Consider the following 72,089-nt stretch of genomic DNA (forward strand, 5'->3'; position numbering starts at 1 on the left):
AGGATATTCTTATTTATGAATCTTACGCCGATCTTTTTCATATAACTAATTTAAGTTTATATAAGAACATAATTAATCTTGAATCTAAACACTTAAACATAAACAATCGGATTTCACAATGGGAAATTTCCTATGATTTAGATATGATAAAAATTTTGCTTTCACAAATTTCACCCAGTAGAGCAAAAAGAGGAATCAATGAATTAGGAACAATTTGGAAATGGATAGCAGGGACACCCGATCACGATGATTTTATAACAGTCCAAAATAAAATTAATGATTTAATTCAAAATAATAACAATCAATTTGTTATTAATTCAAAATTATTTAAAGAAATAAAAACTCTATCTGAAAATCTTCAAACAGTATTTTCAAACCAAGAATTTCCACTTAGAAGGCATCGACTTCGTTTGCTTACCTACGATCTAACGAATTTAGTGGATACAATTACATTGGCAAAAATAGACGTTTTCAACACTAAAATTTTAAATGCTGAAGATATACAAGAAATTTTCAAACACGAACATAAACCTGTTGTAATCACTGATATATTGGATATATCCGAATTTAAAATTGCACTACACTTAGATTTAATTATTATATATATTAAATACCCTGTTATAATTAACCGTTGCCAAGTATACAACGCCAGATCCATCACACACGATGACGGAAAACTATTAATTGATAATCAGGTCGCTAAGTGTAACAATAAGTATTATGTAATCTCCAATTTTAAATCAGAACTATTTAATAATTATGGCACTTTAAATCCACAGAGTACTTGTTTTACAAAACTACTAAATGGAGAAAAATCTCTATGTAATAAAATCAGAGAACATAATAAAAAATTTGAGATCATCCAAGAAGGAGCCATTTTTATAAATGGTCATAATATTGTAAATGATACTCATTTGTATGGATCATTTTTAATAACGTTTAACAGTACTACTGTAATTAATAATATATCCTACACTAATCTGGACCGAAAGATACTGGAATATGTAACTGCCAAACATTACAATGATTTTTTAGTATCCGAATATCTTATGTCAAATGATTCAGAACTTAAATTTGATAACATCAATATGATAAACCCTTTGATTCAAATTAAACAAACTCAGATCCCAGTAACCTTAATACTGATCATATTAACTTTGTTATATTTAATTATCTCGCTATTAATTAAATTCAGAAAATATCTAAAATGCAAACCACGAAAGGGTCATTTTGAAGTAAACCAAGAAAACAATTTGTCCGACAATACAAATACCATGGAAGATGAAATTATAGTCGAATTGACCAATCATCTTCATTCAACTTATCCATCAGTTCCAACGAATCGGGACGATCCAATTTAGGATGGGGGGAGTTATCCAACCCGATATCCCGGCCGCCTTACCCATTTAATAAACAATTTTGTTTATAAACAATTCTTAGCTGGGAACCTTTCAACCAGTCTTCCCACGAGAACTCATTATCTTCCACACTTCAGTGGACAATTGCACCGCAGTCCTTCTTACATAAACAGAAGCTCACAGAAGCTCTTTTTATTAACAGGCCGCCTTACCCATTTCATATACAATTTTGTTTACAAACAATTCTTAGCTGGGAACCGTTCAACCAGCCTTCCTTCTTGAATAAACAGAAGCTCTTTTTAATTAACGCCGCGCGGTCCTTCCACCATAAACAAAGCTGAGTCCAGCTTATGATAATACAAATATCCGCCGAGCTAAGACATTGAAGATTAATCAGTTTAATTAAATTTCGTAAATCAAGATGACAAATTGCATCACCCAATTGTCCGATTCTCTTGAATCGAACTCTTTAAACAGATCCCTAATTCTCTTAAGCAGAGGTTAGCTCACAGGCAAATTACACTAGATCAGCCAGTCGGTTTCGAGTCGGTTCTTGGCACAGTATTCGGTCCGTTCAAAAATAAGTTAATCAGTAAAATAAAAATAAATGTTAAGGATAAGTGTAACAAAGTGAAGTTAAAATAAAAAATAAAAATTATTTTTTTTTAAATATTTCACAACGATCATATTTAATTTGCACACATATCGAGTACCCACTGTATATTTTAACTTAACGGGTGCGCACTGTAACACAATGTTGCAGTGTTTACACAATTAAAAGTCCCGGTCATAAACCATGAGTGGCCGAAATATGAACCGATCGCTAAGGCTTAGCCTGCACTCAGAAAGTGCTAGTGTCGGCATATTTGCATCGAATGGACTACACGCGCATACCCCCTCGCGCCTCCACTTGTGAGCGCATAGCCAATGTACATAAGTACATTCCCTTATACATAAGAATATATATCCTTAGCCGTCTCTCTGCCGCTGCCTGCGAGCAGCGCAGCTACGAGACCTAGCTTATATTATAACTTAAGGAATACTGTAAGATCACTAACTGATTGAGTCTTGGAGCGGCATCATAGCTGCGCCTATCAAACAACTGATTGAGCCCTGGAGCGGCACCATTGCCGCACCAATATAAAAACCAAATAAAAACCAATAACAAATATCAAACTAAAATCCAAGTCTTATCCTTGGGAGGAATCGCGGATGGCGGAATAATCTTATTTCACTCGTTTTCAGACCACAGGTACATATTCTTCAAAATCGTGATGCCGGTATGTGAAACGGCGCCGAAGCGAAACCCTCGAAACACTGACTGGGACAAATACGGAAAGATTGTACAGTCAAAGGTCAAAGACAGAAGGATCAAGACCCGATCCACCCCGGAGAGAATAGATAAGGAAGTCGAGGACTTCACAAATATTCTGAACAAAGCCTACAAGGAGTCATGCAGACTAACATACTCTAAGAAGACATACCCACCATGGTGGAATAAAGAGCTATGCGAGCTCAGAAAGAAAGTTCGAAAAGCCTTCAACACAAATTACGGAACCAAAGACTCGGCATCGGTTTTGGTTTTGACCAGAATTAGTAAATTGTCATCCTTCAGCAGGAGATTTTTTTATCGGAGTTTTTTGCGGAAATAATAATAAACTTTGGGTTTTTTGAACTGTTTCGGGTAGTTCTGGGAATTCATCGGAGAACTTTTGGAAAGGTCTTTTTTCTTGTTTTTGGGCTTGCACTTAGGGGTGCAAAGCGGTTGTCCCGCAAATTGGGAGGCCCGGGGGCCATGGTCACTAATTTTTGTTGTGTTTGATAAAGATCGGAGTTTGGGTGATCGTAAGAAGAAAGACGGGATCGTGTGTCGTGTAAATCCGTGAGAGTTTTCCGGACAAATAAATCGAATAAAAAAGGCGACTAGCAACTAGCGGCCTAGCTGGGGAATTTCAACTCGAGGGCAAATAAAAAGGAGACGAAAGAACTGCAGTCGCACAGAAGTTCTATTGCGCTGGCGCAGCCAGCAGTTCCAAAGGTTAATCGGCTACTACTTTACACGAGCAGCGTCCGAAATTGCCTCGCTCTGAAAGCTATGCGTTCGGCTATTCAGCTCGTGCAAGCGTGCAAACGATAAGCTTTTGTTTTACATTTGTAACGAATCTCTCCGGCCGGGATAGATCCCAGTCGTGACCAGGGATCCTCTACAAGAAATTTGTATAGAGGGGACGGGAATATTGGTAGGAAATTATTATAAGCAGCGTATGGGGGCCCGGGATGCGAGCTTGCGCACCCCTATTGTTGTGGTTGTTGGCGGATAGCGGACAGTAGTCGACCTGGTCGACCGCGTGGTCAGGATTCTGGTGCGGCACGCTCTCTGCTGGCTGCGGGCCACTCTGGCACACTGCTTGTGCGCACTGCTTTGGTACCCTGCTTTGCGCACTGCTTCTGTGCCCTGCTTGTGCACACTGCTTGTGCGTACTGCTTGCTATGTCGACGGGGTGGCAACTTAATTGGGCTCCTGACGGAATTTGGCCCGATCTTGCCCAGAGTCGCCGCAAGGGGCCGAGATGTAGGCCAAGGGATCAGAGAGGCGTCGCCTAGCTACGACTCGCCTCCCATTGGTCGCGGAGGCGGGCTGCGGGTCGGGAGAAAGACGCACTCTCAGTCGCGGCGGCGCGCTGTGCACGGAAGAGCCTGTGCTGGCGTGACGCTGCGGCTGCGGGCACGGAAAGGATTCCTAATCTGGGCGGGGCAGAGGAGTAGATGTAGTCCCAGTCGCGGCGAGCGCGCTGTGCACGGAAAAGCCTGTGCTGGCGTGAAGCTGCGGCTGCGGGCACAAACGGGGCACGTAGGAACGAAGGAAGGCTGGACGACCGCAAATGGGTGCGGATGGAAGTTCCGAAACGCAATATTTGTGGCGTCAGCGGGCAGGGAACAGAGGAACCTGAAACGGGGCCAAACTACTCGAGAAATACGACAAATGGCGGATTTGGTTGTTAGTTTTTATTGTTGGTCTGATTATGTATGAGCCCTACTAGTGCCTTACAGAAAGCTGGCGCGGGTGCGTTTCGAGTTTATTCGCGGAGCGCGGCGTTGGGCACGTCTGACCAAGTCAAAAGTCACCAGCGGAAGAGATCGAGTGCCGGAAAACGCGAGCTGTCATAGCTTTCGTGAACTTGTGGTTCGAACCAGTTCACCGCGATCCGAACTAGTTCGGACTACGAGCCCCGACCACTATAAATTCGTACGGCAGCTTTTTTACTCGTATAAAATGTTCAGCAAACGATATTGTCCATAATAACGTATACCACATATAAAAATGATTTTGTATAGTACTACTAGCGGACCCGGCGAACTTTATCTCGCCCCAACTTCGACTGATTAAATCAAATTAAATTGAGACGTTCCGTTTCTACTTTGACTTACATGTCGAAACAGTACTGTTGAAACATCATCAATCGATACGCATAAAAATTCATAGAGCTGACCTTATTCCTATCTTCTCCTAAAAATTTTAGGCTAAAATTTGAATTCAAAATTAGTTGAGAATCAAAAAGAAGTGATGACTTTTAAACAAACCTGTCGTTGGATTGACAAATTTTTTTGACTTGAAATCTGTGGAGAGCGATCTGATAAACAATATTTTTTGTTTTGTTATCCGGTGTAAAAATAAATAATGATGACGGCTTTCCCACACGCGAACAGGCTACGTATAGCTGGCCATGTGAAAAATATGGATATTCTAGATTTATCACGCAGACTTCCAACGATTGGCCTTGCGATTTATTGATGGTCATCGCAAATGCCAATCGAACTGGGAACTGAATCGTCTTGAAATGGAATGGAGGATCTGTTGGAATAGGAATTCGTGGGATAAGAACTACCTCTCCTTTAAATTTGCCCTTGCATATGGCGCGGACTTCCAACATAAGTAGCTGGGAGATTGGTCAAACAACCGATGTTGGCCGCGTGTCCTTCAGTAGCGATAGCGTCACGCAAGTGAATGTACTCGTCTGACCGAACTTCGACTGATTAAAACGAATGAAATTGAGACGTTCCGTTTTTACATTGACGTACATGTCGACACAGTACTGTTGAAACAAACGGTGGTATCTTAACAGATGATTGTCAACATCTAGTCGAATCATGAATCGATACGCATCAAAATTCATAGAGATGACCTTCTTATTCGTTTCTTCACCTAGAATTTGAATTTAAACTTAGTTGTAGAATCAAAAAGAAGTGATGACTTGTAAACAAACCTGTCGTTGGATTGTCCATCTTTATGTTGAAGTGATACCCATCTTCTCCACGACAGAACATTAACGGATATTGAAGAGCATCATGTGACCGATGAGTCTCATAAACTCGCTGCACTTGGCCATTATCCCGACGGTTAAAAACAATATCGCGTTATTCCACATTCTCGCCAACAATCACCACTGCGTGTTCATTGATAGTGGGAGCGTTAAATTGTCTTGCATGGCTACCAGTGGGTCTTTTGTCAGCGCTGATAATGATTTTGTGTTCGTCATAATGCATTATATCCAATGCAGTTTTGAACAATCTGACCAATTCATTATGCTCATAGAGAAGATTTTGCAATTGTTCGATAATTTCACGTTAAGTTTCAGTAAAAATTGCACAGCGGTGATTTAGTTCAACTGCCGAATCACCAATGAAATAGATCTGAAGGAATTTAAGATCTTTGTTTTGTGGTGATAACAAAGCGCCCGCTCGGTGGTGAATTTGCCCATGAATCTGAATGTTGGAATGCAATTTCGAAAAAATGTCAGTTGTTAATTTTGATAATAAAGAGACGCCATTACCTTATAACTTGGATTGTAGCCTGATTGATGAAAAACCTCGACTCCAAATGACGTAATTCGAAAGCATCCGTTATATTTTTGTGCAAGCTTTAAGAAACTGTTTGATTGGGCTGAATTTCTATATAGTAGCGAATACAATGGCCCTGGTGGATGAGCCAAAACGGGCAATTTAATTTTGCCACCTGCACAGCATAAGCCGGGGGTTTCCAACCGAAACTTCAGTGCATTGCAATCCTAGACAATGAACCAATAACAACGCAAGTAAGATCCTTGTAGGATGTTTCAGGATTGTATGCGAATGCAGCGCGATTCAAGTTTTCATTTGCGGCTCGTCTTTCTCTATTATTATGTCGGGCCTGAGGTGATCTTTGTGGAGCGAGAAGCTGTGCCATTTGGGCACGTATCGATGCATTTATTTCTGTACGTTCCTCTTGCGTCCGACTATTACGGGAATTCTGAATACTTATTGCATTGCGTGAACGCCGTCCAAGTCTTGATCGTCTAACAGCAGGCATTACTTCCAATTGGTAATGCTTCGTTAGCTCGATTTTTTTGTTTAAATATTTTTTTACCGAGTTCATTGATACACAATTTCAACGCAGCTATGATCTTTGTAGGGTGTTTCAGAATTTTACATACAACAGTGTGTCCATCTGTTGAGCCGCTAGCGACTTTTCCGGAAGGACTTCCCAAAATTCTCTTACCTTCTTACCTTCTTCTGACAATTACAAACAACTGAAAAAAATTTGAGCCAAATCGGCCCAGCCGTTCTCTTGTGATGCCATTAGTAACATTTTTTGTCTCCATTTTTATATATATAGATAACTTTATTCTCTTAAGTTTAAAACAAAAAAATTTATTGTACTTCGACAACAACAACAATAATATTTATTTATTTTAATGTGTCATTAAAATGATAATATAAATTTGACCACTATTAATTCGTACGGTGCGTTTAATATTTACTTTTTATACGAAATACTAGGTTGTTTTTATACCTTTGCAGGGTATTATAATTTCAGTCAGAAGTTTGCAACGCAGTGAAGGAGACGTTTCCGACCCTATAAAGTATATATATTCTTGATCAGCATCAACAGCCGAGTCGATCTAGCCATGTCCGTCTGTCCGTCCGGCTGTCCGTTTCTACGCAAACTAGTCCCTCAGTTTTAAAGCTATCTGAATGAAACTTTGCATATAGTCTTCTATATACTCTCACTGCTATATATGTCGGAACGGGCCGGATCGGACGACTATATCGTATAGCTGCCATACAAATGTTCGATAAATTTTTAGAAAAAAAATATAACTTGGGTGTTTTTCAATATTTTTGCATCATTTTTGAGATATAGCCATTCTATATTATTCCAGAATTTTGGTAAAAATTTTATGAAAATCGGATGACTATATCTTATAGCTGCCATAGAAACGATCAGGAAATTAATAGGAAAAAAAATGATAACTTCGTTGTTTTTAAACGTATTTTCATCAACTCTGAGATATAAGCATTTTTTATTATTTCAGAATTTTGGTATAAATTTCATGAAAATCGGACAACTATATCATATAGCTGCCATAGGAGCGATCGGTAGATGTAGAGAAAATGTAAGGCTGGGAATGTAAAACTGTAACTGTCAAACTGTAAACATAATAAGTATAGGTAAAATGTAATGAAACTCTGTTTTGTGTGTGTTTTAAGCATTTAAATTTATAATATAAATATCAAAACCAATCTGCAAGGGTATTGTTGAGAGCACGGATGATTGGCGTAGAGTTATTAAATGTTCGACAAATTTATATAGCAGTCACTTTATTTATTTCATTAAGTTTTACAGAAAAAATGCGCAGCTTTAAAAAACTTTGTATTTTATCCAAGGCCGGTGCTTTCTCAAGTGGCCAGATACATTTCCAGGAAAAATACCTTTAATTCTTAGAAACTCAATGGTCACACCTTTTATCGCCCAGCTAAAGATTTGGTATCTATTTTATGGCGGTAACATTCTCCCCCCCCCCCCACCTCCATCACCCAGTGGCTCCAGAACTTGTCCGCGAATAGTTGAGTCTGTTGCCAACGCAGCCTTAGATCGGTGTTGTCATCTGCCATGCGCTTATAGCCGCTCGTCGATCCCAGAAGTAAATGATTTCGGGTGAGCGCTTCGTCGTCGCCTGAATCTAAAGAGACAAAGGTTAGTGGTCTAGAATTGATGACATTTTCTGCTTCCATAAGGGCTGTTCGAAGGGTCTCGTCATTGAAGTTATTAGTTGGGCAGATTGATTTCAAAACAGTCTTAACTGATCTGACGAGTCGCTCCCAAGCACCTCCCATATGCGGTGCCGCTGGTGGGTTGAAGTGCCATTTAATCGCTTCATACTTTATAGTGATTTCGTCAAGATCAATCTTTTTGAGTTCTTCTTTTACCATCTTCTCAGTTGCTTTAAAGTTGGTTCCGTTGTCGGAGAAGATTTCTTTTGGAGTCCCGCGACGTGTCATAAAATTTCGAAGACACATTATATACGAGTTTACATCAAGTTCTTCTACTTAGTTCCACTTCTATATGTACGGCTCTCAGTGTCAGGCATGATGTGCATCAAGTTAGCAGGGCAACTTTGGATTTTCAAAATTCTGATTATACCATAATTTGCCGTTAATTATCCGTTAATTATTCGTGAAAGAAAAAAATTTGCCGTTCAATTTTTTATCCTGCTAACTTGATATCAAGTTAGCAGGGCAACTCCTGCAAACTTGAACATTTCCAAATTTTTTTTTCTCATAATTTGCCGTTAATTACCCGTTAATTACTCGTGAAAGAATAAAATTTGTTGCTCAAGTTTTTATTATTATTTTTTAAAAACATAAAGTTGCCCTGCTAAGTTGATATCAAGTTAGCAGGACAACTTCTAAAATCCTTCACATTTCCAAAATCTTTTTTTGCCAGAATTTGCCGTTTATTATTCGTTAATTATTCGTGAAAGAACTAAATTTGTTGCTCCATTTTTAATTTTTTTTTTTTTTATTTTTTAAAAACGCAAAGTTGCCTTCTAAATTGATATCAAGTTAGCAGGACAACTCCTGAAATCCTTAACATTTCCAAAAAAATTTTTTGCCAGAATTTTCCGTTAATTATTCGTTAATTATTCGTGAAAGAATTAAATTTGTAGCATATTTTTTTATATTTATTTTTATTTTTTAAAAACATGAACTTGCCCTGCTAAGTTGATATCAAGTTAGCAGGACAACTCCTGAAATCCTTAACATTTCAAAAATCTTTTTTTGCAAGAAATTGCCCTTAATTATTCGTTAATTATTCGTGAAAGAACTAAATTTGTTGCTCGTCTCTTTCAGTTTTTATTTTAATAAAATGATTTACTTTGTAAATATTTACAAATCGGCTTCGTTTTATTAAGAAGAGTGGCAACGCCAAATTAGTTGGAAAGTGACGCGTGTGTATGGCCATGCATGTGTTAGTGTTAGACTGCGTGCAGGCGGCTGGACATTTTAATTCAAACTATAAAAATTAAGAATAGGAATGTTAACGCAGACGTTATAATTAAACTTAAACGGCGAACTTTATCTCGCCCCAACTTCGACTGATTAAATCAAATTAAATTGAGACGTTCCGTTTCTACTTTGACTTACATGTCGAAACAGTACTGTTGAAACATCATCAATCGATACGCATAAAAATTCATAGAGCTGACCTTATTCCTATCTTCTCCTAAAAATTTTAGGCTAAAATTTGAATTCAAAATTAGTTGAGAATCAAAAAGAAGTGATGACTTTTAAACAAACCTGTCGTTGGATTGACAAATTTTTTTGACTTGAAATCTGTGGAGAGCGATCTGATAAACAATATTTTTTGTTTTGTTATCCGGTGTAAAAATAAATAATGATGACGGCTTTCCCACACGCGAACAGGCTACGTATAGCTGGCCATGTGAAAAATATGGATATTCTAGATTTATCACGCAGACTTCCAACGATTGGCCTTGCGATTTATTGATGGTCATCGCAAATGCCAATCGAACTGGGAACTGAATCGTCTTGAAATGGAATGGAGGATCTGTTGGAATAGGAATTCGTGGGATAAGAACTACCTCTCCTTTAAATTTGCCCTTGCATATGGCGCGGACTTCCAACATAAGTAGCTGGGAGATTGGTCAAACAACCGATGTTGGCCGCGTGTTCTTCAGTAGCGATAGCGTCACGCAAGTGAATGTACTCGTCTGACCGAACTTCGACTGATTAAAACGAATGAAATTGAGACGTTCCGTTTTTACATTGACGTACATGTCGACACAGTACTGTTGAAACAAACGGTGGTATCTTAACAGATGATTGTCAACATCTAGTCGAATCATGAATCGATACGCATCAAAATTCATAGAGATGACCTTCTTATTCGTTTCTTCACCTAGAATTTGAATTTAAACTTAGTTGTAGAATCAAAAAGAAGTGATGACTTGTAAACAAACCTGTCGTTGGATTGTCCATCTTTATGTTGAAGTGATACCCATCTTCTCCACGACAGAACATTAACGGATATTGAAGAGCATCATGTGACCGATGAGTCTCATAAACTCGCTGCACTTGGCCATTATCCCGACGGTTAAAAACAATATCGCGTTATTCCACATTCTCGCCAACAATCACCACTGCGTGTTCATTGATAGTGGGAGCGTTAAATTGTCTTGCATGGCTACCAGTGGGTCTTTTGTCAGCGCTGATAATGATTTTGTGTTCGTCATAATGCATTATATCCAATGCAGTTTTGAACAATCTGACCAATTCATTATGCTCATAGAGAAGATTTTGCAATTGTTCGATAATTTCACGTTAAGTTTCAGTAAAAATTGCACAGCGGTGATTTAGTTCAACTGCCGAATCACCAATGAAATAGATCTGAAGGAATTTAAGATCTTTGTTTTGTGGTGATAACAAAGCGCCCGCTCGGTGGTGAATTTGCCCATGAATCTGAATGTTGGAATGCAATTTCGAAAAAATGTCAGTTGTTAATTTTGATAATAAAGAGACGCCATTACCTTATAACTTGGATTGTAGCCTGATTGATGAAAAACCTCGACTCCAAATGACGTAATTCGAAAGCATCCGTTATATTTTTGTGCAAGCTTTAAGAAACTGTTTGATTGGGCTGAATTTCTATATAGTAGCGAATACAATGGCCCTGGTGGATGAGCCAAAACGGGCAATTTAATTTTGCCACCTGCACAGCATAAGCCGGGGGTTTCCAACCGAAACTTCAGTGCATTGCAATCCTAGACAATGAACCAATAACAACGCAAGTAAGATCCTTGTAGGATGTTTCAGGATTGTATGCGAATGCAGCGCGATTCAAGTTTTCATTTGCGGCTCGTCTTTCTCTATTATTATGTCGGGCCTGAGGTGATCTTTGTGGAGCGAGAAGCTGTGCCATTTGGGCACGTATCGATGCATTTATTTCTGTACGTTCCTCTTGCGTCCGACTATTACGGGAATTCTGAATACTTATTGCATTGCGTGAACGCCGTCCAAGTCTTGATCGTCTAACAGCAGGCATTACTTCCAATTGGTAATGCTTCGTTAGCTCGATTTTTTTGTTTAAATATTTTTTTACCGAGTTCATTGATACACAATTTCAACGCAGCTATGATCTTTGTAGGGTGTTTCAGAATTTTACATACAACAGTGTGTCCATCTGTTGAGCCGCTAGCGACTTTTCCGGAAGGACTTCCCAAAATTCTCTTACCTTCTTACCTTCTTCTGACAATTACAAACAACTGAAAAAAATTTGAGCCAAATCGGCCCAGCCGTTCTCTTGTGATGCCATTAGTAACATTTTTTGTCTCCATTTTTATATATATAGATAACTTTATTCTCTTAAGTTTAAAACAAAAAAATTTATTGTACTTCGACAACAACAACAATAATATTTATTTATTTTAATGTGTCATTAAAATGATAATATAAATTTGACCACTATTAATTCGTACGGTGCGTTTAATATTTACTTTTTATACGAAATACTAGGTTGTTTTTATACCTTTGCAGGGTATTATAATTTCAGTCAGAAGTTTGCAACGCAGTGAAGGAGACGTTTCCGACCCTATAAAGTATATATATTCTTGATCAGCATCAACAGCCGAGTCGATCTAGCCATGTCCGTCTGTCCGTCCGGCTGTCCGTTTCTACGCAAACTAGTCCCTCAGTTTTAAAGCTATCTGAATGAAACTTTGCATATAGTCTTCTATATACTCTCACTGCTATATATGTCGGAACGGGCCGGATCGGACGACTATATCGTATAGCTGCCATACAAATGTTCGATAAATTTTTAGAAAAAAAATATAACTTGGGTGTTTTTCAATATTTTTGCATCATTTTTGAGGTATAGCCATTCTATATTATTCCAGAATTTTGGTAAAAATTTTATGAAAATCGGATGACTATATCTTATAGCTGCCATAGAAACGATCAGGAAATTAATAGGAAAAAAAATGATAACTTCGTTGTTTTTAAACGTATTTTCATCAACTCTGAGATATAAGCATTTTTTATTATTTCAGAATTTTGGTATAAATTTCATGAAAATCGGACAACTATATCATATAGCTGCCATAGGAGCGATCGGTAGATGTAGAGAAAATGTAAGGCTGGGAATGTAAAACTGTAACTGTCAAACTGTAAACATAATAAGTATAGGTAAAATGTAATGAAACTCTGTTTTGTGTGTGTTTTAAGCATTTAAATTTATAATATAAATATCAAAACCAATCTGCAAGGGTATTGTTGAGAGCACGGATGATTGGCGTAGAGTTATTAAATGTTCGACAAATTTATATAGCAGTCACTTTATTTATTTCATTAAGTTTTACAGAAAAAATGCGCAGCTTTAAAAAACTTTGTATTTTATCCAAGGCCGGTGCTTTCTCAAGTGGCCAGATACATTTCCAGGAAAAATACCTTTAATTCTTAGAAACTCAATGGTCACACCTTTTATCGCCCAGCTAAAGATTTGGTATCTATTTTATGGCGGTAACATTCCCCCCCCCCCCACCTCCATCACCCAGTGGCTCCAGAACTTGTCCGCGAATAGTTGAGTCTGTTGCCAACGCAGCCTTAGATCGGTGTTGTCATCTGCCATGCGCTTATAGCCGCTCGTCGATCCCAGAAGTAAATGATTTCGGGTGAGCGCTTCGTCGTCGCCTGAATCTAAAGAGACAAAGGTTAGTGGTCTAGAATTGATGACATTTTCTGCTTCCATAAGGGCTGTTCGAAGGGTCTCGTCATTGAAGTTATTAGTTGGGCAGATTGATTTCAAAACAGTCTTAACTGATCTGACGAGTCGCTCCCAAGCACCTCCCATATGCGGTGCCGCTGGTGGGTTGAAGTGCCATTTAATCGCTTCATACTTTATAGTGATTTCGTCAAGATCAATCTTTTTGAGTTCTTCTTTTACCATCTTCTCAGTTGCTTTAAAGTTGGTTCCGTTGTCGGAGAAGATTTCTTTTGGAGTCCCGCGACGTGTCATAAAATTTCGAAGACACATTATATACGAGTTTACATCAAGTTCTTCTACTTAGTTCCACTTCTATATGTACGGCTCTCAGTGTCAGGCATGATGTGCATCAAGTTAGCAGGGCAACTTTGGATTTTCAAAATTCTGATTATACCATAATTTGCCGTTAATTATCCGTTAATTATTCGTGAAAGAAAAAAATTTGCCGTTCAATTTTTTATCCTGCTAACTTGATATCAAGTTAGCAGGGCAACTCCTGCAAACTTGAACATTTCCAAATTTTTTTTTCTCATAATTTGCCGTTAATTACCCGTTAATTACTCGTGAAAGAATAAAATTTGTTGCTCAAGTTTTTATTATTATTTTTTAAAAACATAAAGTTGCCCTGCTAAGTTGATATCAAGTTAGCAGGACAACTTCTAAAATCCTTCACATTTCCAAAATCTTTTTTTGCCAGAATTTGCCGTTTATTATTCGTTAATTATTCGTGAAAGAACTAAATTTGTTGCTCCATTTTTAATTTTTTTTTTTTTATTTTTTAAAAACGCAAAGTTGCCTTCTAAATTGATATCAAGTTAGCAGGACAACTCCTGAAATCCTTAACATTTCCAAAAAAATTTTTTGCCAGAATTTTCCGTTAATTATTCGTTAATTATTCGTGAAAGAATTAAATTTGTAGCATATTTTTTTATATTTATTTTTATTTTTTAAAAACATGAACTTGCCCTGCTAAGTTGATATCAAGTTAGCAGGACAACTCCTGAAATCCTTAACATTTCAAAAATCTTTTTTTGCAAGAAATTGCCCTTAATTATTCGTTAATTATTCGTGAAAGAACTAAATTTGTTGCTCGTCTCTTTCAGTTTTTATTTTAATAAAATGATTTACTTTGTAAATATTTACAAATCGGCTTCGTTTTATTAAGAAGAGTGGCAACGCCAAATTAGTTGGAAAGTGACGCGTGTGTATGGCCATGCATGTGTTAGTGTTAGACTGCGTGCAGGCGGCTGGACATTCGCATTCGACCTTCATCGAGTGCAGACGTGCTTACGGACGACCGCTACGCGGGGTTTATTCTCGAAGTGTTTTTTCATGGTGAAAAAGTAAATTCGGAACTCTAAACTACGTACTGTCAGCTAGGCCAAGCCCTACAGTGCGTATGACATACGGACACTAGTGCGTGAGACGTGTTTTTGAGCTGCAAAGTTCATTTATATGGTGCCACGCGTAACAAGCTCAAAATAATGAGCGGCGATCAAAAGAATGAGCGTAGAACCTCTGTAAACCAAAGAAACGGTGTTTTCTCTTATTTCTCAACTCGCGATATCGAAGCAGAAAAAACGTCTACCAAGCCCAACCCGGCTCTACTGACCGCCGACGGCACGAGAGCGCGCTCTTGCTCTCCCGCCCTACTTATTCCAGCTCCTACATCTTGGAGCTCCCAATGCCAAACCCCACCACCAGCGGCTTCGATGGAAGACGCACCAACAACAAGCAGAGCTGCAATTTCTGCAAACGCATCAAAAGCAACAGCAACAACTAAACCAAATACCAATATTGCGAAATCGGTGCCAACGGCCGCAGCGCAAAATACAATGGTAACAAAATCCGTGAGCTCCGATAAGCAACAAGCGGTTCCGGCCATACAGACTGGCATGGATCGCTACATCCAAATTAAGCGTAAGCTTAGCCCCCATAACACGGTTGGTAACAAGCCTAAGATCAACCGTGTCACCAAAAGCTACGACCCAAACAACACCAACAAATTTTCTCCGCTAGCAGCTGGTGAGAATAATGAAGCAGAGCTGGAGCAGGAGACTCAAAAACAGCCAAAGCCCCCACCTATATATATAAGGGAGAAAAGTTCAAACGCCCTGGTCAACAAAATTGTTGCGGTGGTCGGGGACGGAAACTTTCATGTTGTTCCAATTATTAAAGGGAACATCTGCGAAACCAAAGTTCAAACCAAAACAGAAGAACACTTTCGAGCTGTGTCTAATTACCTGCAGGAAGCAAAAAAGAGCTTTTACACCTACCAACTAAAAAGCAGCAAGGGACTGCAAGTAGTGCTGAAAGGAATTGAACCAGATGTCGCCCCCTCCGAAATACTAGAAGCCCTGAAAGGCAAGGGTTTCTTTGCCAAGAATGTTAGCAACATTATCAACAAAAACAAAAAGCCGAAACCTCTTTTCAAAGTCGAACTTGAGCCAGACAGTAAAGCCCTAAAGAAGAATGAAGTTCACCCGATCTACAAGTTGCAGTTCCTACTGCATCGAAGAATCACCGTGGAAGAACCTCACAAACGCAACGGTCCTGTGCAATGCACAAATTGCCAGGAGTATGGTCATACAAGGACATACTGCACCCTTCGGTCAGTCTGCGTAGTCTGTGGAGACTTCCACAACTCCGCACACTGCCCTGCGAACAAAGAAGACCCCAACACGAAAAAATGTGGAAACTGCGGAGGAAACCATACAGCTAACTACAGAGGCTGTGAGGTCTACAAGGAGCTGAAGAGTCGCATGCGAAGGGCGACAGCTACACGCCAACAAAATACACAAAATGTGTATTTTAATTCAAAAACTACTCCAGATGTATTTTTTGCCAAAGCAGCCAGATCTTCTTTTGGTCCGCTAAATGCCCCCACGGGCATCTCCTACGCCGAAGCTCTACGGACAGGTATGCAAAATCCACTCCCCTCAAACTCAGTAAATGCTCAGCAGGCCCCAGAGCAGCCACGAAACAACATGGAATCCATGATGGTGACCATGCAACAAAGCATGATGGAACTCATGTCATTTATGAAAACGACCATGCAAACGCTCGTCCAGAATCAGAATATGGTGATACAGCTGCTCGTAGCACAACAGTCAAAATAATCAATGTCCAATCTACGTATATCCACGTGGAATGCCAATGGCGTCCCACGGCATAAACTTGAACTAACACAATTTCTAAACGAAAACCACATCGACGCCATGCTACTGGTTGAAACGCACCTCACAAGCAGATACAACTTTCATATAAGAGGTTATACCTTCTACCGCACAGATCATCCAGATGGTAAAGCCCACGGCGGGACCGGCATCCTTATCAGAGAACGCATCAAACACCACTTCCACCAAAGGTTTGCAACAAATTACCTGCAAGCTACGTCCATAAAAGTGCAGTCAGGTAACGGCAACCTTTGCATTGCTGCTGTCTACTGCCCACCTCGCTTTGCAATCTCTGAAGGTCAATTCATGGATTTTTACAACTCACTTGGAGATCGATTTATAGCTGCAGGAGATTACAACGCCAAGCATACGCATTGGGGATCCCGCCTCGTGACCCCCAAGGGAAGACAACTGTACAACGCTCTCATCAATGTGAGAAATAAGCTGGACTACGTTTCCCCTGGTAGCCCCACATATTGGCCAGCAGACCCCAGAAAGATACCCGACCTAATTGATTTCGCGGTGACAAAAAACATCCCACGAAATTTAATAAACGCCAAGGCCCTTCCAGACCTTTCTTCAGATCACTCGCCGCTGTTGATAACCCTCCTTCAAAGCCCTGAAACTACGGATCGCCCCTATAGGCTGACGTCGCACAGAACCAATTGGATGAAATACAAAAAGTATGTGAGTTCCCACATTGAGCTAGCCCCCCAGCTCAATACTGAAACCGACATCGACTCCTCCACCTCCGCACTGGAAGAGGTACTTGTGACTGCAGCCAGAATCTCAACACCACAACAGACGGATGTGCAAAAAATCAAACTCAAAACGAACCAGCAAATTGAACAGCTTATCCAAGAAAAGAGGCGTCTGCGACGGGCGTGGCAAACCAATAGATCGCCATGCACAAAGCAACGTCTAAATGAAGCCACACGCAAACTAAGCCGGGCCCTGAAGCAAGATGCCGAAAAAGCACAATTAAGATATATTGAAAAACTCTCGCCAACCAGCACAAAGCATCCCTTATGGAGAGCTCACCCAAATTTAAGCTCACCGGCTGAAACCATCACCCCGATAAGAATGTCATCTGGTTGCTGGGCCCGCAGCGACAAAGACAGAGCCGAAACTTTTGCCTCACATCTCCAGGGCGTTTTCCAGCCGAACCCTGCTGCAAATCCATTTGATCTACCGCAAATCCACACTGAAACGGAATCTACTCCAGCATCATTTCGTCCGAACGAGATAACGAAGGTCATCAGGGAACTGAAGCCGAAAAAGGCTCCCGGCGTTGACCTAATAACTCAAAAAATGATAATTGAACTTCCGAATTGTGCTATTGAGGTCATCTGTAAAATCTTCAATGGGATCATAAGTCTCGGCCATTACCCAACAAAATGGAAAAAATCTATAATTATAATGATACCGAAGCCCGGAAAAGACCACACGATTCCGTCATCTTACCGACCAATAAGTCTACTATCATGCTTGTCCAAATTATTTGAAAAATGCCTACTAAAACGCATAATCCCTTATCTGGGAGCTCACAACATTATCCCAGCTCATCAATTTGGCTTCAGAGAAAAACATGGAACTATCGAGCAAGTTAACAGAATAACATCAGAAATTCGCACAGCCTTCGAGCATCGAGAATATTGCAGCGCGATATTTCTCGACGTTTCTCAAGCATTCGACCGAGTCTGGCTCAACGGCCTCATGCACAAAATAAAAACACTCTTGCCGGTATACACACACAAATTACTTGAGTCGTATCTCTACAACAGAGTCTTCGCAGTGAGGTGCAACGCAACAACATCCGGCACCTATTCAATCGAAGCTGGAGTCCCACAAGGAAGTGCACTTGGGCCTACCCTATTTGTTCTATACACAGCGGATATCCCCACAAGCGACCAGCTAACATTATCCACTTTCGCTGATGACACTGCGATCCTCAGCCGTTCCAGATGCCCAGTCCGTGCAACAGCCCAGCTCGCCAACCACCTCAAGGTAGTCGAGAAGTGGCTATCTGATTGGCGTATTAAAATAAATGAACAAAAGTGTAAGCACATAACGTTCACCCTCAACAGACAAACATGCCCCCCGCTCTACCTGAACAGCACACTGATCCCCGAAGTCAACGTGGTAACGTACCTGGGCGTCCACCTGGACAGACGCCTAACATGGCGAAGACATATTGAATGCAAGAAACTTCATCTAAAACTAAAAGCCAGCTGCCTCCACTGGCTCATAAACTCCCGATCGCCCCTGTGTCTGGACTACAAGGTCCTGCTCTACAACTCCACACTAAAGCCAATATGGACGTATGGCTCCCAGCTCTGGGGGAACGCGTGCAGTACCAATCTAGACATCATACAGCGCGCCCAATCAAAAATCCTGAGAACTATCACTGGGGCACCATGGTATATTCGCAACGAAAATATCCACAGGGATCTCGGCATTCCTGCAGTCAAGAACGAAATAGAAAAACAAAAAGCGTCCTACAAGGAAAAACTCTCCACCCATCCAAATCCTTTAGCAAGGGACTTGATAAAAGTTTCCAGAAGAAGCCGCCTACTACGTAACGACCATCCAACCCAGCCATAATTACTCAGGGCCATTTACTCTGTACCAGTCTCATGACTGCTAGTTAGGTAGTATTGTAAGATTTGATACACTTATTGTTAGTCTCATAAATGAGAAGATTCAATAAATAAAAGCAAAGCCTAAAAAAAAAAAAAAAAAAAAAAAAAAAAAAAAAAAAAAGGTATTTAAGGCTAACATTTGCAGAGTACATATTTGTAACCCAGGTAACACCTCACTTGCTCCCGGCGAGAGCGTGGCCTCAGCCAGGGATGCGCTCGCGCCAAGGCTGCCAAGCAAATGTTTCCGGATATCGCGGAGGAGAAGCGGCGCTCCGCCAACACACAACAGGCCACAACCTGGCCAAAAGAATTTGCTACTTCCAACCTGATATCCCTACTGGAGCTCCAAGAGAAATAAAAGGGGAGAGGGTTCTACTTCGATTTTGGTCCAGCTTCTTCACCCCGAATCGGCCCTATTGCAGCCTTGTGTTGCACAAATCCCGTTTCCTATCCCGGTTCGCTCTTTTGAATCCCTGCCCCCCCTGGTCCTAAAGATCCTACCTCTATCGATCTATCGATAGTCCTCCAGCCCATTCCGATTGAAAATGCAACACCACCCAAGGATTTGGAGAGATGCTACTGGATCACGGCGGCTCGACAGGATCATTGGGAGCATTTGGATATTGTTCCCGTGCAGTTCCGTCAGGTGCCCAACGCGGGGCCCACGCCTTACGGGAAGTATCAGCTGTTGTAGGCTCCTTTCCGTCCTTGTATACTTTGTGTTCTTTGTTCCCTTCCAGGTTAGATGCGGATGTCCTTGGCGTGATAGATGCCCAAACTTCGGCCCTGCAGATCCTCCAGCTCGTACGCATTATTGCCTACGGCCTTCACCACTCTGGCCTTTAAAAACTTTTTGGCAAACTTTGCATTAAATTGCTTTCCGAAGTCGCTGAGGACAAAGTTCCGGCGATACACTTCTTGTCCCGGCTTCGCGGTGAAGACTCTGGCCCTCTGGTCGTATCTCTGGCGACTGTGGTCATATGCGGTCTCCAGACTCTTGCGCACCTTCTCCTGTACCAACCGGAGCTTGTCAGCCGTCGGCATTCCGGCCATTTCATGGTCACACATCGACTGCAGCTTCCTTGCCAGTCTGTAGCTGGACCCATGCAGGAACATGTGATGCCCGAACACTGTGAAAAACGGCGCCTCGCCTGTCGCTGCATGGACTGCATTCCTGATGGCCACCTCAATCTCCGGAAGGTATGCATCCCACTCCCGATGGTCACTCTCCAGGAACCCTCGGATCGCTGCCAGGACACTCCGGTTGACCCGTTCCGCTGCGTTGCTCTGTGGGGAGTAAATCGGGGTCTTCAGATGCCGGATCCCGAAGCTCTCCATCGCCTCCTCGAAGATCTTCGAGGTGAACTGCCGACCGTTATCAGAGTGCACCACCTCCGGCACTCCAAACTTGTAGAAGACCTCCGTAATGAGGAAATCTACTACGTTCGAAGCGGTTGCGTCTCTCTCACGCCTTGAGGAATGTGTATTTGGAGAAGTGGTCCACTACGATGAAGATCCAGGCGTGTCCCTTCTTCGACCTCGGATATTTGCCAAGGAAGTCGACGTACAGCTTCTGGAAAGGCCGCTCCGTCTGTACCCGCTCTCCGATCCCCACCATCATCCGGTGATTCGGGGCCTTCGACTCCTTACAAATCGGACATTTCGGACGAACTCGCGGATCTGCAACACCATCCCAGGCCAGTAGAACTGCCTCCGCAGGATCTCCAGAGTCTTCCCCATTCCGCCGTGAGCTGCCTTGGGATCCGTATGGGCTCGCTCAACCAGGCTGTGGGTCAGACTCTGTGGTACCCAAAGTTTCCATGCGGATCCTTCCACTTCGTCATCCAGCGTTGCCGGGGAGACTCGCTTGAAGATGAGACCGTCTTCGATCCTAAGATCCGGTAAGTTATCCGCATTCTCCTCCACTTCACGGACTAACTCCTGGTACTCATCCCCAGCAAACTCGGTGGTCTCGAAACCCAGCAACTCTGTCGGATCGACGGCGATCTCCTCCACGCATCGCGAAAGCGTGTCTGCCACCACGTTCTCGCTGCCCTTCCGGTGCTCGATGTTGAAGTTGAATCCCTGGAGCTGCAGAGACCACCTGGCCAGGCGTCCTGAGAGATCCTTCATGGACATCAACCACTTTAAGCTGGCATGATCCGTGATGCAGGTGAATGGCATCCCCTCCACGTACGGCCGAAACTTCCGGATCGCCAGGAGCGCTGCCAGGCACTCTTTCTCGGTGACGGTGTAATTCACCTGGTGCTTGTTCATCTTCGCCGAGAAGAAGGCTATCGGCTGCTCCTGGTTGTCCACATCCTTCTGGAACAGAACCGCTCCAACCCCGATGTGAGAAGCGTCGCACTGGATGAAAAAGTGCCGCTTGAAGTCGGCGTGGACTAGTACCGGCGCTGTCGTTAGAGCCATCTTCAGGGCTTCGACCGCCAGCTGCGCCTCCGGACTCAGAGAAAACTTAGTGGTCCCGGTTTTCTTGAGCGCCTCGGTGAGCGGTGCTGCCAGCGTTGCGAAGTTCCTGACGAAGCGCCGATACCAGCCAGCCGTGCCCAAAAATGCTCGCACCTCCTTCATCGTCCTCGGCTCTGGCATCCTACGGATCGCAGCCACCCTTCCTGGATCCATCCGCAGACGACCTCCACCTACGATGAAGCCTCGGTAAGTCAACGACTTGAAACAAAATTTCGATTTGCTAAGCCCAATCGTCAATCCTGCTTCTCTTAGGCATTCGGCGACTCGTCGTAGGTACCGGAAGTGCGTCTCGATGTCCGGTGCCAGGATGAGCAGATCGTCTAAGTAGACGAAGACGTTGGACCGGATTTCTGCTGGGATTACTCGGTCCATGAGTCTCACCAGCCGCTGCGCCGCATTGCAGAGTCCGAACGGCATCACTCGGAACTGATACAGGGGCCGACCAGGAACCGTGAACGCTGTCAACTCCTTGCTCTTCTCGTCCAGTTCGATCTGCCAAAACGCGAATTTTAAATCCACGCTGGAGATGTAGTGCGTCTGATCGATTCTGGACAGGATTCCATCGATACTAGGCAAGGGGTAAGCATCCTTGACGGTCACTTCGTTCAGCTTCCTGGCATCCAAACAGAACCTGTCCTTTCCAGGCTTCGACACCACCGTCGTCCGGTTACTCCACGGGCTCATGCTCTCCTCGATGACTCCCAGCGCCAGCATCTTGTCGACCTCGTCCTCGACCACCTTCTGCTTCGCCGGAGACATCGGATAGGGCCGATCCTTAAAAACCTTCGCGCCTTCCACCAGCTCTATAGAATGCTTCTCCAGGCTCGTGGTTCCCAAGCCATCCTTTTCAAAGGTGAGGAACATCAGCTTGATCTCCTCCAGCTTCCGGGACTCCGCCTCGGATAGAGACCAGGATTCGGGATCTACCTTCTCTTCGTCGTCGTCTTCTTGGTCGGCGTAGTGTTCCATTTCCCTGGCGTGGATTTCTTCGGCCTTCATCACGCTGTTTGTCGGTACTTCTCCCACTACGGCCGGAGCCAAGCCAAACGCTCGCCAAAAGTCGACTCCGAGATATGCCGGCTGCTCAAGGTAAGGGCAAAGATAGAAAAGAATACTCTCTACCCTCCCTTTGTATTCCACAGGTAGCTTCAATCGCCCGATGATCGAACGATCCTCGCCTGCAGCCGTACGCACCACCGAGAAATATCTCTGTACAGGCACACCCAACGCCTCCACCAGTTCCCTACCGCCTTTGCCGAGCAGACTGACACTCGCTCCGGTGTCCAATAGACCCGTCAGCTGCTGGCCTAAAATGTTTATCGCGGCGAAGGGCCTGGAATCGTGGATGCCGCCCCGCTGTACTGCTGCGACGACTTCCCTTCGCTTGTCCCTACGCTTCCGAAACCGATCTCTGGCCTTCCGTACCGTTCGGGATACCTGGCGCATTCCGCACAGCTGGTGCTGTTTAAAAATTCTATTCCTAGTTTCTATATATCTTCGCATGCGCTCCTCATATGGTAAGTACCTTAATATATTTTTATTATGATGATTAGTATTTATCTCCTTCCTTGCACGCTCCCCTACATCGCGGGTTTCCGTCCTGGGCGAGTTCCTCCCGCTCTCGCATCGCCCAGCCGACCGTTTCCCGCACAATTCGGGCATTTTGGGGCAACCGTGTCGGCCTTTCCACAGCGGAAGCAGAACACTTTCCGCAGCTCCTGCTCACAATCCCGGAAGCCGTGGTCCAACGCTCCGCAGTTCCAACATCCCGCTCGGAATGGATTCCGTGGCCTCTCCCGGACTTCCTCGACCTCAGGCGGGTATGCACTGTGATAGACTATGTTACATACTTAATAGATTAACTTACTCTTAGGCCAAGAAAAAACCATTGCTTACGCTTCGTCAAAAGAAAAAGCGTTTACAATGGTCACGGGAAAGGATGTCCTGGACTCAAAGGCAATGGAACACTATCATATTTAGCGATGAAGCTAAATTTGATGTAAGTGTCGGCGATGCGCGAAGGAGAGTCATCCGTACTAAAACTGAAGCCTACCATAAAGACTGCCTTAAAAGAACAGTTAAGTACCCAGCCAGCATTATGGTGTGGGGTTGTATGTCTGCCAAAGGAGTGGGGCAGCTGCACTTTATTGATGGGATGGTCAACGCAGAAAAATATGTTAACATCTTAGAAGAAAGCTTTCTGCCATCAATACCAAAGCTGGCTGTGGCGAATACACCTTTCAGCAGGATGGAGCATCATCTCATACTGCCAAACGAACCAAATCATGGCTGCAGAATATGAACATTGAGGTCTTAGATTGGCCATCAAATAGTCCGGACCTAAGTCCTATCGAGAATATATGGGGAATAATGAAAAGAAAACAAAAAAATTAACCTCAAAGAACCCTGTCTTAATTAAAACTTAAAATCCAAGAGGTTTGGGACTCTATTTCAAGAGAGCAATGCCAAAATTTATTAAAATCAATGCCAAATCGTTGTAAATGTGTCGTTAAGGTCAAGGGTGATGTTACCGAATATTAGTATTAAACAAGAAAGGAAGCTAACTTCGGCACGCCGGTTTGTATACCTGTTACCGCCATAAAATAGATACCAAATCTTTAGCTGGGCGATAAAAGGTGTGACCATTGAGTTTCTAAGAATTAAAGGTATTTTTCCTGGAAATGTATCTGGCCACTTGAGAAAGCACCGGCCTTGGATAAAATACAAAGTTTTTTAAAGCTGCGCATTTTTTCTGTAAAACTTAATGAAATAAATAAAGTGACTGCTATATAAATTTGTCGAACATTTAATAACTCTACGCCAATCATCCGTGCTCTCAACATTTCTTTAAAAAACTTTATAAACGCTAAAACTTAGCCTCAATTACAAGTGACGCCAACCAATTGTGAAATTCATTTTGAGACGCCCGCATACATACATATAAGCCAACATACACACCATATACGTGTATAAGGGCTAGGTAGATACATATGTGTAGGAACTCGATGAAATACATAGATCATGCCAGGCACACACAGTAAAACGGACTACTGAAAATGGCTCCGGAAAGAGATATAACGCTATGCAAATCTTGCAATAAGAGCCGCCTAACAAATGGTGTCCAAAATTGGGTGCAGTGCGACGCTTGCAAGGAATGGTACCACTTCGCATACGCTGGAGTAGACGACTCTATTGCACGTGTACGATGGACGTGCGCCTTGTGCATACATGTCGACCGTTCTTCCTCAACATCGACGCGCGCCGCTATACAGCCAAACGAATTGGAAAACGCCGCACCACACAAAGATGCCGCCATATTGTCAATGGAACCCAATTCGAATAAGCCGGCGGAGACATCATTTACTCAAACTTCCAACAACTTAATGATGGCGATGCTTGAAGAAACGCCTGAATCTGAAAGAAAATATATCGAGCAGAAATACGTAATACTGGTACAGCAGCAGGGGATGCAGGAAAGGCCCATCCAATTATTTGGACCAACTGCATCTCAACTAGCAGCAAGGCAAATTCTACCAGCGGACCTGCCGACTTTCAATGGCAACCCAGCAGACTGGCCAATCTTCATAAGCATGTACGAGAATAGCAGCTCGGTAGCCGGATTTTCGGACGCAGAAAACATGCTTCGTCTCCAGAAGTCTCTAAAAGGAAAGGCTTATGAATTGGTACGAGATAAGCTCTTACTGCCGGCACTGGTCCCAGAGGTAATCAACACCCTAAAAACCTTCTTTGGGCGACCGGAGCAGATCCTTGACCGTCTGATCGATAAAATTCGTAAAATAACTGTACACAAAGACAGACTAGAGTCCCTTATAGACTTTGCAATGGCGGTCCGCAACGCGTGCGCCACGATGGAGGCTTGCAACCTGTACGCACATCTTGACAACCCAATGCTTCTGCGTGAACTTGTTGACAAGTTGCCCACTTAACATAAATTAAGTTGGGCCTTGCATCCGCGCAGTCCTTCCATCCCTGTTGTTAAGTCATTTAGCGACTGGATATATCATATAGCAGAAGCCGCCTCCACAGTCATGCCTGGACAAAACTCATGGAGCGTGAACACTCATACACAAGCATTTGCCGGAGAAAAGCACCAAGCAATGAGTGACTCCGAAGACGATCAGCAACAAGACGCCAAACCAAACCCCGCATGCGTCATGTGCAACTCTACCGAACATTACGCCGCCCAATGCGAGAAGTTTCTAAAATTGACAGTTCCGGAGAGACAGCGTAGAATCAGCGAGGCCAAAGCTTGCTACAGATGCCTGAAGACGCACTGACGCACAGTAGCGCCTTTTCTCATTTAGCGTTGCAAAAATCATATCTTTTGAACCAAATAAGGTAATCGAATAATTTAAACGGCATTGGGCAGGTAATTGTTGTAAAATATATATATGTACTGCATAAAGTACCACGCCCACAAATACGCCTTTTTAAAGGGTATCAAAGTAAAAAAATAATTTTTTTTCAATGAAAACAATTTTTAAACAAAAATTGTTATTTAATTGTTTATGTTTATTTTTATGTATTTGCTCAAATAAAAATAATTTGAAAACTGAAAAAAAATTTTTTTTTTAATTCGAAGTGTAACCGCCACGCGCTACAGTTAGTATATTTCTTGAAATGTATGAAATTGTGTCGGTATTTTGGTATATTTTGTTTTGGTTTTTTGCGTTGCATTTCCGCAGACGCAGCTCGACGCAGCCGATGAAAGTTAATTCTGGTCCAGGAAAGATCCACGTAACTTGTAGACATAGTGTAGTCAGTGGTTTTCATTGGCGTCAGAAGATATAGACTACTTTAGGCAGAAAAAGGTGAAAAAAATGGACACCTGGCAGGTAGCGATTTACCTGTAGAAGCCCAAATCAAAGTGTCGTTTTTTTTAGGTTCTTTAATAGTTTATGAATGTATCTATCATTTAAAGTAAAAACCATGACCATTGGTTTTATGGTTTTTTTGTAATATTACCTGAAACTCGACCAATTTACACATTTTTTTTTGTATGATGCAAAAAACGAAACAAAGTTCAACTTTAAATGCTCATAACTTCTACAAAAAAAATCTTAAAATTGATTTTATTGCAGATTCTGAATCCTTGTTAAATTTCCTGAAAGACGTTTCCTCTGTACGGGTGGTGTTGCTGGTCCACTGCAAACAGAGTGGTTCGGGCGATGTGTAAACTTTGAGGTGTTTTAGAATTCCTTCGTCGATTAATGTCACAGATGAGCCCTCATCCAGGAACGCATACGTGTTGATCCTTACTCCGTTTCCATACAGAGTCACTGGCAAAATTCGAAAGTATTGTTCTTCGAAGTCTGCTTCCTTATGATGAGCACTGACGAGTTCGGGCCTAGGTGCGTCTTTATGGAGAAGAGGGTGGTGCTTCGATTGGCAATTATCAACACCGCAATCACGTTTGGAGAAGCATTTACGTCGCGACGTCCTAATGGCATTCAGAGTGGGCCGTATAGGCGTGTGCGCGGACATCGCTGAGATGTTCCACCAAATTATCATCCAGCAGAGCGACATGCATGTTCAACGATTTTTGTGGCTTCATAAGGATAACAAAACTCCACGTATATTCGTCATGCGTGCAATGACATTTGGTATCTCCTGCGCGCCCTGCATTGCTCATTATGTACGTGACAAAAACGCACAGGAGTTCAAAGATCAGTGTCCCCGAGCCTTCGAGTCCATAACAGAGGCTCATTATGTGGACGATCTCATAAACAGCTACACCGACGACTCTGAGGCGATCGCAGTAACCACAAAAGTGACATCCATGCTGAGGGAGGCTTCACTATTAGAAATTGGATCTCAAACTCTACCGCCATCCTAAAGCATTTTGGAGAGCGCCAAATAGACGAGCAGAACCCCAAAGAGCTTGGTGACCCCGAGAAGGTTCTCGGTATGTATTGGGAACCCTCGAACGACGTTTTTAAGTATACTTTCAGATTTGCGAGACTTAAAAGAGACGTACTAAACGGAGAAACTGTACCAACAAAACGTGAAGCCCTACATGTTCTGATGTTCATTTTCGATCCTTTGGGCCTGCTATCATGTTACACAATCGGTCTTAAAATGCTACTGCAGAAAGTATGGCGTGCAGGCATAGACTGGGACGAGGAATTACCCGACACTTTACTCGGATCATGGCGACAATGGAAAACTGTCCTTCTTCAAGCTGCTAAATTGGAATTTCCTCGCTTCTACTCAACTCTGCTGCCGAATGCTGACCAGATTGATTTGCACATATTTGTAGATGCGAGCGAGTACGCCTACGCAGCAGTTGCGTATCTTCGTATCAAGCAGGGAGCCGATATCGACACAGTCATAGTAGCAGCTAAATGTAAGGTTGCCCCGCTAAAGCCAGTCTCAATACCACGCATGGAACTCCTGGCAGCAGTAATGGGAGTGAACTTAGTCAAAAAAGTTATTAATATTAGAAGGCTCAACATTAACTCAAGAACATACTGGTCAGACTCAAAAACAGTACTGCAGTGGCTGGATATGGACCCTCGAAAATTTCAATCCTTTGTCACGCATAGAGTTGGGGAGATAATAGATCACACAAGTCGAGCTCAATGGCGCTGGATTCCGACCAAGGAAAATGTTGCAGACTCAGCCACAAAGTTTATCAAATCTCCTAACGCTAATCGCTGGTTAAAAGGTCCCCAGTTCCTAGCCAAGCCAGAAAACGAATGGCCAGAACAAGACATTACTCTCGAAAGTGGCGAACCGACGGAGCTACGTAAGCATGTCTTCATTATAAACCAACTAAAGCATTTTGATTTTGCAGAGGAATACTTTTCTGATTGGAGACGCCTGTATAGAGCCGTGGCAACCTTCATGCTATACATTAAAAGAATACGCGCTAAATGTCTTGGAAATCCACTGCAAAAAACTTTAGACCCCGAAATCATAAGCAAAGCGAAGTCGTGGATATATAAACAGGCACAATCTAGGACATACTATGCCGAAATCACTGCTCTCAAAAATAACACGGCCGTGAACAAATCAAGTCCTTTGATTGCTCTGAATGTCTACTTGGATGAGGAAGGCGTGCTACGTGTTCAGGGAAGAAAATATAACATAAATCCTGACGATGCTATCGTTCTGCCAAAGAGGTCTCGAATTGCATTTTTGATCACGAAAGATTTCCATGAAAAATCACATCATATAATGCACGAATCGACAATAAATACCATAAGAAACGACTTCTACATACCTCGTCTACGAGTGCTGTATAAAACAGTTCGGAAGGCCTGTCAAAAATGCAAAATCGTCACATCCAGGCCCGAAGTACCTAAAATGGCTGCAATACCAGCCGCCCGACAAGCCTCCTTCGAGAGACCCTTTACATACACAGGAGTTGACTACTTTGGTCCCATACTAGTTAACGTCGGCAGACACAAGGAAAAACGATGGGGAGTCCTCTTTACATGCCTGACATGTGCATCAAGTTAGCAGGGCAACTTTGGATTTTCAAAATTTTGATTATACCATAATTTGCCGTTAATTATCCGTTAATTATTCGTGAAAGAAAAAAATTTGCCGTTCAATTTTTTATCCTTTTTTTTGATGTCCTGCTAACTTGATATCAAGTTAGCAGGGCAACTCCTGCAAACTTGAACATTTCCAAATTTTTTTTTTCTCATAATTTGCCGTTAATTATCCGTTAATTATTCGTGAAAGAATAAAATTTGTTGCTCAAGTTTTTATTATTATTTTTTAAAAACATAAAGTTGCCCTGCTAAGTTGATATCAAGTTAGCAGGACAACTTCTAAAATCCTTCACATTTCCAAAATCTTTTTTTGCCAGAATTTGCCGTTTATTATTCGTTAATTATTCGTGAAAGAACTAAATTTGTTACTCGTCTCTTTCAGTTTTTATTTGTTGCATTTTCAATCGGAATGGGCTGGAGGACTATCGATAGATCGATAGAGGTAGGATCTTTAGGACCAGGGGGGGCAGGGATTCAAAAGAGCGAACCGGGAATAGGAAACGGGATTAGGTTAAGGGAATTAAGAGAAAGGGTTTTTACCCTTGGTCTCGGCCGTTGCACCGAAAAAAGAACGGTTCCTAGGTGCGAACTCGGGTGACAGGCGAAGCCTATATAGGGAGGGATAGGCAACATGGAAGCCGGCAGTAGCAACGGAAAGTCGAAGTTAAAGCAGCTAATCTCCTGGGCGGCTAGGAATTACCTGAAGAACGTGGGTGAAAGTGCAAAGATTTAAAAACGTTTTATTTAATAAACGTTTATTTTCAGCGTGGCAGTGAATCAATCGCTGGCCACGGCGATTTTTTATTGAAAAATTGTGGAGTTACATGTAGAAGCTTACCCGCCGCCGACGTTCTGGGAAGAATATATACGGAAGAAGAGAGAGGAAAAAGGGTTCCAACGAACCTATTAGCAGCCGGAAACCGAGCCATCATCAAGCCAACCGGTGAGTCCGTTCCGTGAAGCGCCGTCTGGAACCGGCAGGTTTTTCGTACCCATATTTGGGGACATCCATTGGCTCTGCCTCTTCTCCGAAACGACGTGGCCGTGGCTGCGTCCTACTGGCCCTACTTCCCTCGGGCTAGCCGTCGCCAACAGTCGTCACGATTTCTGGCCACTCAGGCCACCGAAGCCATTTGCGGGTCGCCAATAGTGCCTTCTAGTTGCTAAGATATAATTAATTAATTAGTGTTTGATGTATTTTTTTTTTTTTGTAAACTCACGTATCGCCGTAATTTGTCCTCTGCGTTGTCGTAGTCCCTGGGTCCGGGATTTGTGCAACACAAGGCTGCAATAGGGCCGATTCGGGGTGAAGAAGCTGGACCAAAATCGAAGTAGAACCCTCTCCCCTTTTATTTTTCTTGGAGCTCCAGTAGGGATATCAGGTTGGAAGTAGCAAATTCTTTTGGCCAGGTTGTGGCCTGTTGTGTGTTGGCGGAGCGCCGCTTCTCCTCCGCGATATCCGGAAACATTTGCTTGGCAGCCTTGGCGCGAGCGCATCCCTGGCTGAGGCCACGCTCTCGCCGGGAGCAAGTGAGGTGTTACCTGGGTTACAAATATGTACTCTGCAAATGTTAGCCTTAAATACCTTGAATTTATAAAGTATTAAACACGATGAACTTTGAGTAAAAAGTATTTACCTGGGGAGATGGGCCGGCCGTCGAGCCGCCTGGATTAGACTCCGGTTCGCCGGAGATGGGTGGTGCCCCTAGACACACCGGAGGCACCACAGGTTGGGCGGGAGCGTCGTGGCGACTCCATCTATGCCACCATTCCGCAAAAGTCGTCAATTTTTGGTTTGTTTACTTTTGTTTGTTAGAGATGTGTTATCTGTTAGTGAGGAGTTTTGTTGAGACGTCCGATTAATCGGTGTTTTGTTGTGCGGACTGCGGGCATAGGTTCCTACCCCCCTGGGCATCCACTGAGCTAGTCCGGCATTGCCCAGGGAATATGCAGTTCCGTAACAATATGGCGCCCAAATTAAAAAAAAAAATATATATATCATCGGGATGAGGACGTCTTGTCCAGTCACGTCCTGGACTATCCAGCCTCCACAAACGGTGGCTTGCGAGGCCTATATTACGGCCTGCAATTGCACCTGGGACATGGAGACTGGTGGTCCAGGCGGAGGCATTTTTTTTGTTTATCGTTTCCTTTTGGTTTTTGTCTAGACGGGAGGCTTGTGCCGCAGGAGAGCGGACAATTGCTCCAAGTCACAGCTCACAGCTGTTTTGCTGTGCAAAGGTGGTGGCATCCGGGCGTAGGACGCCGGATTTGCATCCCTCGGGCACAGACCCGTGCAGGAAGCACGTATACACTGTGATAAATTAAAAGCTGTGATATAATTGATAGGGATACATGTTAAATTTTTTGTTTATTAACGTAAAGTCGAGTAGTTTTCGTTTGTTAACGTAATTTTGTGCGGATCCTTGGGTTTTCCTGGTGAGGGTGGCTTTTGGGATCGTCTTGGAGGTGGGTGTCGTGACCCGCAGGATACACTGCGCGTTGCACGACCACGCCACAGGGTGAACCTCAAGCCGCGTTCGCCAAGGAAAATCCTACGGGATGCTGCGAAGGCCGAAGTCCTTAACTGGCGACTTTCAGCACAGCTGAAAGTTAGTCCAGTTGACGAGCGGCCGGAGTAGAGACGACCGGAAGGAATGTAAGACGCAGGAAATCTGGCACGGAGTCCACCGGCGGTTGATCGGCTCCATCTCCCCTAAGAAGTAAGAAGTAAAGAAAAGTTAGTTGACTGGGTAATAATTTATATATATGGAAAGTTAAATATTTATTGAATTATTTATTTTTGCTTCCTGTTATTTATTTATTTATTTGTGGTTATTTATTTATTTATTTTTGGTTATTTATTTATTTATTTGTGGATTTATTTATTTATTCGTTGTTATTTATTTATTTATTCATCTGGCTTTATTTATTTATTTATATCATTATTATTATTATTTATTTAATTATTACCATATATATTTATTTATTCAGTGTTAGGTGCTTGTTTAGAGATTTGGGTAGTTGTTGTTAAAAATTTGTTAGGTGTTTCAGAATTAGGAGTTAATAATAAAATGGCAGAGGAAAGGCAGGACAGGTACGACCTTAGATCGAAGGGTCCTTCAGCCCAGGAAGAAGAAATGTGGTCCACGGACGCGGAAGGTGCTGCTGGGTACGCGCCGCCGCGGTTCTCAACCGGGTTGGTGAGGACTCCACTGCGACGACGGGCAGAGGAGCAGCCAGAGGAGCCGAAGCAGCTCAAGTCGCTGGAGTTTGAAGCGATCGGGGCAGCAGCTGACAAGCTGTTGGAGGCGGAAATTCCCCCCGAAGGAGGTACGCTTCCAGAGTCCTCCTGTGGACTCAACGATCACGTCGGCGGTGAACCTCGCCCTGGCGCAGGCAGCCGAGACGTACCGCAAGTCCCAGGAGGCGGGAATCGGCCAAGGTTTGCGGGACGAGCTGCGGGCGGGCTTCCTGGAGATGATGAATCTGATGAATCAGGTGTTGAGACCGGTAGGTACTCACCATCAGGAGCCGCAGCGGATGCCAGCCCAGCAGCAACAGCAGCCTCTGCCAGAGGGACGGCCACAGCAGCCTTGTCCAGAGGGACGGCCACAGCAGCCTTGTCCAGAGGGACGGCCACAGCAGCCTTTTCCTATGGGACGACCGACGGAGGGACCCCAAGGCGCTCGTGGAGCCATACCGCGGAGCCACCAGACGGTCAGTGGGCAAGCGGCAAGGACACCTCCGCGTGTTCCACCGAAGCCGCCCAGGAAAGCACCGCACCCGGACGAGACAGTCTGCAGCAGCCCAGGGTGGTCCACCGAAGTCGAGGAGATCCGTCGGGACGAGGGCGGACGTCGGAATTGGCGAGTGGAGGATCGCCGCGCGGGCGAGTTCCAAGATGAGCGGGCGTACGCCAACTGGGACGTAACGGGAAGCAGCGCGCAGTACACCAGGGTGGAGCGCTGGAACATCTCGTTCAGCGGCGAAGACGAGAGGAACCACGTCGAGGGGTTCCTATTCCGCCTGGAGTACCTCCAACGCCAAACTCGTTGTCCGTGGGCTGAAGTTCTGCGAAACTTCCACACGTTGCTATCGGGACGGGCGTTGGAGTGGTATTGGATCCACGTCCAGCAGCATAGACTGGACCATTGGAGCCAGTTGCGTCGAGCGCTGCTTGACAGGTTCCAGAGCCACGAGACGGAGCACCAAAGGATGCACCTCCTTTTGCAACGGGAGCAGCAGCCAGGAGAGGGCGTAGACGATTACAAGCACGCCATGCAGACCCTTGCTTCTCGCCTGAAAAAGCCAATGCCAGAGCGGCACTTGGTAAAGGTTATGAAGAAGGGTTTGCGAGAGGGAATCGCGTGTTTTATCTATGCGATGGAGTTGCTCACCGTTGATGAGTTGCGGCAGGAGGCCGTCGAGGTCGAGCGCAGTTTTGGACGCAGGAGCCGCACACCATTCCTTCCAGCGACGCGCTATCCGGCAGGAGAGCGGAACAGGGTCAGCGAGGTGGCGGGACCGGAACCAGATGAGGAGGAGCACCCGCCTGAGGTCGAGGAAGTCCGGGAGAGGCCACGGAATCCATTCCGAGCGGGATGTTGGAACTGCGGAGCGTTGGACCACGGCTTCCGGGATTGTGAGCAGGAGCTGCGGAAAGTGTTCTGCTTCCGCTGTGGAAAGGCCGACACGGTTGCCCCAAAATGCCCGAATTGTGCGGGAAACGGTCGGCTGGGCGATGCGAGAGCGGGAGGAACTCGCCCAGGACGGAAACCCGCGATGTAGGGGAGCGTGCAAGGAAGGAGATAAATACTAATCATCATAATAAAAATATGTTAAGGTACTTACCATATGAGGAGCGCATGCGAAGATATATAGAAACTAGGAATAGAATTTTTAAACAGCACCAGCTGTGCGGAATGCGCCAGGTATCCCGAACGGTACGGAAGGCCAGAGATCGGTTTCGGAAGCGTAGGGACAAGCGAAGGGAAGTCGTCGCAGCAGTACAGCGGGGCGGCATCCACGATTCCAGGCCCTTCGCCGCGATAAACATTTTAGGCCAGCAGCTGACGGGTCTATTGGACACCGGAGCGAGTGTCAGTCTGCTCGGCAAAGGCGGTAGGGAACTGGTGGAGGCGTTGGGTGTGCCTGTACAGAGATATTTCTCGGTGGTGCGTACGGCTGCAGGCGAGGATCGTTCGATCATCGGGCGATTGAAGCTACCTGTGGAATACAAAGGGAGGGTAGAGAGTATTCTTTTCTATCTTTGCCCTTACCTTGAGCAGCCGGCATATCTCGGAGTCGACTTTTGGCGAGCGTTTGGCTTGGCTCCGGCCGTAGTGGGAGAAGTACCGACAAACAGCGTGATGAAGGCCGAAGAAATCCACGCCAGGGAAATGGAACACTACGCCGACCAAGAAGACGACGACGAAGAGAAGGTAGATCCCGAATCCTGGTCTCTATCCGAGGCGGAGTAACGGAAGCAGGAGGAGATCAAGCTGATGTTCCTCACCTTTGAAAAGGATGGCTTGGGAACCACGAGCCTGGAGAAGCATTCTATAGAGCTGGTGGAAGGCGCGAAGGTTTTTAAGGATCGGCCCTATCCGATGTCTCCGGCGAAGCAGAAGGTGGTCGAGGACGAGGTCGACAAGATGCTGGCGCTGGGAGTCATCGAGGAGAGCATGAGCCCGTGGAGTAACCGGACGACGGTGGTGTCGAAGCCTGGAAAGGACAGGTTCTGTTTGGATGCCAGGAAGCTGAACGAAGTGACCGTCAAGGATGCTTACCCCTTGCCTAGTATCGATGGAATCCTGTCCAGAATCGATCAGACGCACTACATCTCCAGCGTGGATTTAAAATTCGCGTTTTGGCAGATCGAACTGGACGAGAAGAGCAAGGAGTTGACAGCGTTCACGGTTCCTGGTCGGCCCCTGTATCAGTTCCGAGTGATGCCGTTCGGACTCTGCAATGCGGCGCAGCGGCTGGTGAGACTCATGGACCGAGTAATCCCAGCAGAAATCCGGTCCAACGTCTTCGTCTACTTAGACGATCTGCTCATCCTGGCACCGGACATCGAGACGCACTTCCGGTACCTACGACGAGTCGCCGAATGCCTAAGAGAAGCAGGATTGACGATTGGGCTTAGCAAATCGAAATTTTGTTTCAAGTCGTTGACTTACCGAGGCTTCATCGTAGGTGGAGGTCGTCTGCGGATGGATCCAGGAAGGGTGGCTGCGATCCGTAGGATGCCAGAGCCGAGGACGATGAAGGAGGTGCGAGCATTTTTGGGCACGGCTGGCTGGTATCGGCGCTTCGTCAGGAACTTCGCAACGCTGGCAGCACCGCTCACCGAGGCGCTCAAGAAAACCGGGACCACTAAGTTTTCTCTGAGTCCGGAGGCGCAGCTGGCGGTCGAAGCCCTGAAGATGGCTCTAACGACAGCGCCGGTACTAGTCCACGCCGACTTCAAGCGGCACTTTTTCATCCAGTGCGACGCTTCTCACATCGGGGTTGGAGCGGTTCTGTTCCAGAAGGATGTGGACAACCAGGAGCAGCCGATAGCCTTCTTCTCGGCGAAGATGAACAAGCACCAGGTGAATTACACCGTCACCGAGAAAGAGTGCCTGGCAGCGCTCCTGGCGATCCGGAAGTTTCGGCCGTACGTGGAGGGGATGCCATTCACCTGCATCACGGATCATGCCAGCTTAAAGTGGTTGATGTCCATGAAGGATCTCTCAGGACGCCTGGCCAGGTGGTCTCTGCAGCTCCAGGGATTCAACTTCAACATCGAGCACCGGAAGGGCAGCGAGAACGTGGTGGCAGACACGCTTTCGCGATGCGTGGAGGAGATCGCCGTCGATCCGACAGAGTTGCTGGGTTTCGAGACCACCGAGTTTGCTGGGGATGAGTACCAGGAGTTAGTCCGTGAAGTGGAGAAGAATGCGGATAACTTACCGGATCTTAGGATCGAAGACGGTCTCATCTTCAAGCGAGTCTCCCCGGCAACGCTGGATGACGAAGTGGAAGGATCCGCATGGAAACTTTGGGTACCACAGAGTCTGACCCACAGCCTGGTTGAGCGAGCCCATACGGATCCCAAGGCAGCTCACGGCGGAATGGGGAAGACTCTGGAGATCCTGCGGAGGCAGTTCTACTGGCCTGGGATGGTGTTGCAGATCCGCGAGTTCGTCCGAAATGTCCGATTTGTAAGGAGTCGAAGGCCCCGAATCACCGGATGATGGTGGGGATCGGAGAGCGGGTACAGACGGAGCGGCCTTTCCAGAAGCTGTACGTCGACTTCCTTGGCAAATATCCGAGGTCGAAGAAGGGACACGCCTGGATCTTCATCGTAGTGGACCACTTCTCCAAATACACATTCCTCAAGGCGATGAGAGACGCAACCGCTTCGAACGTAGTAGATTTCCTCATTACGGAGGTCTTCTACAAGTTTGGAGTGCCGGAGGTGGTGCACTCTGATAACGGTCGGCAGTTCACCTCGAAGATCTTCGAGGAGGCGATGGAGAGCTTCGGGATCCGGCATCTGAAGACCCCGATTTACTCCCCACAGAGCAACGCAGCGGAACGGGTCAACCGGAGTGTCCTGGCAGCGATCCGAGGGTTCCTGGAGAGTGACCATCGGGAGTGGGATGCATACCTTCCGGAGATTGAGGTGGCCATCAGGAATGCAGTCCATGCAGCGACAGGCGAGGCGCCGTTTTTCACAGTGTTCGGGCATCACATGTTCCTGCATGGGTCCAGCTACAGACTGGCAAGGAAGCTGCAGTCGATGTGTGACCATGAAATGGCCGGAATGCCGACGGCTGACAAGCTCCGGTTGGTACAGGAGAAGGTGCGCAAGAGTCTGGAGACCGCATATGACCACAGTCGCCAGAGATACGACCAGAGGGCCAGAGTCTTCACCGCGAAGCCGGGACAAGAAGTGTATCGCCGGAACTTTGTCCTCAGCGACTTCGGAAAGCAATTTAATGCAAAGTTTGCCAAAAAGTTTTTAAAGGCCAGAGTGGTGAAGGCCGTAGGCAATAATGCGTACGAGCTGGAGGATCTGCAGGGCCGAAGTTTGGGCATCTATCACGCCAAGGACATCCGCATCTAACCTGGAAGGGAACAAAGAACACAAAGTATACAAGGACGGAAAGGAGCCTACAACAGCTGATACTTCCCGTAAGGCGTGGGCCCCGCGTTGGGCACCTGACGGAACTGCACGGGAACAATATCCAAATGCTCCCAATGATCCTGTCGAGCCGCCGTGATCCAGTAGCATCTCTCCAAATCCTTGGGTGGTGTTGCATTTTCAATCGGAATGGGCTGGAGGACTATCGATAGATCGATAGAGGTAGGATCTTTAGGACCAGGGGGGGCAGGGATTCAAAAGAGCGAACCGGGATAGGAAACGGGATTAGGTTAAGGGAATTAAGAGAAAGGGTTTTTACCCTTGGTCTCGGCCGTTGCACCGAAAAAAGAACGGTTCCTAGGTGCGAACTCGGGTGACAGGCGAAGCCTATATAGGGAGGGATAGGCAACATGGAAGCCGGCAGTAGCAACGGAAAGTCGAAGTTAAAGCAGCTAATCTCCTGGGCGGCTAGGAATTACCTGAAGAACGTGGGTGAAAGTGCAAAGATTTAAAAACGTTTTATTTAATAAACGTTTATTTTCAGCGTGGCAGTGAATCAATCGCTGGCCACGGCGATTTTTTATTGAAAAATTGTGGAGTTACATGTAGAAGCTTACCCGCCGCCGACGTTCTGGGAAGAATATATACGGAAGAAGAGAGAGGAAAAAGGGTTCCAACGAACCTATTAGCAGCCGGAAACCGAGCCATCATCAAGCCAACCGGTGAGTCCGTTCCGTGAAGCGCCGTCTGGAACCGGCAGGTTTTTCGTACCCATATTTGGGGACATCCATTGGCTCTGCCTCTTCTCCGAAACGACGTGGCCGTGGCTGCGTCCTACTGGCCCTACTTCCCTCGGGCTAGCCGTCGCCAACAGTCGTCACGATTTCTGGCCACTCAGGCCACCGAAGCCATTTGCGGGTCGCCAATAGTGCCTTCTAGTTGCTAAGATATAATTAATTAATTAGTGTTTGATGTATTTTTTTTTTTTTTGTAAACTCACGTATCGCCGTAATTTGTCCTCTGCGTTGTCGTAGTCCCTGGGTCCGGGATTTGTGCAACACAAGGCTGCAATAGGGCCGATTCGGGGTGAAGAAGCTGGACCAAAATCGAAGTAGAACCCTCTCCCCTTTTATTTCTCTTGGAGCTCCAGTAGGGATATCAGGTTGGAAGTAGCAAATTCTTTTGGCCAGGTTGTGGCCTGTTGTGTGTTGGCGGAGCGCCGCTTCTCCTCCGCGATATCCGGAAACATTTGCTTGGCAGCCTTGGCGCGAGCGCATCCCTGGCTGAGGCCACGCTCTCGCCGGGAGCAAGTGAGGTGTTACCTGGGTTACAAATATGTACTCTGCAAATGTTAGCCTTAAATACCTTGAATTTATAAAGTATTAAACACGATGAACTTTGAGTAAAAAGTATTTACCTGGGGAGATGGGCCGGCCGTCGAGCCGCCTGAATTAGACTCCGGTCCGCCGGAGATGGGTGGTGCCCCTAGACACACCGGAGGCACCACAGGTTGGGCGGGAGCGTCGTGGCGACTCCATCTATGCCACCATTCCGCAAAAGTCGTCAATTTTTGGTTTGTTTACTTTTGTTTGTTAGAGATGTGTTATCTGTTAGTGAGGAGTTTTGTTGAGACGTCCGATTAATCGGTGTTTTGTTGTGCGGACTGCGGGCATAGGTTCCTACCCCCCCTGGGCATCCACTGAGCTAGTCCGGCATTGCCCAGGGAATATGCAGTTCCGTAACATATTTTAATAAAATGATTTACTTTGTAAATATTTACAAATCGGCTTCGTTTTATTAAGAAGAGTGGCAAGGCCAAATTAGTTGGAAAGTGACGCGTGTGTATGGCCATGCATGTGTTAGTGTTAGACTGCATGCAGGCGGCTGGACATTTTAATTATAACGTCTGCGTTAACATTCCTATTCTTAATTTTTATAGTTTGAATTAAAATGTCCAGCCGCCTGCACGCAGTCTAAAGCCTAGTACTCTGACGAGAAAAACCCGCTGTCTAAATTAGACAGCGGAATCGCTGTTTATTTCGCTACCGAGCTAGTGTGACCAAAAAAATTAAGGAAATTCCATGAAAATGTACTTTTTATGGCGTTTAAGGATTTTCCTTGGTCACACTGGACAACTGTTTGTAAACAAATATTTAAAAAAAAATATTAAAAATATTAATAAATATGGCATTAAAATGTCCTTTGTGGGTTAAATTCCATATTATGGGCTTCCCCTTGACAGCCCCTATCAATTCCACCTTTTTCCTTCAACTTTCCCTCCATTAGGGGTGTCTAAATAAATCAAATGAATTATTTAGACAGCGCGATATCAGCTGTTTACTATCTTGATCTGGCAACGCCATTCAATTTTCGCAGGCTTCATTTTCGTCGTCAGAGTACCGAAAAAAACGAGGTGTCTAAAAGTTCTTCTTCTTCTTTTTTCGACACCGTTTTTTTTATATGGAGTTTGGCCGCTGTCTAAATTTATACAGCGGTTTTTTCTCGTCAGAGTACTAGGCTTAACACTAACACATGCATGGCCATACACACGCGTCACTTTCCAACTAATTTGGCGTTGCCACTCTTCTTAATAAAACGAAGCCGATTTGTAAATATTTACAAAGTAAATCATTTTATTAAAATGAAAACTGAAAGAGACGAGCAACAAATTTAGTTCTTTCACGAATAATTAACGAATAATTAAGGGCAATTTCTTGCAAAAAAAGATTTTTGAAATGTTAAGGATTTCAGGAGTTGTCCTGCTAACTTGATATCAACTTAGCAGGGCAAGTTCATGTTTTTAAAAAATAAAAATAAATATAAAAAAATATGCTACAAATTTAATTCTTTCACGAATAATTAACGAATAATTAACAGAAAATTCTGGCAAAAAAATTTTTTGGAAATGTTAAGGATTTCAGGAGTTGTCCTGCTAACTTGATATCAATTTAGAAGGCAACTTTGCGTTTTTAAAAAAAAAAAAAAAAAAAAATTAAAAATGGAGCAACAAATTTAGTTCTTTCACGAATAATTAACGAATAATAAACGGCAAATTCTGGCAAAAAAAGATTTTGGAAATGTGAAGGATTTTAGAAGTTGTCCTGCTAACTTGATATCAACTTAGCAGGGCAACTTTATGTTTTTAAAAAATAATAATAAAAACTTGAGCAACAAATTTTATTCTTTCACGAGTAATTAACGGGTAATTAACGGCAAATTATGAGAAAAAAAAATTTGGAAATGTTCAAGTTTGCAGGAGTTGCCCTGCTAACTTGATATCAAGTTAGCAGGATAAAAAATTGAACGGCAAATTTTTTTCTTTCACGAATAATTAACGGATAATTAACGGCAAATTATGGTATAATCAGAATTTTGAAAATCCAAAGTTGCCCTGCTAACTTGATGCACATCATGCCTGACACTGAGAGCCGTACATATAGAAGTGGAACTAAGTAGAAGAACTTGATGTAAACTCGTATATAATGTGTCTTCGAAATTTTATGACACGTCGCGGGACTCCAAAAGAAATCTTCTCCGACAACGGAACCAACTTTAAAGCAACTGAGAAGATGGTAAAAGAAGAACTCAAAAAGATTGATCTTGACGAAATCACTATAAAGTATGAAGCGATTAAATGGCACTTCAACCCACCAGCGGCACCGCATATGGGAGGTGCTTGGGAGCGACTCGTCAGATCAGTTAAGACTGTTTTGAAATCAATCTGCCCAACTAATAACTTCAATGACGAGACCCTTCGAACAGCCCTTATGGAAGCAGAAAATGTCATCAATTCTAGACCACTAACCTTTGTCTCTTTAGATTCAGGCGACGACGAAGCGCTCACCCGAAATCATTTACTTCTGGGATCGACGAGCGGCTATAAGCGCATGGCAGATGACAACACCGATCTAAGGCTGCGTTGGCAACAGACTCAACTATTCGCGGACAAGTTCTGGAGCCACTGGGTGATGGAGGTGGGGGGGGGGGGGGAATGTTACCGCCATAAAATAGATACCAAATCTTTAGCTGGGCGATAAAAGGTGTGACCATTGAGTTTCTAAGAATTAAAGGTATTTTTCCTGGAAATGTATCTGGCCACTTGAGAAAGCACCGGCCTTGGATAAAATACAAAGTTTTTTAAAGCTGCGCATTTTTTCTGTAAAACTTAATGAAATAAATAAAGTGACTGCTATATAAATTTGTCGAACATTTAATAACTCTACGCCAATCATCCGTGCTCTCAACAATACCCTTGCAGATTGGTTTTGATATTTATATTATAAATTTAAATGCTTAAAACACACACAAAACAGAGTTTCATTACATTTTACCTATACTTATTATGTTTACAGTTTGACAGTTACAGTTTTACATTCCCAGCCTTACATTTTCTCTACATCTACCGATCGCTCCTATGGCAGCTATATGATATAGTTGTCCGATTTTCATGAAATTTATACCAAAATTCTGAAATAATAAAAAATGCTTATATCTCAGAGTTGATGAAAATACGTTTAAAAACAACGAAGTTATCATTTTTTTTCCTATTAATTTCCTGATCGTTTCTATGGCAGCTATAAGATATAGTCATCCGATTTTCATAAAATTTTTACCAAAATTCTGGAATAATATAGAATGGCTATACCTCAAAAATGATGCAAAAATATTGAAAAACACCCAAGTTATATTTTTTTTCTAAAAATTTATCGAACATTTGTATGGCAGCTATACGATATAGTCGTCCGATCCGGCCCGTTCCGACATATATAGCAGTGAGAGTATATAGAAGACTATATGCAAAGTTTCATTCAGATAGCTTTAAAACTGAGGGACTAGTTTGCGTAGAAACGGACAGCCGGACGGACAGACGGACATGGCTAGATCGACTCGGCTGTTGATGCTGATCAAGAATATATATACTTTATAGGGTCGGAAACGTCTCCTTCACTGCGTTGCAAACTTCTGACTGAAATTATAATACCCTGCAAGGGTATAAAAACAACCTAGTATTTCGTATAAAAAGTAAATATTAAACGCACCGTACGAATTAATAGTGGTCAAATTTATATTATCATTTTAATGACACATTAAAATAAATAAATATTATTGTTGTTGTTGTCGAAGTACAATAAATTTTTTTGTTTTAAACTTAAGAGAATAAAGTTATCTATATATATAAAAATGGAGACAAAAAATGTTACTAATGGCATCACAAGAGAACGGCTGGGCCGATTTGGCTCAAATTTTTTTCAGTTGTTTGTAATTGTCAGAAGAAGGTAAGAAGGTAAGAGAATTTTGGGAAGTCCTTCCGGAAAAGTCGCTAGCGGCTCAACAGATGGACACACTGTTGTATGTAAAATTCTGAAACACCCTACAAAGATCATAGCTGCGTTGAAATTGTGTATCAATGAACTCGGTAAAAAAATATTTAAACAAAAAAATCGAGCTAACGAAGCATTACCAATTGGAAGTAATGCCTGCTGTTAGACGATCAAGACTTGGACGGCGTTCACGCAATGCAATAAGTATTCAGAATTCCCGTAATAGTCGGACGCAAGAGGAACGTACAGAAATAAATGCATCGATACGTGCCCAAATGGCACAGCTTCTCGCTCCACAAAGATCACCTCAGGCCCGACATAATAATAGAGAAAGACGAGCCGCAAATGAAAACTTGAATCGCGCTGCATTCGCATACAATCCTGAAACATCCTACAAGGATCTTACTTGCGTTGTTATTGGTTCATTGTCTAGGATTGCAATGCACTGAAGTTTCGGTTGGAAACCCCCGGCTTATGCTGTGCAGGTGGCAAAATTAAATTGCCCGTTTTGGCTCATCCACCAGGGCCATTGTATTCGCTACTATATAGAAATTCAGCCCAATCAAACAGTTTCTTAAAGCTTGCACAAAAATATAACGGATGCTTTCGAATTACGTCATTTGGAGTCGAGGTTTTTCATCAATCAGGCTACAATCCAAGTTATAAGGTAATGGCGTCTCTTTATTATCAAAATTAACAACTGACATTTTTTCGAAATTGCATTCCAAAATTCAGATTCATGGGCAAATTCACCACCGAGCGGGCGCTTTGTTATCACCACAAAACAAAGATCTTAAATTCCTTCAGATCTATTTCATTGGTGATTCGGCAGTTGAACTAAATCACCGCTGTGCAATTTTTACTGAAACTTAACGTGAAATTATCGAACAATTGCAAAATCTTCTCTATGAGCATAATGAATTGGTCAGATTGTTCAAAACTGCATTGGATATAATGCATTATGACGAACACAAAATCATTATCAGCGCTGACAAAAGACCCACTGGTAGCCATGCAAGACAATTTAACGCTCCCACTATCAATGAACACGCAGTGGTGATTGTTGGCGAGAATGTGGAATAACGCGATATTGTTTTTAACCGTCGGGATAATGGCCAAGTGCAGCGAGTTTATGAGACTCATCGGTCACATGATGCTCTTCAATATCCGTTAATGTTCTGTCGTGGAGAAGATGGGTATCACTTCAACATAAAGATGGACAATCCAACGACAGGTTTGTTTACAAGTCATCACTTCTTTTTGATTCTACAACTAAGTTTAAATTCAAATTCTAGGAGAAGAAACGAATAAGAAGGTCAACTCTATGAATTTTGATGCGTATCGATTCATGATTCGACTAGATGTTGACAATCATCTGTTAAGATACCACCGTTTGTTTCAACAGTACTGTGTCGACATGTACGTCAATGTAAAAACGGAACGTCTCAATTTCATTCGTTTTAATCAGTCGAAGTTCGGTCAGACGAGTACATTCACTTGCGTGACGCTATCGCTACTGAAGGACACGCGGCCAACATCGGTTGTTTGACCAATCTCCCAGCTACTTATGTTGGAAGTCCGCGCCATATGCAAGGGCAAATTTAAAGGAGAGGTAGTTCTTATCCCACGAATTCCTATTCCAACAGATCCTCCATTCCATTTCAAGACGATTCAGTTCCCAGTTCGATTGGCATTTGCGATGACCATCAATAAATCGCAAGGCCAATCGTTGGAAGTCTGCGTGATAAATCTAGAATATCCATATTTTTCACATGGCCAGCTATACGTAGCCTGTTCGCGTGTGGGAAAGCCGTCATCATTATTTATTTTTACACCGGATAACAAAACAAAAAATATTGTTTATCAGATCGCTCTCCACAGATTTCAAGTCAAAAAAATTTGTCAATCCAACGACAGGTTTGTTTAAAAGTCATCACTTCTTTTTGATTCTCAACTAATTTTGAATTCAAATTTTAGCCTAAAATTTTTAGGAGAAGATAGGAATAAGGTCAGCTCTATGAATTTTTATGCGTATCGATTGATGATGTTTCAACAGTACTGTTTCGACATGTAAGTCAAAGTAGAAACGGAACGTCTCAATTTAATTTGATTTAATCAGTCGAAGTTGGGGCGAGATAAAGTTCGCCGGGTCCGCTAGTAGTACTATACAAAATCATTTTTATATGTGGTATACGTTATTATGGACAATATCGTTTGCTGAACATTTTATACGAGTAAAAAAGCTGCCGTACGAATTAATAGTGGTCGGGGCTCGTAGTTCGACTGTTCGACTGTTTTCCCGGTTCGGCAGATTCTAGGGTGTGTAAGGATGTTGTTTGATTCAAAAGCTTGTTCTTAAATATTTATTTATTATTATTAGGAGGTGACATTAATTTATATTTCATTAATCAGTTCAGTTCAGTTCAGCTATTTTTACAAGAGTTAATTACAAGAGTGCAATTACAAGAGTGGCCAGAGCCAAGATAAACATCTAATCATAAAAAAAAAGCCTCTCCAGCGGAGCCAGAGAGATCAGCTGCATTCGCTCGCAAATGTGCCTAAACGTAAGATAAGCTGGGTTGTGTCTTGGCTGTTTAATCTAATTGGGCTTGACCCAACATCCCGGCCCCATTGAAAGTCTGAAGCCAACTTTCAAGAGACAGGCAGCAGAGCGAGTTTATGTATGGGGCGTCGGTAGACTCCCTTAGCAGTGCGCACGTCAGCGACGCGCACGCGTTGATCCTTGCCTGGTATGGCTGCTTCGATGCGCCCCAACAGCCAGCGTTGCGGCGGCAGATTGTCTTCGTGTATGAGGACCATGTCTCCCACGGAGAGATTCGGGGATGGCTGGGTCCAGTTGGTCCGCATTTGAAGCTCGTTGATGTACTCGTGCGACCAGCGACGCCAAAGATATTGCTTGATCGCGCTGACTCTTTGCCAGCGCTCCAGGTGGTCCACCTTTGAATCCTCGACTGAAGGCTCAGGGAGTGATCGCAGGAAATCACCCACAAGGAAGTGACCTGGTGTGAGGGCAGCCAGACCGTTCGGGTCCGTCGATAGTGGTGAGAGGGGCCGAGAGTTGAGTATAGCCTCCACTTCAGCAGTGACGGTGGTAAGCTCTTCGAACGTCAGACGAGTGTTGGCCAGCGTGCGGTTCAGCAGTCCCTTGACGCTCTTGACGGCTGCTTCCCATAAGCCACCAAAGTGGGGTGCCCTGGGAGGTATAAAATGAAAAGTTATAAATTCATTTCGACAAAAATTCGAGATAATGCTAGTTGTTTCATCTTTAAACAGAAACGCCTTTAGTGCTTCTAACTTGTTGTTGGCTCCTACGAAGTTTGTAGCGTTGTCGCAAAATATGTCAGAGGGCAATCCGCGCCTTGCTATTAGGCGTCAGTTGACAGGTCTGACACTACTTCGACGTGCACTGCCTTGGTAGCGAAGCATATGAAGACTGCAATGTATCCCTTGGAAGGTGCCTTGCCTCGAATATGCGCGTATATGTTAATCGGACCGCAAAAGTCAACACCGCATCTAGAGAATGGTCTTGACTGCGTCAGGCGTTCGACGGGCAGTTGACCCATGACTTGTTTCTCCAGAGTTGGTCGATAGCGTACGCAGTGTACGCAGCATCTTACGACGCGGCGTGCCAAATCCCGTGCATTGACGATCCAAAATCGTAGGCGTATGAGTGCGACTAGAGCCTTTGGGCCGGCGTGGAAGTTCTTTAAATGGATGTGCTGTACGTATTGGTGCATAAAGAAATCCTTGCTTGGGAGAAGAATAGGATGCCTTTGGGTGTCAGGAACATTAACTAGTTCCAGACGACCTCCGACCTTGAGCAACTCAAACCCATCAGTAACCTGTAGGAAGGGATTCAGATTTCGTAAGTTAGTGCGAGTCAGCTTGCCCTTTTGCAGCAGTCCTATATCTTCAGAGAAATGCTTGGCCTGCAAGTTCCAACAAATGCAGTGCAATGCGCGAGACAATTCTTGTGGTGATGGCGATAATGTTGCGAACGGCTGCAGCTTTCTGGCGAAGTGAACAAAACGAAGTACCCAGGCGACAACTAGTATGCAACGATTGTGAGCGCTAATAGTATATACAGCTTCCAGAAGACGATTGTTGATGGTGACTATAGTAAAGGCCGATTTGCGTTTTTCCAGCTGGACCACATCCGGATCAATATTGCCAGAATTATCTGCTGGCTAGTGTAGCTGATCTCGTAGTAAATATGCAGGACCGCCGAACCATATCGACTGCTGTAATTCAGATGCGTTGCAGCCCCTGGAGAGTAGATCTGCTGGATTCTCGTGCGTCGGAACATGTCTCCAGTCGCAACTGGAAGTGTTTTCCTGGATTTCGGAAATACGGTGTCCGACAAACGTAGAAAGTGTAGCCGAATGTTGTTGAATCCAGTGAAGAACAATCTGAGAATCACTCCATAAGAATACCGTTGGTTGGTAGTCTGCAAATATCTTCTGTATCTTGCGCAATAGGTTTGATAACAAGTGCGCTCCACATAACTCCAACTTTGGTAGCGACAATTTCCTAGTGGGAGCGACTCTGGATTTCGATGTTATGAGTCGTATCTTAATGCTGCCATTTGCCCCAACTGTACGTGCATATATACAGCAACCATAGGCTCTGATCGAGGCGTCGCAGAATCCATGTAACTGTAGACTCCGGAGACTCGGCTGTAAGCAAAGGCGTGGTATTGACAGCGATTCCAACGAGGAAAGTGATGAGAGAAAGGATGTCCATGCTGCATGAAGATTTTGCGGCACCGATTCATCCCAGTCTAACTTGAGCAGCCATAGTTCCTGCAGAATGATTTTAGCAACTATTATTATTGGCGTGACTAAGCCCAATGGGTCAAATAATGATGAGGCTATCGAGAGTATTGTCCGTTTTGAGACGGTTTCCGATGTGTGTTTTGGTACAAATGCGAATTTGAATATATCGTATCGTTGATCCCATTTCAAACCTAACGTGCTGGTCACTGAATCTTCTTCTAAATTCAAATCCTTAATGGTGCGTTCGTCGACGAACTTAGTGTAATTTGAGTGCTATTTCGCAAGCTCAAATCCGCCACTACTAAGAATTTCGGAAACCTCTGCCTTGATTCGAGCGAGGCCGTCCACTGTGTCCGCTATGCAAAGGAAATCATCAACATAAAACGAGGTTTTAATGGCATCAGCACCGACCTTGAACTTGTTCGAATATTGATCCGCCAGATATATCATGCTTCGTATGGCTAGGTATGGTGCCGTTGCGGTCCCATAAGTTACAGTGTTGAGTTCGAAGGTGCGTACTGGTTCTACGGGGTTGCTCCTCCAGAGAATGTACTGAAACTTACGGTCCTCCGCGTCAACGAGGACTTGTCTAAACATCTTAACCCCGTCAACCGTGATCACGTAGCGATATGTGCGAAAGCGTAAAAGCAGTGTGTATAGATCGGGTTGAATTGTTGGTCCGACCATGAGCAAATCATTTAGCGATTTCTGACTCGTTGTCTGACAGGATGCGTCGAAGACAACTCTTAGTTTGGTTGACGTACTCGTTGGCTTGAGCACATAATGATGGGGTATATAAAAATGTGGTACATTGAGTCGAGGCATCTCTACTAAACTCATATGTCCCAGAGCTTCAAATTCCTGCATGAAGTCTTATATTTCGACCTTATATCCGCTGAGCGACTGAGTCGGCGTTCAAGCGCTTGAAATCTTCTTCGTGCAGTTTCATACGAATTGCCAAGCAAGCTGGGATCCGTTTTAAATGAACCACTATGCGGCCATCATCGTCACGGCGAACAGAGTCGACGAATTTCTCCTCACATTTCCGCTGCTCTGGTGTGTATATGTCAGCCGACTTGCTAACATCTTCAATCTTCCACAATCGCTCGACGTTTCGGTTAATAGCATCCTCCAGAGTTAATGAGTAGCTGTGAACTATAGTGGGCTTGGTTTGGCAACGACCAGAGATTATCCATCCTAACTGTTGGAGAATTGGCAGGTGGGGACCGAGCTTAATTTGACCAACCGATAAGATTTCGAAGAATGTTTCTGTTCCAAGTAGCAAATCAATTCGACGAGACTTATTGAATTTATCGTCAGCGAGGGGCGTGTTGAGGTAACTGCCATGATGATATGTCTATATCTGAATCTGGGTTGTATGCGATATGTGATGTAATGCAAAAATCTAGCGACAATTCTAATGCGTTAAAGCGTGATTTGATTGTGGTAGATGCGCGATGCTTTATCTGCGTTTGAGATTCTCCAATGCTACGTATTTCCATGTGGCGCTTGATACGTGGTATGCGAAGCGCTTGAGCAAACTCATCAGACATAAAGTTAACTTGTGAGCACGAGTCTAGCAGAGCGCGACCTATCTTGTAACAACCTGAGGCATCCTTGACCAGAACCAATGCCGTGGCCAATATTACACGATCCACTTCCGAGAGATAACAACGAGTTAAACAATGCCGTTGCATTGTCAATAAGGCTGCGCAACGTTTGGCTATTGGATTTCGCAACATTTGGCAAATTGAATAGCGACGATATATTGTCCAGAAAAACTAGGGTTGGGTTGTCATAACGACTCTTTAGACGCTAAAGAGCCTTTGCGTAGTTTTCAGGTGTAACTTGGAATGCCTTAACCGTTTCAAGAGCTGATCCACGTAGACAATTTAGCAACTGATTAAATTTCTCGATTGGGGATAACAAAGCTTGAGCATCTACAACTTGTTTAAATGACGTAATAAAGTTTTGATATTCCGAGTACTTGCCATCAAATGTAGGTAATGCGAGTCTGGGTAGTTTGATAGATGACGTGTTGAATACGCTGAGCGTCGTATCATTGCCAGATGTATTGTGAACATCAGGGTCGAGTTGATCCTTGATGCTAACCTTGATGGTCACAAACATGTCTTCCAACTCTCCACGAACATCTCGTTGCTGCTCATCCACATCTTGCTTTCTGAAATTGCAGTGCCAATTTGAGTGAAATCGCTGTGCAGATAACTTACGCTCAGCGATATCCAAACGAAGTAACAAGAGTGAGCGAGATGGCTGAATGCAACGGCTTGGTTGACGACGAGGCGGGGGGTGAGGCAGGAACAGCAATTAGAACAGCAAGATCCAAATGACATGCATGCGGCGAAGTAGCGGTTATTTCCTTTTCCTTATGATGCGGCAGTGGCGCCGGCAAGGGGGTATGTACCCGGGTGGTGCTCCAACGACGATTGAGACCAAAATTTCCAACGACGAGAAGTTTCTGCAGCTTTGGGTGCAGCTACAGCAGCGAATTGGGTAGGAGATTTGTGGTGACTCGACTCGAACCGACAGTCCCTAGACTCCAAGTAGAGCTTGGAGACGACAGCGACAGAGATGCACACTGTGACCCTTCCAAGAAGCGACGCGACGATAGAATCTCGAGACCGAATGCTCGAGGCCAATGCACCTTTCGACTTAACCTCACAACACATGCATGTACCTTTGTACATACAAATGTTGAAAGCTGCGGACTTCACCAATTAATTAATATGAACAATGTCACGTGTCCTGTCACGGTCGCCAAAATGTTTGATTCAAAAGCTTGTTCTTGAATATTTATTTATTATTATTAGGAGGTGACATTAATTTATATTTCATTAATCAGTTCAGTTCAGTTCAGCTATTTTTACAAGAGTTAATTACAAGAGTGCAATTACAAGAGTGGCCAGAGCCAAGATAAACATCTAATCATAAAAAAAAAGCCTCTCCAGCGGAGCCAGAGAGATCAGCTGCATTCGCTCGCAAATGTGCCTAAACGTAAGATAAGCTGGGTTGTGTCTTGGCTGTTTAATCCAATTGGGCTTGACCCAACAGATGTGTCTTGGGCCGGGGTAAACCTCAGCGGCCAAGGATTCCTCTCCAGAAATATTTATTAATTTTTAAAGACATGGACATGGACTCCGAATATTTTATTGATTCTCTAAGGGCAAAAATGGCAGCGGAAGAGGGCTCGTCCGAAATGGGTAAACCTGACTTCGGGAAATGGGAATCTTGGACGCGGTCACCCCGGCGATGGCCAGATGCTTCTCCGTTTCCCGCGCCCGCTCGGTTGCCCAGCAGCGGCGACTCTTCCGGTCGGCAAAATCTCCCGTCGCCCGGCGTGACCCAGCGGCGATGGCGGGAAAAAATGCAGATCGGAAGGGCAAAGAGGGGAACCTTGGAGCACGCGCCGGCGGCGGCGGGCACGTGGCTCGGGAAGACCCAGCAGCCAAATGCCCACGCCCAGATCTGCGCCCGGGAGAGCCCAGCGGCGACAAATCCCACTCCCGTCCCGCCGCTACTCTGGCCCGGATCTTGCCCAGCGGCCACGCGAACTATTTTGGCGCGTGTCACGATAAGGGATGACTTTTGCTACGCGGAGTTTTATGCGGGTGCGAGGGAGAAAGACGATCGAATTTCTGGTTTCATTTTATTCTTTAATTTTAATGGCTACATTTTTAAACTACGACCACTGTCCCTAACCTGATCCTACGCCACACTCCAGATTTCTTGCCCCGAGATTTGGCTCTAGGCCGGCTCACCCGTTTTTCAGGCGCGCGTCAGGCCGAATCCTTTTTTTTACAGTCGTTTCTCGAAAAACATGTACACCTACTCGTTCTGTTTTCTGTTCATGTAATTGGCCCTCCGTGGGCACAGTAATTCTGGCTTCGTGCCGCTAGTTTTTTTTTTTTTTTATATTCGTTTATTTAGAGTTAAAAGGGGGGGGGGGGGGGGGGAACATGTACATAATGGAAAAGGGGGAGGGGGGAGGGGGGGGGTTACAGTAGATGGGGCATAACGCTCGCGCGGTACGGCCGCGAAGCAATGCTTCGCGCGGGCGACGCTCCCCTTTACGTCTGCTCCTGGTTCCTGCGCCTTTCCTCGATCCTGAGCTTGCCCATGATCGTGGCGGCAAAGCTGGAGACTCCCTGCCAGTTTTCCTCCTTCCTCAGCATCTCAGGAACAAGGTTTTCTACCGTGATGCTGATGCTCGGCTGTCTCCTCGACATCATGGCCGCAACGACTGCAGGCTCCACTCTCCTCGTGACCGAACCTATGCAGGTAACTTCTGAAGCAACCGTGGCCACTGAGGACCTGGGACAGGAAGAAGTTCACCTGCCCGTGCGCCCTCTTGGTCCACGCCTCAAGACACGGTATTAGGCGGTGCGTCCAACGCCCTTTTGATGAGGCATCCCATCGTGCTTGCCAAGCGGTTAGAGATGCACTCTTTGCAGCTGCTCGTGCCTCCTTCTTCTCCCCGACGACAGGACTCGGCCGTGGACATTCTTGTGTATTTCTGCTTGCTCCTTGGCCAGCAGATCTATCGGCGGGGTGCCAGCTATAACCAGCGCCGCCTGGTCCGAGACCGTCCGAAACGCACTGCAGATGCGTAGAGCGGCCAGACGGTGTGAGGCAACCAGACCACGACTGTACGAAGGCGACGCCATGGCGTGACTCCCCACAGGGGCTGCGTACAGCATGGTCGCTCTAGCTGCGCTCGCTAGAAGGAGCTTGCTCGCTTGCCTTGGGCCATGGTGGTTCAGCATGATCCTGGACAGCGCTCTCACTGTCGTGGCAGCCTTAGAGCTTGCATATGTCAGATGCTCCCTGAAGGAGAGTCTGGTGTCGATCATCACTCCTAGGTATTTGATAGCTCTAGAAGATCTGACCGTTGCATCGCAGACCCAAACGCTTGCCACCTCCACCTTTTTCCTGCTGCTCACCAGGACGGCTTCGGTTTTCTGCGGCGCTAGCTGCAATCCGGCGTACGACAGCCACTCGTTGATGATGGCGATACTCTGGCTGCTAGTCTCCTCTGCTCTCACGATCTCCTTTGCGACAGTGACCACCGCTATGTCGTCCGCGAAGCCCACAATCTCCGTTCTCCCTGGTAGTGGAAGCCGGAGGACGCCGTCGTACATTGCATTCCACAAAAGTGGCGCAAGCACGGACCCTTGCGGAACCCCGCACGACAGCTCGACCGCTTGAGTACCGCTGTCCGAGTCTATCTGCAGCACCCTGTCGTGAAAGTAACTTCGCATCAGGTTGAGAAGATAGGTGGGAACTCCGAAGTTGGACAAGGCATCCATTATCCGGCCCCATCTCGCCGTGTTGAAGGCATTGCGTATGTCCAGGGTGACAATAAGGCAATATTCCTTAGAGCCCCCTTTCCAGCGCTGTCCGGCGATGGCCGCGGAGGCAATGTCCACCACCTTGGTGATGGCGTCGATGGCCGACATGGCCTTCCTGAACCCGTACTGGGAGTCAGAGAGGCCTCCTGCCGCAACTATGGCCCTCTCCAGTCTCGAACTGATCAGGTATTCCAACACCTTGCCGGCCCCGTCTATCAGACATATGGGTCTGAAGGATGCTGGGTCGTCCAGCGGCTTTCCCGGCTTGGGCAACAGGACCAGTCTTTGCGCTTTCCACCTATAGGGAAAGAGCCCTTCTCGCATGCACTTGTCAAACAGCACCGCGAATATGTCCGGACGGAGACAAATCGCTAGCTTAAGCGCCCTGTTGGGAACGCAGTCCGGGCCTGGCGCCTTCGCCACCTTGATCCTTGCCGCCACTGCCAGCATCTCTTCTTCGGAGACGGGCTCCAGCTCATGCAACGGGTAGGTGCCAGCCCCTGCAGCAAGCTCAGGGTTAGTCATCCTGGGGAACAAATGCGCGACTATCCTCTCGAGGCTTTCGGCGTCCAGTGGGGCGCGGTTGTTGGCTCTACCGACCTTCTTCACAATTATCTTGTACGCATTTCCCCACAGGTCTCGGTCAGCTGCCTCGCACAGATCAAAGAAGCATTTCTTCTTGCTGCCCTTTATTGCCGCCTTGAGAGCCCTTCTGCACCGGTGGTATGTCTCACGCTTTACCAGGTGTGACTGGGAACCGTACGACCGTTGGTATTGCCGCCTGGCTCTTACGCAGTCCTTCCGTGCCTCTGCTATCTCGTGATTCCACCAGTACACAGAGTCGCGATGCCTAGAGTGGGCGGTCCTGGAAGGAATGCACTCCTCGCAGGCCGTGAGCACCTGTGACATCACCGAGTTAGCCATTGCTTCAGAGTCGCCCGTCGCTTCCACTCTCTGCATCCTAGACGCGAAGGCTTGGGTGTCGAGCGAGTCCACCCTGAAGCACTTGCGCTGCTGCGCGGGGGGAGGTGGTGGCCGTGTGTTCCCAGCGTCCAGCGTGGTGAAGATCGCCGCATGGTCGCTTGCCGTGTACACCCCACTGAGCATCCACGTGCACTGCCCTGCTCTCGACCGACTGGCGAAGGTGAGGTCTACTACAGAACCAGCTCCCGCCCGGCTGAAAGTGTGTTCCTGTCCTACATTGAGTAGGGCCACATCCAGCGTTGAGAGCACTTCTAAGAGGGTTCTGCCACGTACGTTTGTGGTAGGGCTACCCCAGTCGACCGCCCAGGCGTTGAAATCGCCCGCTAGCAGAGTCGGAGAACGGCCTCTAGCATCAGCAGCGAGCCTGTCAAGGATGACAGCGAACTCTGCTAGCGTGAGGCTAGGGGCGAGGTATATGCTGTAGACCCACCAGCCTCCAGCTTTGGCACGCACTAAGCCTTTGTCCGCGAGGACATTCTCCAGTCGCAGGGACGTGTTTCCGCAAACCCACAGAGCTGCCTTGCCGGATCTATCCACGGCCCAATTGTGATTGCGTCCGCCTCTGTACGGCTCGCTTAGCACAGCAAGCTCGGCTCCGCTTTCGCGGACCGTTTGCGACAGCAGATCTTGCGCCGCCGCACAGTGATTCAGATTAATCTGAACGCCACCAGTGGGCAGGAGCGGCTTCCGGCCTGGTGCCTCGTGTCCTTCCTTTTAAGCTGCTCGCACTTGAAGCAGTTCGCTGGGTTCTGGCACTCTGCTATCTTGTGCCTTTCTTTCCCACACTTAAAGGAGGCCTTGCTCCTATCTACGGGGCTCCGACACCTGCTGGCCGTGTGGCCCGTGTCCAGACACCTGAAGCACTTAAGTTGGGGCTCCAGCTCCTTAATCCGGCACCTGGTCCATCCGACCTTCACCTTGCCAAGGTTATTGAGGGCGCCTGCAAAACCCGCCGGTACCGTGAAGGTTGCGGACTGGCTTCCTGTGGCCAAGGCGCGTAAACCTTTAACGGTCACCGAGTTCGAGGGGAGGTTTGCCTGCTTGACCAGCGCATCCTCTAGCTCCTCCTTTGTTGTTAACTCGTCTAGGTCCCATATCCGGAAGGAGACCTGGGGCGTCATCGTGCGGATCGTGGCTCCAGCTCCAAGGGCTTTGCCAATCAGATCCCTGATGCCACTGGTTTGAGCCTCCGAGTTGCGCTTGATCTCCAGCAACAGCTCGCCTTTGGCGGTCTTTCTGACCCTGGAGACGCTGTCGCTGACTTCCTCCATCCTGGCGTCATTAGCTCGCGTAACCAGGCCGAGCACCTCGCTGTAGGACATCTCTGGAGGAGGGCTAATGATCAGCGCATCCTTGCCTCGTCTTCTAGGCCTCTCACGCCGGCCCGCTCCTGTACGAACACGGCGCGGTTGTTCGGTGGGCGACTTCGCGCCCCCTCCATCATTGCCCTCGGCCATCCTCCTGGGGTTAGAAGGTTGTGCGCTACGCGCCTTGGGACGTTTTGGATCGCTTCCCGGGCCTTCCTTGACCGGTCGAACGCGTCTGCTCGGAGAGGTCTGTGCAGCTTTATCGGAGCGCGGAGTACAGACTTGGGCTGTCTGACAGCCGCGATCCACTGTATCCTCAATCCGGATGAGTGGGGTCCTTACTTCCGGGTGGCGCATCAAGGCTTCTTGGAGCTCTTTGAGCCTAGCGAAGGCATTCTTCATGCCTTGGTTGATGCTCCGCACCTTCTGCTCGTTGACCTTCATAAGCAGGTATTCGAGGATCGTCCCCATCTCCACTAGTTGGGCCCTGTCGGACTCGGGGAGTCCCTGTTGCGTTTCGCTATTGGGGTGCATGAGTTATCCCCTTCAGCGGTCCCGCCTAGTGCCGGGGCAGCGGTGGTAATCGCCGCAATTCCTGGCGGGCTGCGCTGTGTGGGGGAGCCCTTCTGGAACGCTCTTAGTTCCTCGTCTACACTTGTAACTTTCGGGTTGACGTCGGCCAAGTGGGCCGCCGGCGTCGCCGTTGTGGGAGAAATGTGGGTTAGGTCCTCCAGAATCCGTGCCCTTGCCGCGGGATCAACCGCGGGTGCATTTCCACATTTGTGGCTGCCACCTGGAGTAATACTGTTAATACTCGACATTTCTATTTGTGCATTTTAGCCCAATGCGAGGCTGCATTTTATACCTTCTGCCAGGTAGGTTAATAACTGCCAGCCATTATGGCTCAGACGCAGACCAAGTAGCCGCCCAATGTGGGTCAGACGCTACCTGGGTTTAGATTTCTGTGCAGCTGATACCTGCTGCCAGGCTAATTCCACTGGCGGCCACTATGGCGCAGACACAGATCACGCAGCCGCCCAGTATGAGCAGACGCTGCGTGGATTAAGCCATTGGGTGTGGCGAAAACTTCCACCATATCGGGACGACACGGAGCCTCCCTCGCTGGTCGAATATTTCCCTCCGACTTCTAACTGATGGGGGTTATACCACCCCGCCTCGGTCGCCAGAGCCCCATTTTGGGTGTGCCGCCAGGGCGGTGGGGATGGCAGTCGGTCTGATCCATGACCTTTTCCACCAATTGGCCGCTCGTGTGTACCTCGATTTCGATGGAACATGGCCCAATTCCGTCTCCTTGCCAAGGACTTCGAGCAGCAGCCCTGGAATGTATGTTACGGATTTCCGCAGCGATAGTTTGCTGAAGCTTGTAGCATTCAGCTTCTGACACCTGTCATGGGTTTTACCTCGTAGGTGGCGCTAATGTGCGCATGTAGAGTGCATCGGCTCTGCAGCGCTGCCACTCAGCTGCAGTGCGCTCGTTACTCTACACTGTTCACCAGCTGATCGAGCAATCAGCTGACGTGACCGGCACAAAATTGTGGGGGCATCCACATTTGACCCAAAGAGAGAGTGCAGCGGCGGAAGAGAAGGAAGAGAAAGTTCCAGGGAAGAAGGATCCTCTCTTACCCCTATCCATCGTCCATCTCGCCGAAACATTGGGGCACTTCGGTGCCCTCCGCGAGCCGCAGGAGCTGTGCCTCGACAGGTAAGTGTGGAGGCTACTCTCACACTGCGTCCTACGTACTGTTACCACCTTTATTCCCCCAAGGGCACAGCTCGAGTCTATTGCGGAGCCCCCGATGGGGCGTCCGTTCACCGCGACTTACACACACCGACCTCGTGCCGCTAGTGTAAGTGTTATGTGTGTAGTGTGTGTGTGGTGTGTGTTGGGTGTGGCGTGTGTTGTGTGTGGTGTGTGTACTTATTTATAACTTAAAGGTTGTGACGACGCTAAATTGCCGTCACAAAATAACATTAAGTTTAGAATTAATTGTACAATTAGGAAATCCTGCGAAGGAAATTATTTGAATTACGCGCGCAAGAAAGGCCGATCATCGGCGATCGCGGCAGCGCTGCCGGTAGAAATTAGGTCACGGCCACACTACAAAATTAAGTTAATTTTATTTCACGCAAAATTCTCAACCTCGCAAGTCGTGCCGCTCCAGAAGTTAAGTCAAAAAGTGCCCGTGAAAAAACCGTGTGTCCGCGTCGGGAATAATTATCCTGCAGGACCTCCAAGGATATCAAGTAAAGGGTGAGCATGGCCGCCGGCCATTAACTATATTCGGGATTTATACCGCACCCGCCGCCAGCAGTTTATTTTCCAAATAAAAGTACTATTAGAAAACATGTGCCGAAATCTGATTCCGCGTTTTTCTTGTCCTCGTTCGCGGGCCGGTGCCCCTCGCCGGCAGTGACCAATCCCCCTCCTGCTTTCCCCGTAGCACCGGAGTAATTCCGGGTGCAGGCGGAAGCCGGACGGGAACAGGAGCCTGTGGCTGCTGGATTCTTTCTGAGCCCGGACTTGCTGCGCGAAGCCGCCGGTCCCCCTTTCCCCTTGCCCGTCAGAGAGCCATCCCGCCGCTGGATTTTTCCGGGCGCGGATCTGGGGTTGGTCGCTGGATTTTTCCGAGCCAACTGTCCCGCTGTTGGATTCTTCCGAGCGTGGACGCAGGCATCGGCTGGTGGATTCTTCCGAGCCGTTGTCCTGTCCCAACGGACGCCGCGCTGCTGGATTTTTCCGAGCGTGGCGTGGGCGTGGCTGCTGGATTATTCCGAGCCCTCTGAACAATCCTGCCGCTGGATTCTTCCGGGCGAGGATTCGGGCCTGGCTGCTGGATTTTTTCCGAGCCAGTGGTCCCGCTGCTGGATCCTTCCGAGCGTGGACACAGGCCTTGGCTGCTGGACTCCTCCGAGCCTTTGTCCCGCCCCGAAGGCGCCCCGCTGCTGGATCATTCCGAGCGTGGGCGTGGGCGTAGCCGCTGGATTATTCCGGGCGCGGACGCGGGCTTGACCGCTGGATTATTCCGGGTGGCCCAGTTTCCTGGCCAATAATCACTTGCAAATATTTTCTTCCCCATTCCCCCCACTAGTTGGCCAGAAAATTATCGGCGCTTTTCCGTTCTGGGCGTCTCACAAATTATAAATTTTGTGAGGGGACTCTGGGCCGCTGAGGTTCACCCCGGCCTCCCAGACACTTCCTTACAAGGTACCAAATCTTATAAGTAATTATTTACATAATATCAAAGAGTATAGAACTATATAGAGCGGACATCTCATACAAAAAAAGTGTCGTGTAGTATGCACACATATCGAATACGCACTGTACCCAGAGTACTTACAGAGTGCGCCCTGTAATACTTTGTTGCAGTGCTTACACATTTCAAAGTCCCGGTCATAAACCATAAGTGGCCGAAATATGAACCGATCGCTAAGGCTTAGCCCGCACACAGAAAGTGCTAGTATCGGCATATTTGTATCGAACGGACTACACGCGCATACCCCCTCGCGCCTCCACTTGAGAGCGCATAGCCAATGTACATAAGTACATTCCCTTATACATAAGAATATATATACACAGCCGTCTCTCTGCCGCCGCCTGCGAGCAGCGCAGCTACGAGACCTAGCTTAAATTATAACTTAAGGAACTTTGTAAAAATCAGAAACTCTTTGAGCATTGGAGCGGCACCATAGCTGCTCCTAATAAAAACTCAAAATAAAGTAAAGATACAATAAACTTCAAAAGAAGACTTGTCATTTAAAATTTGGAAACAATCAATCCTATTCCATATCGGAGGTATGATATTACATGGCGACCGTGACAGTGAATGAGAACCTGCATAAACGAAGTGAAAAATAATAATAATAAAAACCAATGGCGGAGCAATCAGGAATACGGCGGTGTGACATGCCTGCATACCTCGAGTGGGACGCGGTTGAAGTCGCGACTAATGCAATTGAGGCATACTACAACAGAGAGGACAGAAAAGAAGACAGCGCTAGAAACCTATTTCAATAACCACCACGGCAGATACTGGCAGAGCGTTGTGGGAATGAATTTAGGATCTGCGATGAATGCAAAGTCAGAAATGTTCATCCACTATAATGTGGAAAAATGGGACATAATATTATTTAAAGCAAAGGAGGAAAATACAAACCAACAATAATTAACGTGCACAACAAAACCGCCAACTCCGAAGCCAATCCAAAATAAACCACAATCCTGCCCAAACAAACACAAACCGATCGACTGCCCCCGGACCACTCAACTCTGTGAAGACCTGTGCGAAGACTAGCACCGGCACCGCCTGAGCCCATAGGCCCAGGACAACTGCAGCAGAAACTACAAGTGTGGCCGCCTCTTACACCCACGAGGGAGCGTCAGCGAAGCCAGGCTGGCGACGACCAGCTGACGCGGACGACACTGGATCCCGGAGCAGCAAAAACTATACTAACATTTGCACTGTGTTGCATAATTTTTTGCGAGTGCACTGCGATGCACATTTTTTTTTACCAATAATTTATAAAATTGAGCGGAATCTTATCTGCCCGATTAGAAGTGTAGCCTGTAAAGCTATGCGACCAAGTAGGCAGGAAGACTGTTACATTTTATGCAAAGTAATGCAATAAGTAAATTTTCAATAGAAGACCAGGATAACTTCAGTAATACACATCATACACATAAAGTAGAAGTATATGCAAAACCCGGAAAAATGACTCTAGACATAAAAACAGTGGATTCCACTGCGAATGTCATTAATAAAGTAGAATCGAGCAAAATCGATCTATATTGCGTGCATATACTCCTCATATTCATTGTCGTTATTATGTGCGCTAATTTTTTTTACAAAATATACAAGTTGCATAATAAATGCTTGAAAAAGAAGTATATGAGGCGGTGAAATGACCTGGATAAAATCTGACCAGAAAGCACAAATAACAGCAATGATTAAAACCCACCTATTTTAAAATTCAATAAACAACACTACAGCACAAAAATACACACACACAAGTTTTTATTCCAAAGTATGGCTAAACTAAAGAATGGAACGGAACGAAATTTATAAAGAATTAGCAGAAATAAAAACAAACTTTGACAGATCATACAAATCGTTAGCTCAGAATAGACCAATCCAGAAAAACACAGTCAGGAACCACGTCGCAATATTGGTAGAGTGCTTTAACGAAGCGCGTATACTAATATATGAGTATAAGGATAGGTTGACTCAAGATCATTAGACACAAGTATCTAAACTTCTGATACGCCTACGATCTAATTTATTATCTGTTAAACAGAAATTCGGTTTGGAAATATCGGTACCAACCGTATTAACCATACCAATAGCAGTCTCAAATGCACCTGACCCTGAATCGACAGAAACAGACGAGGAAGAGTCAGCAGAGCCACCTGAAGTAAGCCCGAAAATAGAAGAAGAAGATTTAAACAATCTTACTATTCTGGCAATATACGCTGATCTGGATTCCACGGATTCAGACACTTTAGACAACTCACAGGATAACAAATTAAATAATACGACAACCATGGCCGATGAAACAATTGCCCAAAGGGCATACATCAATGAAATCTCAAGTGCCATACCTGAATTTAACGGCCAAAAACTCCATCTACAAAGATTTGTAACGGCCTTAAGATTAGTCAACTTAAATAAGGATTCCTTCGAGCACATAGCTGTAGAAGTGATCAAATCCAAAATTATTGGATCGACATTATACAAAGTACAGGACGAGACCACCTGAAAGAGCATTCCAGATAAATGAGAAGTCTTCATTTGCTGAGTTTTTGTAAGAAACTGATTTTATTCCATTCAAACCCTAGCTTATATAGCTTACATGAGAATGTACTCTGTAGATCTTAGTTCTAGACCCACGCATCGGACAGTTCCCGATCGTGAGAAATATTCTAAGTGCGATAAGGGTGCACATGTCTACCCGATAGCACATATCTTAAACAAACCCAGACCGCTCACAGGAGGTCATATTTCGGGTTACTTGTTACATAGGCTCAAGTGGCGGTTTCTTATAGCTATGCACACAAGTGCTACCCAGTGCACTGTGGCCGGGACTTAATCGCTAACAGATGCGTTCTTATCTATATAAACGTGTTCATGTTTGAACATTCTGCCAAGGGCCAGCAAGGTGTAGGAGTTTAAATTTAAATTAGTTGCAATAAAAACATAAGTGGACTGTATTTATTTTATATTTTGCAACGGCCTCTGTATCATGGCTTAATATACAATTACATTTTCATTTCTTTTAATTTAATTTTAATTATTAAATTTCACAAATACAATTCAATTCAAATTACAAACATAATTTCATGTTCATGTGTGAACATTCTGCCAAGGGCCAGAAAGTGTAGGATTTTAGATTATCAAATTCTCAAAAAATACAATAAAATTTCAAATACATATTATTATGACCCAATATGTGATGCACACTTAACCCTTTTCTATATGGGGCATATTCCTTTTCCATTTACCTCTCTTTTTGAATTTTTGCTCAAATTTTCTAGCTTGTGCCAATGCTTGTGGCTTCGATTCTCCTAATAACTTGTCATGTTTAACTGGAATCTTTACAATAGGTCTACATATGGTGGTACTTATAAAATGATTTTTCCCTATTAATTTAGTGCCCTTGGACTTAGTTCTCCCAGAGACAATCCACCCAAACTTAGTATTCTGACCTAGCAAACCATCTATTTTTGCCAAACCTCTTTTCATGATATGCGTATGTAAAAAGGAAAGGGATCGAAGCAGGCCGAGAGCTTGGAACTGACAGCAGCTAAGCAGGAAGAGAGAGAGAATTATTCATTGTGTTTTGGGAGTTCAGCAGTTACAGTTGAAATTAAGCAGATATAGAAGCAGAGAAAGTAACAAAAGTTGAAAAGAAAACGGAAGAAGCAGATAATAGGAAAGAAAACTTGCACATTTTTAGAAACATATAATATGCGAAAAATTATTATAATAAACGTAACACAAGAGGGAAATACCCATCTTACACGTATATAAATCCGCTCCAATAATTACATCAACTCGACCTGGCTTATTAAAGTCCGGGTCAGCTAATGTAAAGTTTTGCCATTTGGACTTGTCTACCTCTACCTTATTTTTTGGTAGGGCATTCATTAAATTGGGCAATATTCTTGCCTCGGTTATTACATCCTTTTTTGATGTAGGGTCGTCAATAATTAATTTAATTTTATGTTTTGACACACATGTATCTGTTGAAGAAATTCCACTAATTTCTGTTTTTGCTTTTATTCGAGGCAGCTTTAAAAATTGAGCTGCCTCCTCTGATATGATAGTGCTTTGGGATCCACTATCTATCAGAGCTCTTAAATTTTTAAAATCGCCATTTTCCGATTTTACCTTGATCTTTGCTGTTGCAAGCAACGCCTGAGTTGAAGTCACGCAGGTGTTGACATTTTCCCTTTTTTGGGAATTTATATGCAGCATCGTATGATGCCCTCTATTACACAGTGAACACAAATTTTCGCTGGCACATCTTCTGCTGTCTGAATGCTTCAGGCACTTTATACATAATTGTGTTTTTCTTACGACTTCTAGTCGTTCTGTGGGATTCATACCCTTAAATTTGTGGCACTGCGTTACAATGTGACCCATCATTTTGCAGATGTGGCACTTTACTTCATTCATGTTTAAAAATTCGTTTCTTTTCGAAACATAATTATTTTTGGCAAAACTTTTTGAAAAATTAAAATTTCTATTGACAGGTTTTTCTTCCTGTACGGAGCTAGTGGAACTCAGCCGCTGCTCTAAAAATTCCATTACATCCGCTAATTGCTGGATGTCTTTGGTTTTTTTAAAAACAAGAAAGGAAGCTAACTTCGGCACGCCGAAGTTTGTATACCCTTGCAGATATTATTTCATTAAATTTTACCTATACTTATTGTTTAGAGTTTGACAGTTACAGTTTTACATTCCCAGTTTTACATTTTCTCTACATCTACCGATCGGTTTATATGGCAGCTATATCATATAGTTGTCCGATTTTCATAAAATTTATACCAAAGTTCTGAACTAATAATATAAGCTTATATCTCAGAGTAGATAAAAATAGGTTGAAAAACAACGAAGTTATAATGTTTTTTCTATTAATTTCCCGATCGTTCCTATGGCAGCTATAAGATATAGTCGTCCGATTTCCATGAAATTTATACCAAAATTCTGAACTAATAAAATAAGCTTATAACTCAGAGTAGATAAAAATAGGTTGAAAAACAACGAAGTTATAATGTTTTTTCTATTAATTTCCCGATCGTTTCTATGGCAGCTATAAGATATAGTCGTCCGATTTTCATGAAATTTTTATCGAAATTCTGAAATAATATACAATAGCCTATCTAAAAAATGTTGAAAAACAGCCAAGTTATAATTTTTTTTCTAAAAATTTATCGAACATTTGTATGGCAGCTATATGATATAGTTGTCCGATTCGGCCCGTTCCGACATATATAGCAGTGAGAGTACATAGAAGACTATATGCAAAGTTTCATTCAGATAGCTTTAAAACTGAGAGACTAGTTTGCGTAGAAACGGACAGACGGACGGACAGACGGACAGATGGACGGACAGACGGACAGACGGACAGAGGGACATGGCTAGATCGACTCGGCTGTTGATGCTGATCAAGAATATATATACTTTATAGGGTCGGAAAGGTCTTCTTCACTGCGTTGCAAACTTCTGACTGAAATTATAATACCCTGCAAGGGTATAATGACTCTCATATAACTGATGAGTCTGTGTATTAAATTTCCTGAGCACAATGTGAGCAAATAACACATCAACTTCATCGGACAAATTAGCCTTCAGTTTCAAAATGTGTATCGATTCATTTATTGTGTCTATAAACAATTTAATCTGCCTAACGGAATCAATATTCAGCATTGACAAATCCATTAGGCGATTTAGTTGGTCAGAGAATATTTTTCTCTTATTTTCGTACCGCTTGGTTAGAAGGTCCCAGCGGCCTCATAATTTTCCGCTGTACCCATTAACAGATGGGCTACAACGTTTCTTGCCTCACCTTTTAAGGCTGATTTCAAATAATTGAATTTTAGGGAAGTGCTACGACTTTCCCTAGAATGGATTAAATCCATAAACAAATCATGAAATATGTCCCACTCTTTGGCCTGACCGCCAAAGGTGGAACCCTCAATTTTTGGTAGGGTTGGTAGTTCTGGGGTGGTGTAAGTACCCCAAATTTTTCTCCGACCCTCTCCTTTAATTGTTTATTTATCTCAAATGAGATATTTTGAACGTCAAATTCTAGCTCACTCAGCGCTGACTCCAAGTTTAAGCTACATGCTCCTACTTCATTTTTGCGGTCGGCAAAATTTTGCCAGAGGAAATGGATTTTATTTTTCCTTATACGCAAGGTTTCGCGTTTCTGGCTCTGTATTTCCCTATAAGTTTCCTCAAGGTAATCCCTAAGTTTCTGAATTTGCTGCTCTAATAACGGGTGCTTGTGATCCTCTTGACTACCTTGACTTTTCTTAACTGACTCCGCGATCTTCTCTCGAATTTGTCGAAAAGCATCAAATATTCGGTCATAACTCTTTTTACTAAAATATTCATGGTCTATGGGGCCTAATCTAACTAGCATTTTGTGAGTGGTTTGAGTTTCTCTCTCCAACTCATTCACATATTTTATTTCCTGACTTGACAATACTACATCTCCATTTAGGATTTCCCCACAGCCCTTATTAATTTCTGACTGCCTTTTCAGCAGGCTTAAAATTTGCTCGGACAACATCTTTTTTTTTTTTTATATATACATATATCAAAATTATCTTATTATTATTTTTTTAACTTATAATTCTAATATATAGTAAATTTGTGTCTTATCTTTTTCTGCCGCTGTCGTTGTTGCCGCTGCCGCTGCCGCTGTAGTTGCCGCCGTCGTAGTCGCTGCCGCTGTAGTCGCTGCCGCTGTAGTCGTCGATTTTCTTGCTGCGGCTGTATTTGCCGCCGTTGTTGAATGATTTTGCACTGCTTCACTTTTCTTCTTTTTGTTTTTGTTTTGTTTTGTTCTTTTTATTTTTATTTTTATTTTTCTTTCCAATCAAAAAAATTTTTTTTTTTATTTTAATGCACTTCTTATCTCCTTAGCACATTCACTACTGATGTTTCTTTTTATTTATTTTTTTTTCAAAAAAGGCCTCAGTACGCCTCCTAACCATATATTTCAATGGTATCACATTCACTACTGATGTTTTTCTTTATTTTCAAAAAAGGCCTGACTACGCTTCCTAACCATATATTTTAATGGTATTACAGCAACCTTTAGCTATGTCAAGCCTAAATGGTGCTTCAATTTAAACATAAAAAAATCTTTTGTGTCTTTTTGTTTTATAATATTATTCTCTGTTCCTTACCACGGGTGGGGGGAAACAAGAGATCTTTATTTTTGCAGCCTTAATCTTTTAAGGTGCTGGTTTAAAACTCTGAACCTCTTACCACAGGGGGGAAAGTTGCAGCGCGGTCGAAGGACCAAAATGAAAGAGCATTCCAAATAAATGAGAAGTCTTCATTTGCTGAGTTTTTGTAAGAAACTGATTTTATTTCATTCAAACCCTAGCTTATATAGCTAACATGAGAATGTTCATTGTAAATCTTAGTTCTAGACTCACGCATCGGACAGTTCCCGATCGTGAGAAATATTCTAAGTGCGATAAGGGTGCACATGTCAACCCGATAGCACATATCTTAAACAAACCCAGACCGCTCATAGGAGGTCATATTTCGGGTTACTTGTTACATAGGCTCAAGTGGCGGTTTCTTATAGCTATGCACACAAGTGCTACCCAGTGCACTGTGGCCGGGACTTAATCGCTAACAGATGCGTTCTTATCTATATAAACGTGTTCATGTTTGAACACCACCATTAATGCAATAATCAAAAAATTGCAAGACACCATAGTCGGTGAAACATCCGACGTGATAAAGGCAAAAATGGCCAAAAATTATCAGAATAACGGTTACAACCGAAATAATAATAACAATAACAATAATTATTATAGAGGAAATAACCGTGGCGGAAACAAGCGAGGTGGAAATAACCACGGGTCAAACGCCAATAATCAAAGCAATGTCCGAGTATCCCAAGGCGCATCGGAAAACTCTCAAACCCCTTTAAATATTAAAAATTAGACGAAGCCAGAATTCACACAGTTAATCTCAGCCAATACTTCTCAATTCAATACTTCTGCCAGCAAGATCCCAAGTTATTCGGAAAATTGAACTTAATTCAAAAGAAGACAGTGTATTAATTCCAAATCAGGAAATTCAGCATGGTATTTACGTTGCGAATACCATAGCAACATCCCAAAATGCCTTCATAAGATTAATTAATACAACAAATACAAACCAAATAGTAAGTACAGATAATCTAACATGTGAACCACTTTCGAACTACGATGTAGTCAACACAAATCCAGACAATAGAGAAAAATCTGTACTATCGCAACTTTCAAAAAATTTCCCTCCACAATTTAAGTCACAGCTTTCCAGCTTATGCACTCAGTATAGAAATATATATTCGGATTGGAAACCGAATCAATAACAACGAACAATTTTTATAAACAAAAACTGAGATTAAAAGATGATGAGCCAGTCTATATAAAGAACTATCGAAGCCCTCATAGTCAGGTTGATGAAATTCAAAAGCAAGTCGGAAAATTAATCTCCGACGGGATTGTCGAACCATCTATTTCTGAATATAATAGCCCTCTGTTACTTGTTCCTAAGAAATCATCCCCCGGGTCCAATTTAAAGAAATGGCGATTAGTAATTGACTATCGTCAGATTAATAAATAATTACTATCTGATAAATTCCCATTACCTAGAATTGATGATATTTTAGATCAACTAGGTCGAGCTAAATACTTTTCATGCCTTGACATAATGTCAGGATTCCATCAAATTGAACTAGAAAAAGGTTCAAGAGATATAACGTCTTTTTTAACGAGCAATGGCTCATATCGCTTCACGCGATTACCATTCGGATTAAAAATAGCTCCAAATTAGTTTCAGAGAATGATGACTATTGCATTCTCTGGATTAGAACCTTCTCATTCCTTTACATGGATGACTTAATAGTAATAGGTTGTTCCGAAAAACATATGCTTAAGAAAGAAACAGATGTTTTTGAGAAATGCAGGAAATACAACCTAAAGTTACATCCAGAAAAATGTTCATTTTTTATGCATGAAGTGACTTTTCGAGGTCATAAATGCACAGATAAAGGAATACTTCCAGATGACAAGAAATATGACGTCATCAAGAATTACCCAGTCCCGCACGACGCGGACAGTGCTAGACGTTTCGTCGCGTTCTGTTATTACAGACGTTTTATAAAAAATTTCGCCGACTATTCACGGCACATAACAAGATTATGTAAAAAGTATGTTCCTTTTAAATGGACAGATGATTGTGAAGTTGCATTTCAATATCTAAAAACAAAACTTATGGAACCTACCTTGTTACAATATCCAGATTTTACAAAAGAATTTTGCATAATAACATATGCAAGTAAGCAAGCATGTGGAGCGGTTTTAACTCAAAACCATAATGGTCTCCAACTTCCCATTGGATGCGCATCAAGAGCATTCACTAAAGGTGAAAGTAACAAGTGTACTACTGAGCAGGAATTATCTGCAATTCATTGGGCAATATTACATTTTCGACCGTATATTTATGGAAAACATTTCGTAATTAAAACGGATCACAGACCCCTTATATATTTATTTTCAATGACTAATCCAAGTTCTAAACTTACACGCATGAGGCTCGAACTAGAAGAATACGATTTTACAGTCGAGTATTTAAAGGGCAAGGATAATTACGTAGCTGATGCGTTGTCAAGAATAACCATCAGGGAATTACAACAAGTAACCGGATCCATAAAGAAAGTCACTACAAGATTCCAAAGTAGACAAAAATTCCGCGCGGAACAACAAGGAAAAGAATTGCCTATGCAATCTCTATATAAAGCTTCTAAGCCCAACGTATACGACGTCATAAACAATGATGAGGTACGTAAAGTAGTGACCTTGCATATAAAAGATACGTTATGTTTATTTAAACATGGCAAGAAAATTATTGCAAGATATGAAGTTAGCGATCTATATACTAATGGAGTTATCGACTTAGGTCAATTTTTCCAAAGGCAAGCCGGTATACATAGAATCAGCCAACTCAAAGTGGCACCGTGGGAAAATATCTTTGATAAAATATCAATATATAATTTCAAATTAATGGGCAATAAGATACTGAAAACATTAAGAGTAGCGCTACTCAACCCGGTGACTCTAGTATCAAATGATACAGAAAAATAAGCAATTTTGTCTACGTTCCATGATGATCCAATACAAGGAGGTCACACTGGCAATTCAAAAACCTTGGCCAAGGTCCAGAGACACTACTACTGGAAAAATATGTCCACAGACATAAAAGAGTACATACGGAAATGTCCAAAATGCCAGAAAGCTAAAGTTACAAAGCACACAAAGACTCCTTTTACACTAACAGAAACACCAACACATGCATTCGACAGAGTGATAGTGGATACCATCGGACCACTACCAAAATCTGAAAATGGTAACGAGTATGCAGTCACATTAATATGTGATCTAACTAAGTATTTAGTTGCAATACCGATTCCAAATAAAAATGCTAATACTGTAGCTAAAGCCATATTTGAATCTTTTATTCTGAAGTACGGTCCAATGAAGACGTTCATTACGGACATGGGAACAGAGTATAAGAATTCAATCATAGACGATCTGTGCAAATATTTGAATATCAAAAATATTACATCAACAGCACACCACCACCAGACAGTTGGAACAGTAGAAAGAAGCCATAGAACCTTTAATGAGTATATACGATCCTACATATCGGTTGACAAAACTGATTGGGACGTATGGCCTCAATACTTTGTCTTTTGTTTCAACACGACCCCCTCCATGGCACATACTTATTGTCCATGAGTTAATATTCGGTAAAACAAGTAATTTACCGAAACATTTCAATAGCATAGATAGTGCATAGAACCCCTTTATAATATAGATGACTATGCTAAGGTAGATTCCTTAGATTAAGATCAGAACTAGCTTATAAAAGAGCTAAGGTTATGTTAGAAGCAAATAAGAATAGGAATAAATTATTATACGACCATAGAGTAAACGATATAGATCAGTAGGTGACCAAGTTTTGTTAAAAAACGAAACAGGTCATAAGTTAGATGTTAAATATACAGGTCCGTATGTAGTAACGGAAATAGGAGCTAAAGATAATATAGTCATAGCAAATGATAAACGTAAGACACAAACAGTTCATAAGGATAGGTTAAAAATCTTTATTTCATAATTTGCATTTAGTATGGCTATACCTAAACATAATACATAAACACATTAATACATTATAACAACACAATACACAAAAAAAAAAAAAAAAAAAACAAAAAAAAAAGCAAAAACAATTAAAAGTGTATTAATTATAAATCTTATTATAAAATAACTTCACTAAGTTACGTTATTTTTCAAAAGGAGGGAGATGTAGTATGCACACATATCGAATACGCACTGTACCCAGAGTACTTAAACAGTACTGTAATACTTTGTTGCAGTGCTTACACATTTCAAAGTCCCGGTCATAAACCATAAGTGGCCGAAATATGAACCGATCGCTAAGGCTTAGCCTGCACGCAGAAAGTGCTAGTGTCGGCATATTTGTATCGAACGGACTACACGCGCATACCCCCTCGCGCCTTCACTTGAGAGCGCATAGCCAATGTACATAAGTACATTCCCTTATACATAAGAATATATATACACAGCCGTCTCTCTGCCGCCGCCTGCGAGCAGCGCAGCTACGAGACCTAGCTTAAATTATAACTTAAGGAACTTTGTAAAAATCAGAAACTCTTTGAGCATTGGAGCGGCACCATAGCTGCTCCTAATAAAAACTCAAAATAAAGTAAAGATACAATAAACTTCAAAAGAAGACTTGTCATTTAAAATTTGGAAACAATCAATCCTATTCCATGTCGGAGGTATGATATTACAGTCGTATGGCGGGTTTCAGCGGTAGAACCCGCATTTTCCCCGTGGAACCCGCAAGGCTCGATTCTACTTTGATCTGGGCACCCCGAGGCCTGCTTGCCGGTTGGTCTAGTGGCTAAGGCATCCGACTGCCACCCTGAAGTGCATGGGTTCAAATCCTGGTTAGACTTCAAATTTTTTGTCTTTTTTTTGTTTGTTTTTTTTTCTTTAGAAGAAACTTTTGTATTCCATTTTTGTGTTACCAGGTTAGGTTAGGTTAGGTTAGGTTATACCGGACGGCCCTCGAGGGGCCACACATAGGCCAATATGGCCCATAGCTATCCGGGGAAACTCCTGGATGGACCTAGAGATTATTTATGCGGGTTTCGAGATCCTTGAATATTAATATGTTTTTCGCAAAGGCAAGGAGTTCGCCTGGCTTTCTCCCTGGAGGCATCTTCTAGCGATGCCAGAACTGGAGAGCCTAGGCATCTCATTCTTGCCCTCTTTAGGGCCGGACATTTGCAAATGAGATGCTTCAAGGTTTCGATTGCCTCGGATTCATCACATTTCCGGCATTTGGCGTTGTCGGTAATACCCAGCTTGACTGCATGTGCAGCAGACAGGCAGTGACCTGTAAGAATACCCACTAACATTCTGCAGTCCTTCCGCGGAAGATGCAGCACGTAGTGGGTGAGTTTCTCGTTGTGCTCTTTGCACATGATTTTTGATATTTTGCAGGTTGCGGAATTACTCCTCCACCTGCTTTTTGCGCTTGCTTCATCCGTCTTTCTAGCTCGCTTTGGAGCGCTCTTAGGGAGATAGGGACGTTTTCTGTTCTTTCACTCGCCAGTCCAACGCCTTCCTTTGCAAGTTAGTCCGCGGTTTCGTTACCGTCTATGCCTTGGTGGCTGGGAACCCAGTAGATCCTCACTGACTTAGTCGTGCTTAGGCTATCTAGTGACTCCCTGCTTGCCAGTACATTTTTGGAACTGACCGCTGATGATTGCATGGATCTTATCGCCGCTTGACTGTCTACGAACAAATTGACCGCCTCATGTGGACGGTTTATGCTCTGCGCAAGCTCTGCTGCTTTCCTGATGGCGAATACTTCCGCCTGGAATATACTGCAGTAGCTTGGTAGCTTATACGACAGCCTCATTTCAGGGTCTGAACAGTATATGCCCGCTCCAACTCCTCCTTCCATCTTGGAGCCGTCGGTGTATATATTGAGGTGTTGAGCAGAGTCCTGGCCTGACTTCCAGTCATTTGGTCCCATGAATACTGTTGTGTTTACATCCGGGCACGTTCTGGGTATCATGTAGTCAGATGGACTGCTCATGTGTCGACCAATTGAACTGTGCCCGAAACCTTGTAGCGACCAGTTTCCTGATGCAACCAGACGTTGTGCCGCCTTTCCTGCTGTCAGTTGCGCTTGGATATCTAGGGGATATATACCGATTATGGTTTCGAGTGCTTTGGTGGGGGTTGACCTCAGCGCCCCTGATATGCAGAGCAGTGCCTGCCGCTGGGTTCTCTCCATAAGCTTATTATATGTTTGTGCCATTGCGGCACCTTGTATCTCTTGGTGAAGAGAATAAGGTCCGTCTTATCCGCATTGATATTGAGTCCTACCTTCTCCGCCCACTCACATATCTCCCTGAGTGTTGTTTCCATGATCGAGCTGAGGGTCGATGGACAGACTCCCGTGATAATTATGCTTATGTCATCCGCATAAGCTGTTATCTTTGGTGCTTTCCTCTCGAATCTTTTGATT

The 72,089-nt window shown here is 44.3% G+C and overlaps 1 protein-coding gene and 2 long non-coding RNA genes across 3 annotated transcripts; all 3 read right to left on the bottom strand.

Annotated features, from left to right (window-relative positions):
- Positions 1-4,809: 4,809 nt before the first annotated feature.
- On the bottom strand, positions 4,810-6,795 carry LOC138928838 (uncharacterized). Its single transcript, XR_011445242.1, has 3 exons — positions 6,191-6,795; positions 5,624-6,122; positions 4,810-5,562 (listed from the first exon to the last, which is right to left on the bottom strand). It is a non-coding gene; the product is annotated as an uncharacterized lncRNA (long non-coding RNA).
- A 31,222-nt stretch (positions 6,796-38,017) lies between these two features.
- Positions 38,018-39,026, bottom strand: LOC138928873 (uncharacterized). The gene is made up of 3 exons (XR_011445277.1): positions 38,847-39,026; positions 38,430-38,794; positions 38,018-38,371 (listed from the first exon to the last, which is right to left on the bottom strand). It is a non-coding gene; the product is annotated as an uncharacterized lncRNA (long non-coding RNA).
- A 6,376-nt stretch (positions 39,027-45,402) lies between these two features.
- LOC138928710 (uncharacterized) lies at positions 45,403-48,371 on the bottom strand. The gene is made up of 3 exons (XM_070286219.1): positions 47,958-48,371; positions 46,162-46,700; positions 45,403-45,964 (listed from the first exon to the last, which is right to left on the bottom strand). Exons 1-3 carry the CDS (start codon positions 48,369-48,371, stop codon positions 45,403-45,405), a joined length of 1,515 nt encoding a protein of 504 aa, XP_070142320.1.
- Between the last annotated feature and the right edge of the window lie 23,718 nt (positions 48,372-72,089).

Source organism: Drosophila kikkawai, chromosome 3R (assembly GCF_030179895.1).
Source record: "Drosophila kikkawai strain 14028-0561.14 chromosome 3R, DkikHiC1v2, whole genome shotgun sequence".
Lineage (NCBI taxonomy): Eukaryota > Metazoa > Arthropoda > Insecta > Diptera > Drosophilidae > Drosophila > Drosophila kikkawai.

Bases quoted from the DNA above. Each gene is read 5' to 3' on its own strand.
- LOC138928710 (XM_070286219.1), bottom strand. From the start codon at position 48,371: ATGCCTCGACTCAATGTACCACATTTTTATATACCCCATCATTATGTG. The intron at 46,701-47,957 runs GTCGGTGCTGAT...TGGAACTTGCAG, and splicing joins AATATTCGAACAAGTTCAAG to GCCAAGCATTTCTCTGAAGA. The intron at 45,965-46,161 runs GTCAGACCTGTC...TATACCTCCCAG, and splicing joins GCAGTGCACGTCGAAGTAGT to GGCACCCCACTTTGGTGGCT.